The 71914-nt window shown below is 29.3% G+C and overlaps 7 protein-coding genes and 2 non-coding genes across 12 annotated transcripts in view; 6 read left to right on the top strand and 3 right to left on the bottom strand.

Annotated features, from left to right (window-relative positions):
- The first annotated feature begins 1809 nt into the window (after positions 1-1809).
- On the top strand, positions 1810-3902 carry LOC124926565. The gene is made up of 2 exons (XM_047466815.1): positions 1810-2408; positions 3013-3902. The coding sequence occupies exons 1-2, from the start codon at positions 2316-2318 to the stop codon at positions 3847-3849; spliced, it is 930 nt and encodes a 309-aa protein (XP_047322771.1). The 5' UTR covers positions 1810-2315; the 3' UTR covers positions 3850-3902.
- Positions 3903-5409: 1507 nt separating this feature from the next.
- TRNAG-GCC lies at positions 5410-5480 on the top strand. Its single transcript has one exon. It is a non-coding gene; the product is annotated as a tRNA-Gly (tRNA).
- A 1915-nt stretch (positions 5481-7395) lies between these two features.
- TRNAG-GCC lies at positions 7396-7466 on the top strand. Its single transcript has one exon. It is a non-coding gene; the product is annotated as a tRNA-Gly (tRNA).
- A 5769-nt stretch (positions 7467-13235) lies between these two features.
- LOC124925835 ((S)-coclaurine N-methyltransferase-like) lies at positions 13236-17712 on the top strand. Its single transcript, XM_047465947.1, has 8 exons — positions 13236-13485; positions 13698-13806; positions 14894-15118; positions 16148-16247; positions 16335-16445; positions 16540-16623; positions 16952-17010; positions 17385-17712. Exons 1-8 carry the CDS (start codon positions 13299-13301, stop codon positions 17575-17577), a joined length of 1068 nt encoding a protein of 355 aa, XP_047321903.1. The 5' UTR covers positions 13236-13298; the 3' UTR covers positions 17578-17712.
- A 2377-nt stretch (positions 17713-20089) lies between these two features.
- On the bottom strand, positions 20090-23093 carry LOC124926644 (probable protein phosphatase 2C 6). 3 transcript variants are annotated; one of them, XM_047466914.1, is made up of 7 exons: positions 23041-23093; positions 22863-22911; positions 22527-22599; positions 21714-22384; positions 21325-21630; positions 21126-21231; positions 20090-20651 (listed from the first exon to the last, which is right to left on the bottom strand). In XM_047466914.1, the coding sequence occupies exons 4-7, from the start codon at positions 22260-22262 to the stop codon at positions 20317-20319; spliced, it is 1296 nt and encodes a 431-aa protein (XP_047322870.1). In that variant the 5' UTR covers positions 22263-22384; positions 22527-22599; positions 22863-22911; positions 23041-23093; the 3' UTR covers positions 20090-20316. The 3 variants fall into 3 exon arrangements, with proteins under 3 accessions (XP_047322870.1, XP_047322869.1, XP_047322868.1); XM_047466913.1 differs by lacking the exon at positions 23041-23093 and having other exon boundaries at positions 22863-23029; XM_047466912.1 differs by lacking the exon at positions 23041-23093 and having other exon boundaries at positions 21714-22599; positions 22863-23029.
- Positions 23094-44898: 21805 nt separating this feature from the next.
- Positions 44899-48385, top strand: LOC124925428 (eukaryotic initiation factor 4A-2-like). Its single transcript, XM_047465425.1, has 5 exons — positions 44899-45050; positions 45560-45629; positions 45750-45847; positions 46281-46711; positions 47551-48385. Exons 2-5 carry the CDS (start codon positions 45562-45564, stop codon positions 48184-48186), a joined length of 1233 nt encoding a protein of 410 aa, XP_047321381.1. The 5' UTR covers positions 44899-45050; positions 45560-45561; the 3' UTR covers positions 48187-48385.
- Positions 48386-53580: 5195 nt separating this feature from the next.
- LOC124923678 lies at positions 53581-53967 on the top strand. The gene has a single exon (XM_047463644.1). The coding sequence runs from the start codon at positions 53616-53618 to the stop codon at positions 53895-53897; it is 282 nt and encodes a 93-aa protein (XP_047319600.1). The 5' UTR covers positions 53581-53615; the 3' UTR covers positions 53898-53967.
- A 2786-nt stretch (positions 53968-56753) lies between these two features.
- Positions 56754-57955, bottom strand: LOC124923899 (cytokinin riboside 5'-monophosphate phosphoribohydrolase LOG8-like). The gene is made up of 6 exons (XM_047463895.1): positions 57825-57955; positions 57714-57744; positions 57544-57643; positions 57394-57464; positions 57174-57317; positions 56754-57091 (listed from the first exon to the last, which is right to left on the bottom strand). The coding sequence occupies exons 1-6, from the start codon at positions 57872-57874 to the stop codon at positions 57011-57013; spliced, it is 477 nt and encodes a 158-aa protein (XP_047319851.1). The 5' UTR covers positions 57875-57955; the 3' UTR covers positions 56754-57010.
- Positions 57956-69694: 11739 nt separating this feature from the next.
- Positions 69695-71914, bottom strand: part of LOC124923897 (probable protein phosphatase 2C 6) — a 2902-nt gene continuing 682 nt past the window's right edge. For both annotated transcript variants that reach the window (XM_047463893.1, XM_047463892.1), the window contains 4 exons: positions 71241-71914; positions 70853-71158; positions 70654-70759; positions 69695-70296 (listed from right to left, as the gene is read on the bottom strand). The exon at positions 71241-71914 is cut by the window's right edge and continues 93 nt beyond it. In XM_047463893.1, the coding sequence (XP_047319849.1) occupies positions 69962-70296; positions 70654-70759; positions 70853-71158; positions 71241-71807 (1314 nt within the window). In that variant the 5' untranslated portion in view covers positions 71808-71914 and the 3' untranslated portion in view covers positions 69695-69961. The remainder of the gene's footprint in view (positions 70297-70653; positions 70760-70852; positions 71159-71240) is intronic.

Below are 71914 nucleotides of genomic sequence, written 5' to 3'. Positions count from 1 at the left end.
ATATAATATAATATAATATAATATATATATATAATACTTTTAATATGATTTATTAAACTAACAATAAAAATTCACATCAAAGTATAATTTAAAGTTACTTTCTCTCCTATATATTTTCTTAATTAAATTATATTAATATTAATTCAAATTTCTAATTAAATAATTTATATTAAATATTAATTATAAACCTTTAACAAAAACGTATATAAAATATTAATTATAAAATCTACAACAATATGAATCTCATTAATTTAGCATTAATATAATTATAAAACTTCTGCAATTAAACCAGACTTTTATTTTCTTCTCCCACCCAAATAGTTTTTTCAACTTACTAATTAATCATAAATAATCTTAGATCAACAAAATCCAATTGCAACAACCACGTCTACCTTTCTTTCTAAATAAAATAGTTGGTGGCTCATATTACTTGATTGAGATGACCTTATATCTTATAAAAACTTCGAGGATATAAACAGTAAACAATCCACCGAAGATTATGAGAATTATTCGGATAAAAAAATTTCGAAATAAAAAGCTTGATCCGACTAAATAAGATGTCACATCAAACAAGTATAACATCAACTCAAATCTAAGTAATTTTAAAAATATGACACCCAAGTGCTAAAAAAGTCATCGAAGGGCCAAGAAAAAATATTTTTTCAACCTCTCTGCAACTTTATTCTAAAGAGAAAAAAAAGAAGTAACTTGAATGAATTATTTTACAATTGGTAATTATATAAGAACATTTTAATTTCCCGTACAACGTAGGGTATCCTACTAGTTTATTTGATGTTGGGTTATTTAAGATTTCTATTAAGTTTTTTTTTAGAGATTGTTTGTTAATTAATTAAATAAAAGGTTATTTAAGTTTTTAATTGGTTATAATGTTCTTTTGTATTAAACTTTTTATTTTAAAAGTAAAATAAAAATATTTTAATTAATGAATTAAGTTATTAAATGATTGAAAAGAAATAATATATGATAAATACTTTTTTTTTTCTTGATACATAGAATATCCAACTGGAAAAAACCATTTTGAAAAATAATTAACATTATATTATAAGAAAATAGATCATTTTATGATATCATTGGACAAGAACAAAACAAATTACATAAATAAATAAATAAAACAATAAGTTTAAATGCAATAACAAATACAAAGTAACCTAAAAAACAATTATTTTTAAAATTTTCAATTAACCAAAGATATTACTAACAAAAAAAAATATAATAACAAAATTCTCAAGTTTTATAATTACGATCATTAATCTTGATATCCAACTTAAAAATAATTTTAATCAGGAGAAATGGTTGGGAAGAGAATTTGAGATAAACTGACGTGGCGTAATTTGATTGGTCGAAAAAATAACATAATTTTTCTATTTTCTCATTCATTTATCATTTTTTCAACAAGTGATATATTGATACATCATTTCCTCCTTCATTCTCTCCCAATTCGTCTCTCTGTCACTCCTCTAATTTTAATATAATAAAGTCATTTTAGTATATAATAGTTTTGCCAAATCAAGCACAATTTTAGAATCACAACTATACATAGAAAACATTTTACTATCATTTTTAAATGTGATTTTAAGAGAATACTACTTTTTCTAATTTAAAAAAGGTTATTCATATAGGTTAAGGACTTAAATAATGTATTTGAAAGTTCAAGGTCTAATTAATCCCTAATCATAAATTCAAGCAATATTTTATCTTCTTTTCTTTGACAAAGTCCAAGTCAACATCTCACACAACCAAGTCTTGTTAACTATTATTATATAAAATGGAGCAATGACAAAGAAAAGAGCTCAAAGAGAAAGAAACCAAAAGAAATAAGCATGGATCAAGCCCTCCGAGAAGCCGCCATAAGAGGAGACACAACCCTACTCCATCAAATACTACACCAAGATCCGACCATACTCGATCGAATCCAAATAGGCAGCTTAACACATTCTCCTCTTCACGTGGCTGCTTTTCGCGGTCACCTTCCCTTCACAACCGAGATAATAAACCGCTGCCCGGGTCTTGTTTTAGTCCTCGATAACCGTCGATGGTCTCCACTTCACCTTGCGGCGTCACAAGGACATGTAGGCGTTGCTAGGAGTTTGATCAAGTTGGGACCCGAAATGTGTGAAGTGGTGGATGGAAGATGGTTATAATCCCCTCCACTTGGCTGCCATCAAGGGTCGAGCCGAGGTGTGTCCGAGTTGCTTCGGGCAGGGACGCATGCTGCCCGAAGGAAACCGCGGTCGGAGAGGGGATTCTTCATCTTTGTGGTGAAATATGACAGGTTTGAATGTTTGAAAGTGTTGATGGAAAATGTTAGGGATTTGGAGTTTGCTAATGGGAAGGATGGTGATGGGAACAATGTATTGCATCAAGCTGTCAAGTATAAACAAATCGAGGTATAGTTTTATTTTTTTTAATTATTGTTATATTTAGATTAATGGATTTATTTGGATGAAATTTAATAGTTTCTTCTTTTATTAGTTGACTCATCTTTATAATCAATTTATTTAGATTTTTATCTTTCAATCATAGATAAAGTCATTCAAATTATTAATCAAATTTTAAATTTTATTTTATAAAGTTTAAATGTTGATTTTTTATAGTAATTTAACTCAACTAATCTAAAAAATACTATTTTTAATCAAAACAAGATTTGATCACTTAATTTAGATTTTTTTCTTCTTCTAAATAACCTGAGATAAAACAATTTTGACTTGTTTGATCTTGGAGCTTTTAATATAACAAATAGTGAGTTATTTGAATTAATTAATTAATTAATTAGATGGTTAGAGTTGTAGATGGAATATATAAAAAAATAATAATAAAGGATCAAACAAGTTCTAAGAAATGATAGAAAGGGTATTTTAGTCAATTGTTTTGACCTTCCAAAAAAATCTATTGTTTATTTTTTGATTCCATCATTTTTTTTACATTGACGTTGACATTGAGCTGTCTAATTTGAATGGATCCATTAACTTTTTTTCATTTAATTTTATGCAGATAATTAATTATATACTAGTTCAAAATATGGTAGATATAAATGCTACAAATGCAATGGGGCTTACTCCATTAGACATTCTATTAAAACAAAGTTACCACATGAATGTCAAAGATTTAGACATAAAAGAGACCTTAAAGCATGCCGGAGCAATGAAAGCCAAAGAAATCCTCTTCGATATGGCTACAAACGATGCATACGCCTCAGAATTTCACGACACATCCTCTTCAAAATTCAATCGTGTTTCAAACTCAGAATCGGCCAAGAACAACTACAATAACATATTCGGAAGCAAAGATTGGCTTCCAAGAAGACGCGACTCCTTAATGGTAGTCGCGTCTCTCATAGCCACGATGGCATTCACCGCAGGGTTAAACCCTCCGGGAGGTGTATGGCAAGAAAATACTATAAAGTTGAACGATATTCCGCATCGTGCAGGAGAGGCCATCATTGCTTACAACTATTCAGACTCGTATAAGTTCTATTTGAGGTCTAACACTATTGCATATGTTGCGTCACTTAGTATAATCCTACTTCTCATAAGTGGATTGCCTTTTAGGCGTAGGAGGTACATGTGGACCTTACAAGTCGTGATGTGGGTCACGATAACTGCAATGGCATTCACTTATGCGTATGCTTTAGTCGCTTTGACTCCAAAGAAGGATAGGAGGTCGCTAAAACGAACTTTGGTGGCGGCGGTTCTTGTTTGGTGCATAGTGATGGCACTCGTTTTCATTGGGAATGCTTTAAGATTGTTTATGAAATGGCTCACAAAGGGAAAAAAAGGCATGGATTGTTGGAAAGGAAGAAGAAACCAAAATGATATGCCTCAAATTTAATAAGAAAGCTATGGTAATTCATTTGGATGGTTGTGATTTAATTATTATGTAGTATGTTGCTCTTAATATAATTTTTTCTATTAAGAATTAATTTAAGAAAAATATTAATTTTATTACTTGTGGGTCATGTTAGTTTTCTATAAGTGTGGCCCAAATCAAAACTTTGAAGTAATTTTATCTCAAATATTATGTATTGTAGAGAGGTGCTGCTGTTAAGAATAAACGGATTGTATATTTTTCTGTAATTGGAATATATTGTCTTTTTTTTTCTTTTTTTTATATGTTACAACAACAACAAAATTAAAGTTGTGTCATTTATTTATACATTACACCAGAATATGTTTTCCCCACATAAATATCATATGTTTTTTTTTTTAAACAGAGATTATTCTCTAAGAAAAATTAGCATGCCCCACATTTATAATCCCCAATTTTAACTTAAAACGTTAATTAATAATAAGTATGTAATTTTTAAAATATGAGTTTCTTAACTCGTTAAACAAAATTTTTTACACCTAACTTATTTCAATAGGTTAAATGAAAAATATTGAATTCATTGTCGTTGAATTGAAACACTTTTTTTAAATCGTTTTGAGTTGTTAATAAGTGGTTAGTAGAAGTTTTTTTTGGAGTATGACAAGATTTATTAGGTGATACCCAAGTCCTTAATTAATAAATTTGAATTGAAACAGCTATTATGACAGAGCCTACATTAGGATTATTATCCCGATTATTTTCTGATAGATTATCCAGTTTGAGAAAAATCGTTAAACCTTTAATGATTATAGTCGTTTGATTCATTGTATCCATAATGTTATTATTATGACGATTTATGAGTTTCGTTCCAGAAAGTCAGTGAAGTGGTTAGGGAGTTAATTATTTTCTCGAGTACCTACGAGTTTGATAAATTATTGGGCAACATGTTTGTATTCTTTTCTTATTTTCATACTTTGTAATTTTTTTTATTTTTGTGTGTCAAGCTTTATTTGTCCTTAAATAATTTTTATCATTAATACAAATAATGAACTATTTAAAAAAAACAAATATTGAATTCATTGTAAATTAAATATGCAAGTATGGTGATTTTTCAACATAAGGTAGCTTAGTGGTAAAATTCGGCTTCAGAGACAAAAAATATCACGGGTTCAATTTTATCTGAAAGCGCTTTGAGTTCAAGTAAGGGGCATGACTGTGGTGTGTCATGCTAGTTCTCATGTAATTCTCAAAAACAAAACAAAGAGCAAAATACTAATGAAATTATAAAAAAAATCCAAAAAAATCTAAATAAAATAATTTGTTCTAGAAAAAATATAGTATTTTAGCTAAAATAAAAAAATATATATATATAAAAAAAAAAGAAGAGGTATGATTTCATTGATTCTCAATAAATGATATTACAAATGAAATGTTTATATCATCTTTATTATGTGATGAGATTCATGATGTTTATGATTAATGAAAGAAAATAAATATACATTAAATAAGTTTTTTTTTAGAACAAATGTTAGATAATTTATTAGAATTAATACACAAAATTATAAATATAAAATTTTGTAATGAGCACCAGTGGTCTAGTGGTAGAATAGTACCCTGCCACGGTACAGACCCGGGTTCAATTCCCGGCTGGTGCAGATATTTTTTTTTGTTTTTATGGAAAATCACCTTAATATCCTCAAATATAACATATTTGTGGACATTAAGAAGTTCTTCAAAATGAAATTGAATACTTTTTACATAAAAATAACATTAAATGGTAGAAATTGAATTGATCTCCATACATTTATTTGATGATGATAATTTTACTAACATAAGACTTATTTGATCTTGAGAGGTTCATACTTCTCTATTATATAAAACTAATACCACTATGATTTTTATATTCTTCCTTAATAATTGAGACAGTCTATTAAAGAGTTGACAAATGTAAATAAAAAAATTAGTACTACAAAGACCTGTTTCAAAAAAATTATTGCTTACTAAGATCAATCTAAGCAAGCCTAATTTTTCTCAAGTTTTAAGCCTCAAAAATCAAATTTTGAATAAATTCTCGAAGAAGGAGAAGTACTATAAACTGAAATTGTATTATAGAAAGTTATCATTCGAACATTACATATCTCCCTTATATATTATATAAGAGTTTCGATACTAATTACAATTCATAAAACTATCTAACGAATTATTCAAACTAATTAACTATGTTATTATTATTATTTTTATAGAGTAATACAATGGTTTTGAGTTATTATTATTTGAATACCGGATCATACTTTTCTTAATTTATATTAAACAAAATTATTTAAATAATTCAAATTAATTATTTAAATTATCATATGATAATAATTATTATTATTGAACAAAGTACGTCCGTTGACATCATGTTAATGATTAAAAGTGTGTTGTTTTTGTTTGTTTGGAATAATTGTGTTGATTTGAGAGCTACCTATGACCTAACGTCTGTTTTTTTTTCTTACTTTACTTTTGATATTTTAAATAAATAAATTGACTCAAACCATTGAATACATCATTAATTCCATGGCGGTTTTCATAACTCAGATTTTTTACTGTAAAATTATTGTGTTTTTATAGGTATAATTTTTGTTATCCAAATAACCATACATGTCCTAATTGTTTCTTTTTAACTAAATAACCAGTTTTCGTCGTGCCTTCGTTTGGGAATTATTTTGAAATATAAAGGAAAAAGAAAGCTTTCAATATATTGTAAATCAATATTTAATTAGGTCCTAACTTTTAAGATTTCATTATATACTTAATATCCTATTTTGGACCCCTAACCCAATATGTAGATTTGAATATGGTTTTGGAATTTGGTTGTAGTTTATTTACAGAGAAATAATACTTAATTTATTTAAATAATGTTGATTGATGATATAGCCTTGACGGCATTCAATTCACGCAGGGTTAAATCCACGTGTGTGGTGTATGTCAAGAGAATTCTTTATCACCGGGTGCCAAGATTGACTTGAACGAGATTCTCCATCGTGCATGAAAGACCATCATTGCTTACTATCTAGACTCGTATAAGTTCTATCTGAGGTCGTCCAACACTGGGTCACTTAGTATCTAAAATATTATGTATTGTAGAGAGGTGGTCTTAAGAACAAAAAGATTGTATATTTTTCTTTAATTTGGAATCTCTATTATTTTTGTACATATTACAACAACAAATTAATTGAATAAACTTCAAAATAGGAAAAGAAAAAATCAGTAAAAAAATATATAAAAAGAAACTCTAAATAAAATAAGGTAATTTGTTCTAAAGAAAATACAGTATTTTAGCTATATAAGAGAAAATGTATGATTCCATTGATTCTCAATAAATTATATTACCAATGAAATATTAGTTTTTATGTAAGTTGTTGAATAGATAATGTTTTATATCATCTTTATTGTTATGTGATGCGATGAGATTTATGTTTTGTAATTAATGACAGAAAAGAAATACACTGTCAATAATATATTGGTATTGTTTTCTATTTAGTAATTACATTTAATTCATAAAATTATAAATATTAAAATTTTCAATAAGCACCAGTGGTCTAGTGGTAGAATAGTACCCTGCCACGGTACAGACCCGGGTTCAATTCCCGGCTGGTGCATATATTTTTTTTTTTATTTTAGAAAAATCATTAATTAACACACCTAACTTTTCCCATTTTTGTCACTTTGAAGAATTTGTATAACATATTTATCTTTGTTCTATGGGTGTAAAAGGGTAGTTAATGACATATTTGACTCAAAGTTGATGAAGCATGAAGGATAGTAAAAATGGAATTTGGTTGACATCAAAGAAGAAATTGCCTGGATTTGTGGGAAAATTGATTCTTTAGAGTTTGAACTTTGAAGTGAGATTGAATAATTTTTATGTAAAATGAAAATACTAAGGGGTAGAAGTTGAATTGAATTGATTTTCATAAATTTATTTATGACAATAGTTTTACAAACATAAGACTTATTATTTGATCTTGAGAGGTTCATACTTCTCTATCATATAAAACTAATGCCACTAAGATTTGTATATTCTTCCTTAATAAGTGATATGGATCTATTAAAGAGTTGTAAATTTACTTTAGTTATTTAGCCTACATAATTCAGTTTTCATCAAATAATTTTTCCAATAAAAAGACAACTATATCAAACAAGCCCTAATATAATACATCCAAAAAGGAAGATGAGATAAGATAATAGATCCATTTTTCTATGTAAATAATTGTTAAGTTGTTGAACAAATGTATATTAAATTATTAATTATTTGTTTATCATTAAACTATTTTGATGACATTGTAATTGAATTCTATAGTTATTTAATAAGATATAACTTTTATTTTTTATTTTTATTTAAATAAAATTATTATTTTAATAAAAGAAAGTTAAGTTAACAAAATTGAATTAAGAAAAATTAAATCTCAATAATTGAATAGGGGATAAAGTAAAACTTAAACAATTAGATAAAAAGTTGCTCACTTCCTTATTTTAATGTGAAATTAATTGGAACTCATTGTTAACGTTGATTGAGATTTCATACCTCTATTTTTAAACTTGACATTCTAAGTTTTTTTATGCTTAAAGTTATAAAAAATGAAATTTTGTATTAATTTATTATTTAAGTGACATTTATAAATTAATTAATTAATTAATTAATATCACTAATTATTGAATTTCAACGAATTGAGTGTTATGACTACCAATTTTTTGAAATTCGATAGTTAAACCCTTAATTCGCTAAAATTCGATAGTTAAATTAGTGATATGATTTTTATTTATATTTTATTTATAAATATTACGTAGATAAACTTAACGGTATTTGAAACCGTTAAGAAAAAAAAATCGTTTTTGTATAATTTTAACAATAAAAAATCTCAAATTTTGAAGTTTACAAAAAAAAAGTCCGTAATCTCAATTTGATCTACTAAGGGCATCTCTAACCCTACTGCAAACCTGGGTTTGCAGTAGCCCATTCTCCTCCAACCGGCCTCCAAATCCTCCGCCAAAATGAAGTTCCGGCATATCTAGAGGAAGAAGACGCCATATATGGCGGAAGAATGTTCATGCCTGCCTGCAATTATCCAAAATATGTGAAAAGGTCCTTGTACTTTTTTATTTTAATTAAATTTTTCTTTAAGTTTTCTTTTATATTAAACATTTATTTAATTATATATTTATAATCTTTTTGTATTTATTTATAATTTATTTAAGTATTTAATAATTTTATTTATTTATATTATAAATTTATAATTATAAATAATATTGATAAAAAAATTAACAATTTTCAAAAAATATAAAATAATAATAATTCGTTATATGTTATAAAATTTAAAAAACACACTTAAATTACTAAAACAATACTTAAAAATAAAAATTACAATAATTAAAATTACAACATAAATAATACAATAATTAAAATTACAACATAAATAATACAATAATTAAAATTACAACATAAATAATACAATAATTAATAATCTGATAAATTAGCATCACTTCCTCCAAGATTATTCCTCCAAGATTATTGAAATATCCTGAAAATGTACCCGTCGCGAATGGATCTGGTTGATCTTGATTTCCGAGAATTGATATCATTTTTATTATTTGTACTTGTGTAAGTTCTTTTTTAATAATATTTAATTTAATATAATTTTTATTTTATAATTTTTGTTTGTTTAAAATATTATTAAATTATATTTATGTGTATGAATTATTAATTTATAAAAAAAAAATTCATAAACAAATGAGAAAAGATTGAGGTTAAATTTATAAAGTTGATAAATATATAGATAATATTAGTAAAGTTAAAAAGTTGGTGTAAAAAAGAATATTCTTTTGAGTTTGAAAATGGTTTTTGGGTTGGAGATGAATTACTGTTTGATGTGACGTTTACTGCATTTTGGAGATGAAAATGGGGTGAAGGTTGGAGATGGTCCAAGAAGCTATAATTTGATAATTCAATATTTATTTTATAAAATATTTAATTTAAAAATATATAAAAAAATAAAGATCTAATTTAAATAAAATTATTTATAAAATAATTACAAACATTTATAATTTTAGTATTAATTTTTTTTTAACTAAACGTATATACTTATTCAACTAAGTTAGTTACAACTAAGTTAGTTAAATTTAAATAACTAATCAAAATTTGACTCATCTATTATCTGGTAACTAACATGGTTAAAAAAAATTAATTTAATATTTATTTTTTCTCTTTACTTTTTTTTATTTATTAATTTATTTTCTTTTATATATATATATATATATATATATATATATATATATATATATATATATATATTTTGTTTTTATATCTTATTTTAAAATTGTGTTTTTAGAGACTAATATTTTAATATTATAAACCATAAAATAGTTCAATTTATTGTAATATTTATTTTTATTAAAAATTTTAAATTCTAAATCAAAGATAAAATATAAAGTCTATTAAATTCATTTTTATTCATATTAAAGAAAACAAAAAAGAAATCTTTCCACAAAAACATTACAGTAGAACACAATTTATAATTAAATATAAGTTTATGTTACAATTTGTTTGTAAATTTTGTTTTATAATATTTTTGTAAAGATTTTTTTATATTTTATTTAATATAAACAAAAATAAAATTACTAATTTTTTTATTTAATCTTTGATTTAGATTTTAAATTTTGTAGGAAAAGTAATATTAAACTATTTTATACATTATAATATTCAAGTATTTTTTAACAGAAAAATAATTTATATTGATATAGAAATAAGACAAAAAAATTAAAAATTGGATAACGAATTAAGTATATAACCCGCAAACACACTTAACTATTTAATCAGTCGCAGAACTTGTCGCATGACGGGCTCGAACCCAGGAACTTAGGGTTGATATCCACCTCTTATTGCCGCTAGGCTAGAAGAGGGGATAAAATGGGACAAAAGATTAAGTGTGTAACCCGCAAACACACTTAAACATTTAACCAGACGCATAACTTGCTGTCTGACGGGCTCGAACCCAAGAATTTAGGGTTGATATTCACCTCTCTTTTTTTACAACGAATTAAGTATGTAGCCCGCAAACACACTTAACCATTTAACCAGGCGCAGAACTTGCCACCTAACGGGCTCGAACCCGGGAACTTAGGGTTGGTATCCACCTCTTATTGTCGCTAGTCTAGAAGAGGGATAAAAATGGGACAACGGATTAAGTATGTAGCCCGCAAACACACTTAACCATTTAACCAGACGTAGAATTTGCCGCCTGACGAGCTCGAACCTAGGAACTTAGTGTTGGTATCCACCTCTTTTTGCCTCTAGGCTAGAAAAGGGGATTAAAATAGGACAACAGATTAAGTAATTAGTCTGCAAACACATTTAACCATTTAACCAGACGCAGAAATTGCCGCCTGACGGGCTCGAACCCAGGAACTTAGGATTGATATCCACCTCTTATTGCCGCTAGGCTAGAAGAGGGGATAAAATTAGACAAAAGATAAAAATCCAATTATTAATTACGCGTCTTGTGAGATTTGAACTCAGCTGTACTTACCACTACACCACAGCCGGAAAAAATTTTTAAAAAAAAATCAAATATCAAATACTAATATAAAATATAAGAATAGAGAAAAAATAAATATATAAAATGAGATAAATAGTTTAATTAATTGATAAAAAAAATAGAAAAAATAAATAAATATTTAATTAATAAATATTAAATTTAAAAATATTTAATATTATTAATAAATAAAAATTAAATAAACTAATGTTTAATAATATAAATTTTTATTATTGGCAGAGTATCTAGACACGAAGCATCAATGAAAAAATGACATGGTCATTGAAGAAAATTCTAAAAACAAGAAAAGATGTCTTTCAAATGGTGAAAAACCACAATTGAAAATGGAATATGGGTACTATTCTGGCATGATCCTTGCCTGGATAATATTCCCATTATATTCAAAGAAGAAATGCAAGGAAACAGAGTTAGAAGAGAATACATCAAGTACTCATTTAAAGACGTCTATGAAGTTAATGTGATTCATTTTTGAGGCGTATTACAGAATGTGATAGAATCATAAACCTAATGAGGCAGAAGCAACTCGATGAAAGTAATGATGAAATATGCTGGAAAACAGAAAGCAATGAGAAGTTTATTATAGGAAAGACATGGGAAATGGTTAGAACAAGAGGACAGGAGGTAGATTGGCATAATGTTGTATGGTCTCCAAAGATTATTCTTCGTCACCAATTTATTCTCTGGCTGGTATACAGGAAAAGATTACAACAAAAGACAGAATTCGAAAATACATAAACATTCCTAATATCAACTGTGTTCTATATTCAGGAGTTGAGGAAAGCATAAACCATTTATTTGGGGAATGCTCTTTTGTAATACAAATCTGAAGGATGTATACTACAAACATGAACATCATCAATTTTCAAGAATATGGGAAGAAATTCAAGAGTGGATGAAGAATAAAGCAAAAGGAAGATCCTTCTTCTATATAAGTATGTTAAAATGTAGCAATAATCTATAATATCTAGAAAGAAAAAAAAATCAAAACCTCATAGTAGAAGAAGTAGAACCGCTGAAGATATTTGGAGAGATATATATAACTTCAGATGGAAATGCACTCATTCAATGTTAGAAATGAATCGAAAGGAATGAAGAGAATAGAAAGCTTTGCCAGATATGAAATATTTCGTTTGAGAATGTCACAATTAGAATAAAAGTAAAAACACTTTAGGCGCTAATTGATTGTTGTTCTCTGTTATTCAATTATTGTTTCATTGTCAAATTTAGAAATTATCTATACCTGATCTTAAACGTTTGTATTTTTTTTTTCACTCTTTTGCATTTTTTTTTTTTTTTGAATGAGAAGACATTAATCCGTTTTTCCAATAAAAAAAATTATTATTGCATACATATGTATAACTGAGCTTTTATTTCCTTTAATATATATATTAGCAATTAATGTTTTTAAAGAGTCGTTTGGTTCATGCCTCTAATAAAGGGTTAAAACCAACAATTAGCTTGCGTTGATGGAGCTGCTTTACCAAACAGACTATAACCATATAAGGAGAAAAAAACAGCAAAATATTAGGAGGCTATAAATTCGCCAGCACTCCGTACTATTAAAAAAAGACGAAATAATAATTTTGCCTTGTTTGATATGAGTTATTTGAATAAATAAATAAATAAAATAAAATAAAATTAATCAATTTAGCTAAAGTAATTTATATTTTTTTATTAAATATTAATATTATTTTAAGTATTTTTACCAATAATACAAAATTTTAATTACCTTATACAAAATCCAAACAAGGCCTTAACAGAGGTTACAGGAAAAAGGTGACTGATAAATCATCATATTATTATTCATATCTCTATTCTCTGTATACGCGCTCCATAGTTATCTTCTAGCTTTGAATAATCGTCTTCTTGAAGGAGAAAGCGATGAATTCTCTGGTGCAGCTACCATACGATGCTACGGTAAAGATGATGTTAGCTTCATTGGAGCGCAATCTGCTACCGGATGCTGTTATCAGAAGACTTACTCGTTTGCTATTGGCCGGTCGTCTCCGTACCGGTTACCGTCCTTCATCTGAGCTTCAACTTTCCGATCTCATCCAATTCCTTCACTGTATCATTCTATTCTCTCTCAATTTTCATCATTCTACTTCATAACTCATAAGTATGTGTCCTGTATTGTAAGGATGTAATCAGATTTGAGTTTAATTAACAATTGTCGTTGTCGTTGTTGTTCTTAATCGCTAGGATTTCAGATCTAAGTCAGTTTCCATTAATTTAAACCATCGTTTATTGAATTATGTATATTTTGTTGTGTTCTTGTAGCTTTAAAGGAAATGCCGATAGCTGTCAAGACTGATGCGGCAAAATCTCAGCATTATGAACTTCCTACTTCATTTTTCAAGCTTGTTCTTGGAAATAATCTCAAATACAGGCAAGTTGAAACTTCTTTTTTATTCCATGAAGAGTAGCTTAACAGTGAAATCTAATGATTGATAATCTTGTCATAACTTAACATGATTTGAACACCTGCCAAATCATTCACAAAGACTTGATTTGTTATAGAGTATGCCCAGTCAACACTGAATAGTCCTACTTTTAAGGACTGTTTGAGAATATTGTGTATTTCTCTTGATACTAAAAAATATCAAAGCTTAATAGGAAGGAGATCAATATCAAATAATATATTAATTTCCTTCCTATTCTATTGGATTTCCTTCCTATTCCAATATTAAATATCTTAATTTCCTTCCTATTTTCGTGAGTTAACATTTCTAGTTCTGATTGACTTTTATCTTGCTTTTTGTGTTTGTAATTTTGTGTTTTGAAGTTTAACCATTGAGTAATTCATTTCTTAAAATTTAGTTGTGTGAATTTGTTGAGAAATCACACAAACATGCGTTAATCTAAATCAATAGAAAATAGGTAACTAATGACAATGCCTACATCTTCAAGAAGTCACATATTTTATAAATTATCGAGGAACAAATGGGTCAAATAAACTAGGTTATCTGGACTTTTTGAAGACAGGGCTGGCGAGAAAATGTCAATGAATTTATAAATATATGTCTAACTAATTTATGAACAAGAACATAAACTCATCTAAATCAACATCCGGACTAGATACTTCAAAAAAAAACATTGTTTTCAAAGAAATTTGTAAATGTTTTTTCATCCAAACCCAGATCTAGTTCCAAAAAGTGTATTATAAATGTGGTTCACACAAACAAAAACAGGAAAAAAAAAAACGAGGGAGACACATGCCCCACACAAGAGCATTACTCCTTTAACATATAAGTACATCAAGTCACAAAGATTAAAATACCCTTAGCCCAACCCACTGATATTAAATAATTTTTATGTATAAACAAATCATATCTAACAGAACTGTAGACACTGATAAAGGAAGTAAATTGTTATAAATACTCGCTTAATTCTCATATAAATTATTTTTGTCTGTTTGCCTGCTAATTGATGATTTCAGAGTGTTAATATTATTGATATTTTGAACAATTCTGCAGTAGCTGCTACTTTTCTGATGCATCCAGCACTTTAGATGATGCTGAAAAGGCTATGTTGGAGTTATATTGTGATAGAGCACAACTAAAAGATGGACAGACTGTTCTTGATGTTGGATGTGGATGGGGATCTCTCTCCCTATATATTGCAAAAAAGTACAGTAATTGCAAGGTTACTGGAATTTGCAACTCAACAACACAAAAGGCATATATTGACGAGCAATCTGGGTAAGATTGTAATTTTAAGTTTTAATTTCTTCAATAACTGCTTAGATAAGTCATGTTCTGTCTGATGCAAGCCAATTATACATCTTATCAATGTGTAAAGCTTTCTAAACATTAACTTCATGCTCAAAAGAAGTTTATGGTCAAATGCACTTAATTCCTAAACAGACTATTACTTCATTTATCAATGTGTAAAACTATATAACCATTAATCACATGCTCAAATTCTCTAGAGGAGAAAAACCTTGACAGAATGAAAATAATCACATGCAGTTTGAAAATGCTTTCAAGAAATCATTCTTGAAGTTTATCATTCCTCATGTGATGCTTTTCCTGAACATGTTATTTTAGGAGAAATATAATTGACTGTAAAAATGCTTGTAAACCATGGAAAATTAGATTAATATAATTAATCTAATTGGTTGGATCAAAAGACCCAAATTCCCTTAATTTGTTGTTTGATGCTTTAAAACATATTATAAAGAAATGGAAGTATTTTGATTTGATAGGAGAATTGATGGTTTGATGGGAATCATGGGATGTTGGATTATTTGGATAATTTGATTTAATCCAATAAGAAAAACACATCAAACAAACAGTAAATCAACTCGAGAACTCTAGTAGTAAGCTGATTATTCGTTGTTCACTTTCATGATTGTCTTTCTCATAGGTGTTTTGTCCAGATCAGTTTGAAAAATCTGAAAATCTTGAAAAACAAAAGTCTATATAACTTCTAACTCATTATAGAACTTATAATAGATTAAAGGATTTCATCAACAATCAAACGAAAGCTCAACAAGCAAGAAGAAGTAATCTGAAATAATTTTCTTTTATAAAATGAACTCTAGTTAACCAGGGGGTGTTCTACCCTGTATATTAAGTGATATGTACAAATGTTGACACAAACTCTTAAGAGTTTATACTACTATACAAATTTGCCCTTTAAATTATGAAACAGACAATTTATATCTATAAGACTTGTTTAATACTTTGAATGAGTCATGAATCACTATTTTTTTTTACATTCTGTAGAAACCTCAAGTTGCAGAATTTGGAGATCATAGTTGCAGATATAAGCACATTTGAAATGGAAGCAACATATGACCGAATTTTATCCATAGAAATGTTTGAGGTATATATATATATATACATCACAATATTCATTTCACGATTCGAAAACATTGTATATATATCTGATGATGGGTGTTATTGAGCACAGCATATGAAGAACTATGGAGATCTTCTTAAGAAGATATCTAAGTGGATGAAAGAAGATAGTCTTCTCTTTGTGCATTATTTCTGCCATAAGGTGTTTGCTTATCATTTTGAGGTAAAAAACCAATTCATAATGATTCTTGAAATGAAATGTTTCTATTTGTATATTTTATAGCTTTTGTGTTATGTTATATCCTTTATGGTTGTAGGATGTTAATGATGATGACTGGATAACTAGATACTTCTTTACTGGAGGTACAATGCCTTCAGCAAATCTTCTTCTTTATTTCCAGGTTTGTATACTTTCTCTTCTTTAAAAAGAATCAATGCTAGGAAAAACTAGTATTGTTTGTTCATATTTCAATTTTTTCTTTTTGAGAAAGTACATAGAAGAAAGAAAGGAATTTTGTTAGAAAAAGTTATCAGAAAGTTTGTCTTAATTTGAACTAAAAATTTATTAAAAAAAATTACTTGTTTCATTAATTTTTCACCTAAAAATGTTTTATCTAATTCAATTACATCTTTTATATCAAATGAAAACAAAATTATTTTCACTTTTTACTCTTGACAATTTTTAAAAGTGATTATGACAAAATTCTAGTTTTTGGATTTCTATGGCAGGATGATGTTACTGTGGTCAATCACTGGCTTGTGAATGGGAAACATTATGCAAGAACAAGGTAATCATAAACCCTTTAAGAAACATTTCTTAGTTTTGATTTAGAGCTTGTTTGATGTTGGGTTATTTGAAAAAAAATGATAAAAAAAAAAATGAAGGTTATTTGGATTATTAATTAGTTAAACTATTATAGTGTACTTTTGTATTTAAAATTAAAATTTTATATTTGGTAGAGAATTTTCAGTAAAAAAAAAAAACAATAAACCCAACATCAAATCAGCTGCAACATATTTAAAATTTTATTTGTTGTTTCACATTTTAAACAAAATATTGTTAAAAAGAATGGGATCAATGAATTTGATTTCTGTTTTAATAAAATTGTTATTAATGTGAGAAATTAGAAATTAAATTAGAGATTGTATATCTTTCTTGCAGTGAAGAGTGGCTTAAAAGAATGGATAGAAACCAGGCTAAAATAAAACCAATAATGGAATCAACTTATGGTAAGGATTCTGCTGTCAAGTGGACAGTTTATTGGCGAACATTCTTCATCGCGGTTGCTGAACTATTCGGGTACAACAATGGTGAAGAATGGATGGTCGCACATTTCCTATTTAAGAAGAAATGAAATCCCGATTAAATTTTCTAAACAATAGACTCCAAAATAAAACCTTCTTTAAGTTTAACATTATTTCGAGATTATGTATTTAAATTTCATTTGTGCTAATGACCCAATTTCGGGAAAATAAACAAGGTTTTAATAAATTGTTGAAATAAAAGAGGTTTTAGAAATAAGAAAATGAACATTTCAAAAAATAAGTAAATTTTGTTCTCTCCTCTTTATCATCAATACCGGATTCGGTTATTAGAAAGGAAAAAAATATATTTGGTACAATTTTTTTTTTATCACTGCATACAAAATCTCATTTTATTTTTTGGATTAGTATTTTTTATCAAGTCAAATCAATAGTTTTTTTTTATCTAACTTTATAATTAGTGATTGATAAAATAGGAATTATCAAATAAAGAAGAATTATAATTTAATTTTATTTAGTAATAGTTTCATAAAAATAAATAAACGACCTATTTCTTGTGTAAAAAATTCAAGTTTTGAGAGGGAAGATTGAGAGTGATAACATTATTTAGATATTTACTTATGATTTACATGGAAAATGTATAATATATATATATATGATATTAAGTATAATAAACAAAAACATGTTGAGTTGAGTGCTAATTGCACCCATTCAAAAGAAGATGAATAGACAATTATTCACTTAGTTGGGTAATAAATAATGCCTAACTTGTCATATAGTTCCTCAAATTCCTACTTAAGAAGAGCTTTGGTGGGTATATCAACCACCTAAAAGAAAATGTTGATGACATCGAGATGTTTTGAATCGTTTCGTTAGAGTGTCGTTGGTGTTAATGACAGCGAATAATTTTAAATTGTCGAAATATCGCTGAATGCTAATGACAACGAGTGGTTTTGAATTGTCGGAGTGTCAATGTATTTTGATGACAGCGAGTGATTTTGAATCGTCGAAGTGTCGCTAGATGTTGATGACAACGAGTATCCAATTTGATGTCGGTTGAGGAATAACCGTAGCAAAAGAGGGCTTCCAGTCGACAAAAACAACAGAGTGAGAGACAGCATTGACAAGCAGCTACGATGGAGTGGCAGCTGCTGATCGTTCATGTTTTGATTTACTTGCACGACTAAATGTTCAGCCACTTGAAAAGGAATTTTTTTTAGAGCTCAAGAACGCTCTGATATATAAAATATTGATCATCTTGATTAATAATATCAGAACAGGTTTTCTATCTCGAAGAAAATCGATTCACAATTTTTGGTTCTCCTCTAATGATGGAAAATAGTGAATGAGAGGAAAACTCAAATATTCAATTATATCATATTTTTTAAGTATTTTTATCTCTATTTTTCATTATCTTATTTTTCCTAAATACTTTTTATCTCTGTTTAATCCACCAAACTTGGACTATGTCTTCATGGCTGACCAAGGCTATTTATTTTCACGGCCCTTAGGCGGATTATTCACCTATCTCTGTGTTTATGTTTAGATTCAACTACCTCGAATGGACAAACTCGGTCAAAATGAACCTTGTCAAAATGAACCTTCGAAGTAGAAGAAAACTCTTCTTTCATACTTGAACTAACGTCGCTCCCAAATCTGATGATCCCACCTATGAAACATGAGACATCAACAACAGTCTCGTCATGTTTCGACTTCTTTGAAGTTTTGAAACTGCACTTTATTTATAAGCCAGATCTGCACGTCTTCATGCCTCCAACAGATTTTTTCCGACATAATCTGTTAAAAAAATTTCAATTTTTATTTCTATCTAGAGACTATTTATTTTCACGGCCCTTAGGTGGATTATTCACCTATCTCTGTGTTTATGTTTAGAAATGAACCTTGTCAAAATGAACCTTCGAAGTAGAAGAAAACTCTTCTTTCATACTTGAACTAATGTCGCTCCCAAATCTGATGATCCCACCTATGAAACATGAGACATCAACAACAGTCTCGTCATGTTTCGACTTCTTTGAAGTGAAAGAATGTCATCAACATTTCATCTTTTCGATAACATCCTCTGCCTGATAACATTATTTAAATATTAAATTTTTCATGTTATATCCTCCCCTGATAACATTATTTAAATATTAAATTTTTCATGTTATATAAAAGACATCGAGTATAATAAAATAACATTTTTATATTGTTAAGATTTATTATAAGTATTTTATTTATATGAATTTCTTTTATTTTTCCAAAAAAAAAATGACTTTAGCCTCTAAAAATTATTAAAACAATTATAACTAAAAATCAAATATGTGTGTTTTTATATCTTTTTAATAAGATTGTCATTAGTCTGAGAAACTACAAATGTATATATTTCTAGAAGTGAAGAGTGAGCTTAAAAGAATGGACAAGAAACCAGCTTAAATTCAAGCCAATTATACTGTTAAGTGGACACTTCTTCGTCCCGGCTTGCTGAACTATTCGGGCATAATTCCTATTCAAGAAGAAACAAAACACCGATTAAGAAATCAAAAGAATCGAGTTTTCAAGTTTTCTATTATTCAAGATTGTATTTCTAGACATTTTTGGGCACACAAAGGTAAAAAAGCACCAAATGCGAAATCGCAAACCTCGCAGAGCTCTTAACTCGGAGGAGGCAAGATCAACAAATACAATCTATAAAAGTTGTCAAATTTTACTACTTTTAATGCAGCTAATATTCACAGCCACAATAGCTACAACTGTATTTAACCGAAAATTCATAAGATGTTCATTTTTCCAAGGAAAAGAAACCAACCCATTTCGCGAAATCCCTCCTCCTGTTATGTTTTGCTCTTGAATTTTCTTTGGGATTTCAGGTCGACTACAATAACTGTGATATTGTCTTTACTACCCTTTTGAAGGGCGCGGTTACATAGATACTCGGCTGCTGCTTGTGAAGCGGGATCGATTCCTTCTCCTCTTTCAGAAGGGAGCGTAGTTCCATTCTTTTTGTGCCACACGATAATTCTTTTTCTAGCGAGATCAACCACTTCCTCGTTTGTCATCACGTCCCATAGACCATCGCTAGCGAGTATGAGACAGTCGTCGTCTTTCGTTCGAGGAATAAACATCACTTCAGGGTCGGGAATTATCCAAGGTTTCAAGTATCTATCACCTACAAAACCAAAACAGTTTTTTATTTTACATTTTACACAAAAAATACAGTTTTAAGGCCTCTTTCAATCTTTGGTTAACCTATACCCAACAAGATTATTTGAAAACAATTCAACGCCTTGTTCGGTTTAAGATTATTTGTGTTTAATCTCAAATATCAACATTCATCTCTAATCAATTACATTAATTAAATCATCCATAAATGTATACCAAAATAACAAATGTATACCTCTAATATCTATTTACCCAATTTACAATAATCTATATATGGAACAAGGTTATTTGAAAATACCCAAAAACTTTGGGTAAAGTGATATTAGGGCATACATATATGAAGAAAAAATATTTTCTAAAATGGAAATTCAAGACGTTTTTAGTATTTTTGTCGATGATTTAAACAAAAGAATTGATGATATAAAAAATAATCAAGATGGAAAGGCCTAAGAGGGAAACTTTAAATGTAAGAACTCATTACCGATAGATCTTGACATTGCGAGAACTCCGAAAACTCTGTGCCCATTCCATTGTATGACCTTCCCACCCGCGGCTTCAATCCTCGCATATTCATCTTCACGATTCGGCTAGTTAAACAAAAGAACACACCAACAACATTAAAGAGTCTTGAATACATAAAAAGAAACAAAACGACAAACAACCATTAGTTTCGTACATACTTTATGATCGTCGGACAAAGCCATAGGTTCTTTTCCCCGACAAAGAACAGCCCTCGAATCACCACAATTCGCCACTATAATATGGGACGAACAAACAACAGCCACAACTGCCGTAGTGCCAACGGTTTCAGAAGCAAGCGGCTCACCACCGTCGCCACCTCCAACCTCGGAATCAACCTTAACGAAACAATCTCTAAACGCTTTTCTCCATTTCTCTTGACAATTTGCATTTCCTGATCCCGAAACAGCGTTTTCCAACTCCTCCGCCAACACATTATGAAGACGTTCCCGGCAATAGTTTGCAACCTACAAAAATTTCACACATTTTTCAAAATCTGAAAACAAACAAACTGCTTATTGTTTTCAAATAAAAAAGATGAGACGATTACTTGAAAACCGCCGTGGCCATCGTAAACGCCAAATAGATGACCGGTTAAATGACTCAAACAATTGTTCGCGACGATATTACTGTCGCAAGTAAGCATTTCAATCGGAATCTTTAGAAAACACGGCAAAGTAGCAAACGCATCCTCCATCTCAGGCCGCCTTCCACATATCGAAGTAAATCCCCAAAGGGGAATGTAATCAACTTCGAAAACACTTTTACCCGATACAATAACTGTTTCGTTTGATCTCACTGAATCAACATTCTCATCACTTCTTGGCTTCACCACAGTTTTCTCGAATTCTATTGAATTCGTCGCCTCCCCTACGTCGAAAGATAAGAAATCGTCGCCACAAAGGCTGCTAGTATCACTCACAACCGAAAGAGAACACGAACTGTCAAGAATCTGATCACCTTCCACCGAAAGATTGTCTTCTTCTTCATCATCTTCTTCTTTCTCTCGTTTACAATTCTTCTGATTCGTTATCATATCTAAGCTAACAGTTTCTTTCTCCGAATCAAGATCAGAAACAGAACTCACATCATCTGCCATTGTTGACTCTAATTTCCTCTTTCTGAAATCTATGAATCCAAATCCAAATCCAAATCCAAACCCAAACTCGAATAGTCACAGCTAAACAGCATCTAACACACCTCCTCCTTTAAAAGCTCTATCTAAACAGTAAAAAATGGTAGAATTTATACTCCAAACCCTTTATAAGAACACACCCTATCATCTCTCTTTCTTCTCCAATTGATCAAATTCTTCAATCCAACACTCAAATGCAACTAAAACAAAGAAGGAATTTCAACATACTTAGAAAAGAACAGGCAGATCAGATCCACCAACGTCAATTTGACTTCACTTGTTGAACTGGGTTTTTCTTCATCTGTTTCATCAATCAATCAAAACAGAGATCTTCAATATATAAGAAATAGAAACTCTGTTTGTGTAAAAGGCAACGAAAATCTCAAGAATCACAAGAAAACCCTTAAAAAGATTAAAACCCTTTTTCACAGAAAGCTCGAGTTCCCTGGATCTGGGGTAAACAATCTCAACCTCTCGAATTCTCTCTGTCTTTTTCTTTCATTGTCAACAAGAAGCATTACCCAAGAAATGAAATCTGAAATGGGATAAGTAAAAAAGGCATACCTAATCATCTTCATCATCAGCAGCAATGGAAGCAAAGAAGGGTACTACACTGTAACAAAGAAAAATCAAGAAAGTAGAAATAAGGTCAAGATTTCATCTTTTTGGATACAAAAGAAGAAGAAGAAGAAGAAAGGGGAACCCAGAAAATTCGTTTAGAAAATTAAGTAAAAGGTCGTACTGTTATTAAAAATAAAATTAAATACACCATAAGAATTGGTAGAGTTAAGCTGTAGAGAGAGAAAGATGGACATGTGTCAAACCTAGAAGAGGATATCAAAGAAAGCATCTCCACCCAATTTCATCTCACTTTCTCTCTTTTTCTTCCTTTTTTTTTATTTTTAGTGCTGGTTTGATTGAGTTATTTTATTAGAATGATTAATTATGATTAAAACAATTATGAATAAGCTAAACAAATAGGTTTAAAGGTTTTTCTTTTATTATTAAATCGGTTCTTTAGATAAATTTAATTTCGATTATACTAACATGTTAGGTCGATTATACTCTTTATCAAGACTAAGAACGAAAATACGATTGGAACTAAACACGAAAAAATCAGATTGGTGTTATGTATTTTTGGTTCGAGTCGAAATCAGGTCGACAAATTTAATTTGATTAATAAAATGTTAAAATCGGGTCGACCTGAAATTCCTGAAAGTAGAACCGTTAACTCGTTCATAATTTTTTTTTTTGGTAAGGTTTTGTATTTTTCTTTTAAAACTCAATTTTTTTAGATGAATTTATGATTTAATTTTATTGTTATTTTGTGTTGAATTCATTTAATCTGAAATAAATAAATGTGATAATAATTAAAATTAAATTTATTCGAGTTGAGCAATCGGGAGAATCGAGTTCAGATAAATACAAATAAAAAAATTGAAATCAATTACAAAATTATATAAACAAATTTAAATTTAGGTTAGAGATTTTGAACCAAATTATATACATTTAATTATATTAGTTGAATAGTTTAATTATAAGATATTAAACCTTATTCCTCCAATAATTTATATTTAATAAAATTTTAAATTAATTAATTAAAATTTTCAAACAAGTGTAACAAATTAGTTCATTTAATAAACTATAATATATTAATTTTTATTATATCAAAATTATATATCCGGCTAATGGAATAGTTTCTTTATTCGAACAAATCTATATTGGCTTTAAATTATTCACGTTGGTTTAAACGTTTCATATCAATAATATTTTAAACTATGACTTTTATTATTTTATTTTTAAATGGCCAACTTTCTTCATAAAATATATATATAATTAAAGATTATGCCATAATTTTGGAAAGGTTTAGAAATCATTTTGGAATTGATGTGTCAATGTAAAAGATATTGAAACTTACTTTTCCTTATTTGGAATAATGTTGTATTTAGTAATGTATTATGATTAAGATTAGATTCTAGTTTATATTATTATTATATTATACATTTTATAAATCTCTAGAACTTAATTAAATTCTACTTCATTGTTATATATTTACATTATCTAACCCTGTTATTTCTAGAGATGAAGTTGGGTTTCTTAAATGTATTACTAAATATTAATTTATTTTTTTTGAATTGATCAAAGTAACCATTTATTATTCTCTATTTCTGGTTGTAATATTTTCTTTCATGTTTTTGTGTATTGTTTTTGTATGAAAAAAAGTAAAGATATTGTACTTGTGATCTTTTTTTAGTGTTGTTATTGGATCTTAGTCTAGAATGGTTTTCCCTAATTATACCCTTTTTATATGACCATAAATGGATATGCAGTAGAATTTTGATAGAAATTGTATGTCAAGTTCTAGGGGCGGATCTATATAGGTTGAAGCCTATCTCGAAAATATTTTTTTTTACGGTACAAATGAGACATTACCTCATAATTTCTTAAATTTTATAGTTAATGCATTATTTTTTATCTATTCTTTTTATAAAAAAAGTCAACTTATTTAAATCTACTCCCATTTTATCCATAATTTTCTCGTTATCTTTTTAAGCTTATTTCAAATTTTTGTAAGTCTACCTAGATCGGATTTCTGGATCTGTCCATATATATGTTAACTCTTCAAAATGTCTTTTTTTCTCAATTTTTTTCCAAACTCCATTTAGTTGAGAATCGCGACTTTAGAATTCATATAGTACAATATTAGTAAATATGTTAAATTATATTTAATTGTGAAATCATAGTGGGTTCGATCTTAAGTACCGGCTTGTATCGATATATTGTTTTTACTTTTAGATTGTCATTGTTAGCTCTTTCATTTTATTTTTTTTGTTTATTAAAAGTAAAAATAAAATATGAAAAATATAGATGAGTTTGTGGGTTATATGTTTAATTCATAGAGATTAGTTGTACTTTGAAATAGTTACAAAACCCAACTTAAAAAAATATATTTATTTAAATTGGTTTGAAAATTGATTAAATTTATCTTAATATTTTATTCTTTTGAAGTAATTTGTTCAAATCACCTTTCTTTGTGTAAAAAAACAAATAAAATAAACATGTGTTTTTGATAAGAGAATATAAGATAAAGTTAATAGAAGTTGACTTATGTATAATCCTATGTCATTGTGATTAACATTCTAAATTAAATAAAATAAAAACAGTCATACCTCAAAATGAGCCAATCTCATTTTCTTTCTCTTATGTCATTATGATTAAGACATATATAAACCAAAAATAATAATTTAAATTGGAGAGTTTAATATTTGGAAAAACTTAATAAACCATCACATTTATAATTCCCTAACCAGAATGGAATATGAGAAAATTTCGAGTAATCTTGGATACATAAGTGTGATAAAATATAAAATATGATTTGTGAAATAAAAACCTAATTATTAAGTATGCAACTTGGTAACTCTTAATTAAAGCATGATTTGATCTAAAAATTAAAGTACAAAATTAAAAAGGAAATAACTTTAGATTGTAGTGCCATCGTGTTTGGCACATGTCATGCACGTGATGAGCATAGATATGAGAATTAAATTTACAAATTTCTCTTTTCAATTATTTTATTCAGAAATATTTGGTTTTAACTCTTTAGATTTATTTAAGTTTTAGTGGATGAAATTTTCATTTAAGGCAAGTCTTGCTAATCTTTTATACGAGGGTCTAGGATATATGATTTCTTTTTACAAAATGAGATAACATATGAGTTAGTAATGTCGACAATTTGTTAGTCTTTATTTTTTATGTTTTGTGGTTTGTTTTTATTGAAATGATAGAGTTGTGATTTTTTCTAGAAGGGTAAAATTATGTGTTTAAAGAATCCAAATACACTTTAAAAAATAAATTACTTTTGGATTTAAGATATCGAGAGGAGAGAAAGTGTGATTAAAAAAATGTTAACTTATTTAGTGTCACCCATATTAAATTAGCTACAAATTATATTAAATTATTAAACTAATGTCGAAAATTACTAAAAAATGGTTGGTATACTTCTTCTGTCAATCTAATTGATATTAGATTATCTAACATATAATTGATATTAAAATTCTAATTTTAAATTTATGAGAATTCACATTGAATATAATTCAATTCTTATATTTAAGAAAAATATAAAATTGTAATTCAATCTTAATTTCTATGTTTTAAAATAAATAATATAATAAAAATAATTTTAATATATATTATCTATTTTATTAAAATATTGATTAGACATAACTAATTAAGATATCTCAAGTGTTAAAAGAATTTTTTAAGTTTTGATTTTTATTAAAAAAAAATATTGGTTCAATATGTTAACTTCATCTATTTAAAAACAAAATATATTGGTTCAACATTTAACTTTCTAAATTTAAAAACAAAATATCAGTTCAATATGTTAACTTCTTAAATTAAAATATATATAAATAGTTCAAAATGTTAACTTACTAAAAACGGTTCGATATTTTAACATTCTAAATTTAAGAAAAAAAATATAATTATTGATTGAAAACTTTAATCGTGTTTTAAATGATAAAATAATAAGTTATTTTATTTGAAAAAATATATAAAAAAATAAAATTTGAAAGTACAATTTCGACATAAAAAGAATGAAATTGAAAATTATAAAATTACACTATATTGAATTCCATTAGAATTCTAATTTCAATTCTTAATATTAAAGAGTCTACTAAACTTAAGAATTGGAATTAAACTATGAAGTATGTGTTTTCTTAGTAATAAACAAAATTTGCAACTCATAAACATTCCATGTTACCTCTTTGGACTTAAAAATCAAATCACAAAGCTATTGATGCATGCAAAGAAATGAGATATTGTTCTCAACAAAGAGAAAATACAGTAAATAACCGTCCAATTGAATATATATTATCTTCAAGATTGGAACCTACTGAAGAAGAAAGAATACGAAAAGATAGTAAATTGGTTAGTGGAAACAATGAGGGAGCTAATGAAGTTCCCCAAATTAAAGAGCTATACTATCAGGAGCAATTCCATCTAGAAGGTAAATGAAGTCTAGAAAAAGAATGCAGAAAAGAAAGCAAAAGATCATGCATACAAAGGTCAAATTTACTTTGGTGAGTTTAAAACAAAAGTTGAGATTCTCAACTCTCCTTTTGAATTTAAATTATCCACTGAAGTGGAGGAGAAATGTTGAGTTATGGAGCCTACACTTATAATAAACTCTACATTGTTAATTAGAGTTTATTGGGTTTTCTTTTTTTGGTTTTGGGCTTGGGCCTGACCAAAGTTATTTAGGTTTATTACCTGAATGTTTACCCTATAAATATGTGATTATTAAGGGTTTACATTGATTAGACAGAATTCTAGAGAGATAAAGTGTGAGGCAAAAAACTCTGTATTCCTTCTTCTTCTTCATAGTAAATCTGGTGGTGGCTGAAGTGGATGTAGCTCAATTTGAGTGAACCACTATAAATCTGTGTGTTCTTGTGTTCTTCTTTCTTGTGTTTTTACAGATTGTTTTCAAGCTGGTAGGATTTGGGAGATTCAAATTCTAACAACTGGTATCAGAGCATCTAGGCTAGATCTGAGCATTGGAAATAATGGCAAGTGAGAATAGTATAGGACATGGGATTGGAAGATTTGATGGGACAGATTATGCCTTCTGGAGAATGCAGATTGAAGATTATCTCTATGGAAAGAAGCTTCATGTTCCTTTGAGTGAGAAACCAGAGAAGATGGATGAAGCTGAATGGAAACTCCTTGATAGACAGGTTTTGGGAGTTGTCCGATTGACGCTAGCCAAGACAGTTGCTCATAATGTAGCAAAGGAGAAGACCACAATGGGTCTGATGAAAGCTCTTTCTTATATGTATGAGAAACCATCTGCTAACAACAAGGTACACTTAATGAAAAGACTCTTTTACTTAAGAATGGTTGATGGTACTTCTGTCACTACTCATTTGAATGAATTCAATACAATTGTGAATCAATTGCTATCTGTTGAGATTGATTTTGGGGATGAAGTTAGTGTCTTGATTTTGTTAGCATCTTTACCAAATAGCTGGGAACCTATGAGGGCAACAATTAGTAATTCAGTTGGAAATGCTAAACTGAAATTTGTTGAAGTTAGAGATCGTATTCTTGCTGAAGAGGTTCGTAAAATTGATTCTGGTGAAACGTTCAAAGGTTCTGCTCTGAATGTGGAAAACAGGGGCAGAGGTAATGATAGAAATTTCAACCGAAGTAAGAGCAGATCTATGTCAAGGAGCAGGAGGAGTCAGTCCAAGTCTGGGAGGACATTTGAGTGCTGGAATTGTGGTAAACAGGGTCATCTGAAGAGGAACTGTAAAGCACCGAAGAAAAACGGTGATGATAAAAATGATGCAGCCAACGTTGTTACAGAATCTGTCACTGATGCGTTACTTCTGTCTGTTGATAGCCCGATAGATTCATGGGTTTTGGACTCAGGAGCGTCTTTCCACACCACTGCTCACAAAGAATTAATGGAGAATTATGTGGCTGGAAACTGTGGGAAAGTTTATCTCGCAGATGGTGAGCCACTGGATATTGTTGGCATTGGTGACATCAAATTGAAGATGGCAAATGGTTTTGTTTGGAAGATTAATAAGGTGAGACACATTCCAGGTTTAATGCGCAATTTGATCTCTGTTACACAACTTGATGAAGAAGGTCACAATTTCAGTTGTGGAAATGGTGCATGGAAGGTGACTAAAGGAGCAATTGTTGTTGCTCGAGGTCACAAAACTGGAACGTTATACACGACTTCAACTTGCAGAGAAACAGTTGCTGCTGTAATTGATGACTCGAAGAACAGTGAGCTATGGCATTGCAGGTTGGGCCATATGAGCGAAAAAAGGATGAAAATTCTTTTGAAGAATGGACAGATTCCAGAACTGAAGTCTGTTGAACATCAGTTATGTGAAAACTGCATTCTTGGAAAACAAAAACGGGTGAGTTTCTTAAAAACTGGGAAGGAGCTCAAGAAAGAAAGACTAGAGTTGGTACACACTGATGTGTGGGGACCTGCACATGTTTCTTCTATTGGCGGATCATACTACTATGTGACTTTTATAGATGATTCAACAAGAAAAGTATGGGTTTACTTTATGAAACATAAGTCTGAAGTATTTGTTATTTTCAAGAAGTGGAAGGCTTTGGTTGAAAATGATACAAATCAGAAAGTTAAGTGCTTGAGATCCGACAACGGAGGTGAATATATCAATTCAGATTTCAAAGAGTATTGTGCTGAGAATGGGATCAGTATGGTGAAGACTGTTCCCCGAACGCCTCAAGAGAATGGAGTAGCTGAAAGAATGAATCGAACATTGAACGAGCGTGCTAGAAGCATGAGATTGCATGCAGGGCTGCCTAAAACCTTCTGGGCAGAAGCTATTAATACTGGTGCCTATTTGATAAACAGGGGACCCTCTGTTCCTCTTGAATTCAGAATTCCTGAAGAAGCTTGGAGCAATAAAAAGGTAAACCTTTCTCATTTGAAAGTATTTGGTTGTTTATCATATGTTCATATTAATGAATGTGATAGGAGCAAGCTTGATCCAAAGTCTAATAAATGTTTTTTCATTGGTTATGGTGATATCGAGTTTGGTTATCGTTTCTGGGATAATCAAAATTGGAAGATCATTCGTAGCAGAAATGTTATCTTCAATGAACAGGTTCTCTACAAAGATTGTGTTGGGAAGACATCAGATGGTGATTCCAAGTTGGAAGAGACTGGTATAGTCGATTTGAGAGAATTTTCAGCTGAATATATACCAGTTGTCGAAGAAGAACAATGTGTTGTTGAAGATGAAATCGTTGAGAACGTGGCCCCAGAGGTAAATCAGCAAACACCAGTTATACAGTTGAGAAGATCGTCAAGAAATCGAAAACCAGTTGAGAGATGGTCTCTATCTCTGAACTATATCTTGTTGACAGATAGAGGTGAACCTGAATGTTATGAGGAAGCAAAACAGTGTGATAAATCAGTTAAGTGGGAGTCTGCAATGAAGGATTTGGGTGCTGCAAAACAAATCCTTGGGATGAGAATTTTCAGGGATGAAGAAGTTCTCAAGCTTTCACAAGAATAATATGTGAAGAAAGTTCTTAGCAGGTTCAACTTGTATGATGCAAAATCAGTTACTACCCTCTTAGCTAGTCACTTCAGACTATCTAAAGATCAGTCGCCTTCAACAGAGGAGGAGAAAAATTACATGGTCATTGTTCCGTATGCCTCTACCATTGGTTGTATTATGTATGTGATGGTTTGCACAAGACTAGACATAGCACATGCAGTGAGAGTTGTTAGCAGATTCATGAGCAATCCGGGTAGACAACATTAGGAAGCAGTAAAGTGGATACTACGATACTTAAGAGGAAGTACGGGTCTCGCTTTGTGTTTTCGAAAGTCTAATATGGGTTTAGAAGGATATGTTGATGCTGACAATGGTGGTGATGTTGATAGTAGGAAGAGCACAACAGGGTACATTTATACTCTGGGAGGTACTGCAATCAGTTGGGTATCAAAATTGCAGAAGATTGTTGCTCTTTCTAGTTGTGAAGCAGAGTATGTTGATGTGACAGAAGCTGCTAAGGAGATGATGTGGTTACAACCCTTTTTGCGAGAATTGGGTCAAGACTACGAGGAAAGTGTGTTGCGATGCGACAGTCAGAGTGCCATTCATTTGGCAAAGAATCCTGTTTATCATGGCAGGACGAAGCATATACAGGTTCGTTATCATTTCATCCGGTCAGCTTTAGAAGATGAAGTATTAGCTCTTGAGAAGATTCCCGGGAGTGAGAATCCAGCTGATATGTTGACGAAAGCTGTGACAAATGAGAAACTGAAGTTGTGTGCAACTTCAGTTGGTCTTCTTCGTTAAGACACCGAATGGAAAGCCACTACCGATCGAGAGATGATGAAGTTAGTCTCCAAGTGGGAGATTGTTGAGTTATGGAGCCTACACTTATAATAAACTCTACATTGTTAATTAGAGTTTATTGGGTTTTCTTTTTTTGGTTTTGGGCTTGGGCCTGACCAAAGTTATTTAGGTTTATTACCTAAATGTTTACCCTATAAATATGTGATTATTAAGGGTTTACATTGGTTAGACAGAATTCTAGAGAGATAAAGTGTGAGGCAAAAAACTCTGTATTCCTTCTTCTTCTTCATAGTAAATCTGGTGGTGGCTGAAGTGGATGTAGCTCAATTTGAGTGAACCACTATAAATCTGTGTGTTCTTGTGTTCTTCTTTCTTGTGTTTTTACAGATTGTTTTCAAGCTGGTAGGATTTGGGAGATACAAATCCTAACAAGAAATGCGTCAAAGAATGAGAAAATGTAGTTGTTGGAAACTACATAGAAAAGAATCGTGTATCTTTCCCAGACACTAAGGAATCACTAATGAAACAATGAAAGCATAAAGGACTGGAGAAGGTTTCTGCAAATATCCATGATCTCTATTTTCTACAATTCAAAAATGGAACGAACTTGGATGATATTCTAAAAATTGGGCTTATTTATATTGAATCCAACTATATGAAGTTTGAGAGATGGTCTGAAGAATTGAGCATTCTAAGCAAAGCCAAAGGAAACAGCCCAAATATGATTCAAACTTAGGAACATCACAGCACACATGTATAATGTAGAAGCTCTAAGTCACTTTGATAGTCTATTTGAGAAACCATTATATATGGATCCAATTACAGAGGGAGGAGAGCACCTTACTTTTGCTAGAATAAGCATTGAAGTGCATCCTCAAAGTACACTACCAAAGAACATGATAGTTGTTGATAGGAAGGGAAAGCCCACAGTAATGAAAATCTCATATGAATGAAGGTCAAAAAGGTGTGCTTTCTGCAATATTTTCCAACATGTTAGTATTAAATGTGCAAAAGAAATTGAGAAAGAACAAAAAAATCACGAAAGCTCAGGAAGCAAAAAATAGGAAAATGAAACGGAAGAATCAAGAATGGAAGAGCATATTGTGGAAATCAAGGATAGTGATAAAAAAGATAAAAATGAGAAAAATGCAGAGAAGATAAGTAAGAAAGATTCTGGGAAAAAGGAAAGCAGTGAAGGAAAACAAATAAAATGAATCAAGAATAGCATTGAAGGATAAATATATTTATTTATATATTTTATATATTTGTAATGTACTTGTATTATTTTATTATTCTTGTACATTTTCCATTTACATTATATTGTTGTATATTTTATTTGTTTATCATAATAGTCATGATTGAATGAAACTTTTTTTTATCAGAAATTACACAGTTAACTGTCTACATTGAAACCAAACTTAACACTAAGATTAACATGTTAGAATAAATTAAGAAAGGTTAAAAATGCATAAAATGCAAAATATAAAAATATATTTAAAAATGACAAAATTATAATAGCAAAGACCGTATAGTCTAACTTACCAACTGTGTATGGTCGGTGCCTTTTTCACACTTAACAAAGTACCAAACGCATTTATATAGAATTTCTTGATTCTCGGTATCTTTACACCAAAAAATATATTTTCTTATTGTGAAAAAAATTAGTTGCCGACTTTGTCGTGAGATTATTCGCAAATAAATAAACTAAAGAAAGAGACAGGGTAAACCTACGTACCATTTATTCATAATTTCGGTCGGGATTCGACACGAAGGTTAGTTATGAGGTTTAACTCTAAAGCCTAATTTATTTATTTTACTAAGACTTTTCAATTTCGATATTTATTTGTAAAATTAATTATTCTTTTAAACGACTCAATCCGTACAAGTTAAATACTATTTTATCATGTACACATTTATCATCTAAAGATTTTTTTCAATTCAGAGATCGATTTGGTTGTGAACTCGACATTCCATTTCCTAGAGCAATATTGTTTAAAAATGACACTTACCAAATTACTATATTACCACCAAACATCTACATGAGTCAAATAATAAAATATTTAGCTATCGATTTTACTATTTTTTAAAGTAGCATATACATTTTAAATTCGATATAAACTTCACAATGTTTTGATTTTGAATTGTAATCATTTTTCATGTCTTTCAAAACAATTGCAAAAGATGCTCATTGCAACAATTCATAATCTAACAACATTCACAATTTGTCATTTTATTTATATCAGCACTAATTTTATCAAAAACATCTAAAAGATCACTAGAATCTAAAAGATAGAATGAGTTTAAAATATAATAAATAACTAAGATATCACCAGTTAAAGTCTTAGCATTTTGCAATATGAAAATCAAAAATATCTTTTAGTAGTTTTCAGACGAAAATCAATTTATACTCAAATTCTTAAATAAGAAAACGACTCTAAAATTATTTTGTTCGTTAATTTCACATTACCAAAGTACTCATCAACTTCACTTATTTTGTTGAGAAGACCAAAAAAATAGGATTATTCAATGATTTAACATTAAACATGTTTTTGATTATTAAAACACAAGTAGTTATTAGCATTTGTATTAAAAATGCATTGTCCTTTGAGTTAGAACTAGTATTAATTTATTTGGTTATGAAAAGTTATGGATTTAAAAAAAATATGTCATAGTGCAAAGTTTTTTATTTTTTTTCAAATGATACATGTGTGAATACCCGATTTTGTTGGAATTTAACTTAACTCCATTAATTAAATGAAAATAATATTTGGGCTAATGAAATTCACACCAAATTCAAAATTTAAATGTAAATTAAGTGTGAAATTAATCCAAATGAAATTCACATGAAATTCAAATGTGAATTAAAGTGAAATTAATTCAAATGAAATTCACATGAAATTCAAATGTGAATTAAAGTGAAATTAATCCAAATGAAATTCACATGAAATTCAAATGTGAATTAAAGTGAAATTAATCCAAATGAAATTCACATTAAATTCAAATATGAATTAAGGTGAAATTTCATTCAAATGAAATTCACATCAAATTCATTGTGAATTAAATTTGTTAATTGTTACAATTAACATTAATGCCTTGAACGAGGCAATTAACAAATGATGTTAATCGTTATTGTAGCTACAAAATACTTATTGTTGGATGTAACTTGCAAAGATAATGAAAAGGCAAGCAAGGATAATCGTTGGATGAATGAATGATGGATTAATGGTCGTTGGATTAAAGAATTGATTATGAGTTTAATTTTTAACTATAAATATCCCCTCACCTTTATTCCTCTCCACACATTATTTTATCACTTCTCACTCTAGAATTTTAAAGTCTTTCATTGTTTTTGTGAGTGTTCTTCGAGTTTTTTTACTTAATCATTTCTGTACGAAACTCGGTGATTGTGATTCAGGTACTTTTGTCTAGTTCGTTATTGTAGTGGTTTCTGTGCTAAATCATTGTAGGTTCCATTGTACCTTGGGAAGCATCCATCGACGAAACTCTCCAACACAAACGGGAGACGGTGAAACTGTTTTAAGGGAACTGTGATTCCACATGCCTCAGAGCAAACGAGAAGATTTTTCTTCATCTCTTAAATAATATGTTGTATCTTGTATTATTTTCATATATTATTTACGTGTAATTGTTACGAGATAAAATTACCAACAATTTTATGACTGTGAAGACCCGAGTTAATCATCGTCAACCTAAATCAAGAGGATCAACCCAGGGACGGGCCCAAGATTTCGAACTGGAGTGGGCTTGAAAAAAATTTAGGGTGGGCTTAAAATAATAACGAGAAAATTTTGAAAAAAATAAGTATATAAAAGTAAAGTTTTACCATTTTTTTAATAATTAAATAAAAAACAATGAATTATATTATTTTTTTTAAGAAATTAAGGGTAATTTCATATTTTTACCGTAAAAATAAAAATAAAAAATTCGGGGTGGGCTTCGATCCACCCGATCTCCTGCATTCAACCTAAATGAAGGGGAATATATGAAAAATAAACAGTTTGATACCTCTCTCTCTCCATATATTCCAAGAAGATAAAGTCATGATGCAAAAGTGAATTATACCCTTAAATAAATATTGGCCTTACATTACACAACAACACATAGTAAATGTAATAATAAAGATAAAGTTAAAATATGTCCCCATATAAATTCAAATATTACAATTAGAAAATTTATAATCGAAAACATTAGAGTTCTCAAATGTTTTTGTAGTATTACAATTTATGAAATCTAGAGAGAAAATAAATACAAGATACTATTTCAAAATAAAAATTAAAAAAGTATGAGATTTGAAACGACATAGAATGATCGGAATTACACTTTTTCTCTACGGTAAAAAAAAAAAAAAGTTTCATAATATCCCAATTGTTGAATTATTTGTGAAGAATGTGACATTGATGCCAACTAAATCATTAATACTATAATACTTAAAAGCTAGAGACAATAATCTATTTAAAAACTATATTGGGCTTAAGCCCATTAAAAAAATAAAATTATTATATTTTAAACTTTATGTTACTAAATCTTTTAAAACATATAAGATATTTAGTTATTTTTAAAATAATATTATGTATATTTTATCCTGAGTTTAATTCTGCCCATGCATTTTTATTTGGGATTATTTTTATATTAAGTTCAAACACCTAATTATTTATTTAGTTTTAAGTCAATAATAACTCGAATAAGCGAAATAGCATGGTTCATACACATTGTTTTTATTATTTAAAAAATTTAAGTCTATTGTATCATTTACTATTTTTTTCTCATAAAATTTGTTTAAGAAATAATATAATAGTTTTAAAAAAAATAATTATTCAAAATTGTTATAATATATAATAAAATATTTGTAAGATGTTATTAAAGTATTATAATATTTTAATAACATTATTATATTAGGTTTTTTATAAACTTGATGTAATATTTATATATCATACATAATTAAATATCTCATCTAACTTTTATAATTTTAGGTGCTATATTTATAATCTCTAATGAATCCTTTTCTATCATTTATCATTTGAAGGTATTTCTTATATTCTTCCTCACAAGAGGAGGGGCATTATGGTAATAAAAGAAAATGACTTTTTCTTTTATTACCATAATGTCCCTCGTGAGGAGAACATAGAAAACACCCTCAAATTGGTAGCAGAGGATCTTATCTCACAATTCTATAATCTTAATATTTTAATTATTGAGGCAGGACTTTAATAATTTATTATTATACCGTTTTAATAGTATTTTTTCTTTTGGATGTTTTTATTAATGTTTCTAATTTTTCCGACTATCATATTTTTTAAGTTTTTTTTTACCGTTGTTGTTTTACTCTAGCCGTCAATCTCTATATTTTTGTTGGTCTTAATTCAACTATATGATTTTTTTTTTTGGTTATTTAGTTAACACACTATCATCTCATCATTTGATGGATTACAACACTCACGAATAAAATCAGAGTTATTTTTTAGTTGTTTCACTCTAATTATCAATGTCCATTAGATTTTCTTTTTAACGTTTTTTTAGTCTTATTTTGTCGTTAGAATAATTACAATATTAATGAATAACATCATAATTCATTTTCAATTGTTGTTTCACCCTAATAGTCAATGTCCATGCAATTCTACTTTCCTTTCCTGATATATATTCAATATATTAGCCTTATTTGAAAATGAATAGAGTTGTAGTGAAGTTGAATGAACAAATGTTATTATTTTTTTTAAATATATATATAATTAAATAATATTTCAGAACACCATTTCATTTATATCAACACCCCAATACGATATTAGAAAAAATATATATATAATTTTTAAGTAAATTAGAAAAAAGTTAGGCTCAAAGCCAGTTCTAGCTCCGGAGCTGGTCAAAACAAACAAGGCATTTTTCATTATGATATTGAATAAATTTCACCCTCATGATTTTATTAGGCTAAAAAACATAATATCAATATTTCACCATCTCGTCTTTAACTTTAAATTGTCTAAACTTTTTCATTTTGAATTTGTGGAGTGACATTATAATATTATATAAAATATTATAATATTTTAATAATAGTATATTAATTTTCTTTATAAATTAATTGAATGTAAACAACCTAATGTAATTTAATATATTATTCAATATAATATTTCTATATTCTAATAAAGAACAAATATTAAATAATATATAAATTAAATAACATATCTTTCTTTCCCTGTGTTATTATATTTCATTCAAATTAAAATTTAAAATAAATATAAAATAAATCTCCATTGAGGTTACGAGATCAAGACGCACACTTCTAGCAAGATTGACAATTTCAATAGAGAGTGGCCATTCATCAAAATCGATCACCATGACAATTGGGTACCTTTGATGCTACGATTAAATAATAAGTATTGCAAACCCCAAAAATCTTGTAGTAGCGCGTGTGGTCGACATGTGGCATGCGGGTTCAGAGTGGCTCGAGACTCGATGATTTCAATATTGATTTGTGTGCTAGGCATTTTTTTAAATTAAACATTATTTTTAAAAGATTTTGATAATACATGACAACTTTAAAATCAATTATGTAAAAATAATTAATTTATTCAAATTTTAATAATTTGGGGATTTCTGTAATCAAATGACAATTTGATTTTTTTTTATGAAATATGATTTAAATTAATTAAACATAATTAATTTAAGAAAATATTATTTATTTGAAGACAGAGTCGCTAATTGATTTTAGAAAAATCAATAAAAAGGTGTACATGTATAATTGTATTTTGCACTAGAGTTTCGTTTGGTTCGAAGTTTGGTGATCCTCGGGAATGAACTTTCGCGCTATGTCCTCCGTATCTGTTTTAAAAACGGTCTCTACTTATAAAGTTGACTTTTTAAAAATTAGTTATATAACGTTTGAGTTTTAACCAATTATTCTTCTAGTCCTAGTCATGCTTCTAGGTTTTAACGTTATTTTCAATATTGAAACAACAATATTTAAATGTTGATATCTGTTACAGATGATAACTAGGGTGGAAACACATGAAGAATATCAGTCATTTTTAAATGCATCAGGGTTTAGAAATAAACATCAAACGAGCCTTTGTTGAAAATATTTTTGTGGGAATATTCTCAAGGTCAAATGGTTGAGTTAACCAATCATATGAATAGAGCTGATACTGAACATATGGAACAAGCTGATTATTTTGCCAGATCAATTCAAGCCGTGGAAAATGCTGAAGCTGCAGCTGATAAAGAGAAAAAACTTCTTGCCCTTGACGTTGATAATGTTAAAAAGGGGGAAGAAAGCTCAAGAGGAGGTGGAAGCAGTAACATAAGAGGATGTGCTTCGATAGACACCAGGTCTAAAAGAAAAGTTGTTGATGAAGGAGGATGCAGACCAACCAAAAGAGGTGGAGGTCGCGGTGGTGACCGAGGTGGAGGAAGTGGTGGTTGTGCTCTCCCTCAATTTCGCAACCTACTGACTAGTGAAGAGTTTGCTCATCCAAACGTGAAAAGGGAAGAACAATGATCTCTTTTCTTTTAAACTATTTTCGTTGGATTCTGAACTTGGTTTTTACCGGTCTAGGTGTAAAAACCTATTGATCCTAGACTAGCCTAGGGCTAGATTTCTTTGTTGAGGTGTATAAACCTCTCGGTTTGGGGCTAGTTTTGAGCTAAGTTCCTCGGTCAGGGGCTTGGGAGCTCTCGGTCCCATGTTTGGATGCTTGGTCCCAAGGTTCGACCTCTCGATCCTAGGTCTTGGGAGTCTCGGTCCTGGACTCAATCCTCTCAATCCTAAGGTTAGACCTCTCGGTCCTGAGTCTTGGGAGTCTTAGTCCCGGACTTAGACCTCTCGGTCCTAATGTTAGACCTCTCAGTCGGATCCCTCGATCCTAGCTCAAGAACATCGATCTTAGCTTCTTATTTCACATACTTGATTTGTACCAAAATAAGAACACTATTTGTTCGTTTTGACCAATTCAAGAACTCAAAAATTCCTTTTATTTTGAAAATTTTGATTTTAATCAAACATGATCGGGATGGATCAAACATGATCCAAACAGTTGACCAACATGTTTACAATTATGTTGGGAAACTTTCTGGGTTGTGATTCAACTGAATTAACCCAAGAACAACAAACCTAATATTTTGATTTTTGAAATTCAAATATGGGTTTTTATTATTTAGACTGATTGATCGGTTCTATCATATTCAATAGTTTATAAATCATTTAGAGATGAATTTTCAACCATAAAACACCATAAACAACAAGCATACAAACTTATACAATTTGAAATATAAAAATTTCAAATTCAAACTGTAAATATGAATTAGAGGTTGATTGGAACTTTACCAAAGATTAGAGAACACTCCTTGATCCTTAGGGAAGCTTTTCTAGATGCTCAGATCCAAGCTTTAAAGCTTCAAATAGAAATTTCGAAAATTCGAAAGCTTCAAACTTTAATTGCGGATTTTTGATTTTCTTCAATTTAAAGTGTATGAGTTGGTTATTTGTCTTCGGAATGATCCATGAGGGTGTATTTGTACTATCCAAAGTCGGTTGAAGGAGTCGAGTGGGATGAATCAGCCAAAAACCATTAATGACATTTTGGTTGTTATTTAGTCAATTGGTCGGAGTAGATATTGACGAAGCCTACTTTTGTAAGGAGAATAATCACTATCATAGGGTCATCATTCTGGGTTTTGAATTAGTCACAATGGTGGACTAACAGAAGAGTTCCACTTTGACTTGAAGATCAAAGGCGGTTGTTCTTATCCACTCTGACGTCACATTGGAGAAGATGGTCGCGGGAGGAAACGACGTTGTTTCGAGGCTAGGGCTCATTCCGTCTTGACGTCTTTGCATTTGAGCGGTCTGTTAGCGTTCTAGATAACAATCGTTTGATGATCCCGTGTGTCCTGGGCGCGCATTACTCTAGCTACAACCGGCTACGCGACTTCCTCTTAGGCACTAGATGAAAATTCAGCGCTGATCCGATGGTCCTAGCATGCGCTGCAACCATTTTTCTTCATTTCGGCCACATAGGATCACAAATATTTTTTTATTAAATCTTTAAGGGTTTATTTGAAATAAATTTTTCTTTCACCCTTTTGACTTTAATTTTGATTTTTTCAAATACACAAAATATTAAAATAAATATGGCAAATATTTTACCAATTTTTAATTATTTTTTTTAATATATTTTTAGTATTTAAATAAATAGTTCTTTTTAGATGAAATGGATACAACAATTCATCCAAATTATTTATTTTTGTCCTTTAATTTTTCTAAAATTATTTTGAGATGATATGGGTACAACATTTATCTCAAATAATTTTATTTATTATTATTTTTTATTTTGGCCCTAACTTTTAATTAATTTGATTAATTAGTACAATAATTAATCCTAATTAATTGTTTTAAATAGGTTTTGGATATGAAGTTAATTATTTTGATCTTATTTATTTAAAAATAAATCAAATAATTATTTTAATATTATAAATTGAGATGTAAATTTTTAGTGCTTACAAGTATCGACTAAAATCAGTCATTAGATTAATTGCTAACTTGACATGTTGAGCATCAACTATTAAAAGATACATTGATAATGTGTAGTTATTGACCAAAATCAACTACTGTGATAGTCGGGTATGAGTTACACGTATAATGTGTATTGCCGACCAAAATGAACTATTGTGACAATCGGTATCCTAACACGTGAAAGTGAGCAACGATTGTCAACATAAATCAATCATCATAGCATCATGTGTTATTCTATCTAAGAAAAATAAATAATAAAAATCAAAGGGATGTGTTGTTAGACATTTGGAGAGATGATTGATCCCTAAGACATCATGGGAGAAGGAATAAATGAATAGTTGATTGTCGAAATTTACGTTTCACTAATTAGTGCCTATTTGTCAAACTTGAACATGTATTTTATCAAACCAAATATTTTATCCAAACTTTGTCCAAAAGGACATTTGATATCACTAATTTTTGACACCCTCAGAAAGTAAATAAATATGATAAATAATAAATAAATAAATAAATAAATAAATAAGGCAAAATGACCCAGATATAATAAAATAAATAATGTGTTACTAAATACATAAATGATAATAATAATACAGGAATGTAAATAAAATAATAATAAAATATATATATATATATATATGTGATTGAGATTTAATGTTGTATTTTATTTCTTGCAGAAAATTAAAAATTTGGAGTTAAAAGGATCAAAAGATGCAAGAAAACAAATAAGGATTTAAGTTTAATGGTTGATGATGCAGTGTGGTGAGATTCAAGGAAAAATGATGTAGCATACTTGAGGAGCGTCATATCAGATGAAATCAGTGCTCTATATCAATATTGATCCAATGGTAGCAGAAACTAGAGGAAATCGCTTCAGTAGATCTATCCTACGGTCGCCAACCTTCCCAAGATGATCTAGCAGACGAGGATGGGTCATGCTTCCTTTAACGAAGATGAACTAGATTGAAATTCGTTTAGAAACTCTTGAGTTTATAACTACTTTAATTCTTCGTTATAACATTATCTATGGATGATTTAAGAACTATCTAATAAACTAGAACTAAACGAATCATCATAAACTAAATCCGCCTAAATTTGAACTTCGGCTGAAATCTTCAATTGTCTCCTTCAAGTTTAAGCTTGAAGGAGATGATCAAGAACAATCGTATAATGGATTTATAAACATTTTTGTGGAACAAAATTTGAATTGTGTTGAAATTTTGAGAACGGTTGAAATATTATGGATATTTGGGTCAGATTGTGGTTGATCCGCTTATAAATTTAAAACGGTTAAAAATAAAGTTATAGGTATGTTTCGAACTTTACAACATAACAAAACAAGTAAACCTTTAACTAACTAGGCTAATAAGATTTTATATTTTAAATTCAACACCAAATTTGATGAACGCGGGGCGTTTTAACAATACGAGTTCAACTTTTTAACTAACTAATATATATATATATAATGATGCTTAATTTTCAAAGTGTCTGGATTGTCGGGTCGAGAGCTAGGGTTAATTTGGATATATATGTGAGAGTAAATTAAAAATGTTATCATATTTTAACCGTAATTTTTTTCTCGATTTTTATATTATTACTCGTGCAAATGCACAGACTACATGCTAGTTATTATTAAGCTCATAATTTAAATATTATTTTATAATCTCTACATTTTAATATATTCATGTATATATATTCATAAACTTATTTCTTCTATAAAGAACTTGCACCATTGGAAGCTCTAAGGAATGTGGACATAGTGTTAAAGACGTTCTTCATGGGAGAAACGCTAAGATTAATCGGTAATTATCAAGAGACAAACAATGACTAGAGGTAAGTGCTCAATCTTATCACGTTTCCGCTATTTGATTTAATATTCATAATATTTGTTTTAAGAATCATTAGATTGACCTTTTGTTTTAAATTTCTAACACTTGCATCTTTTAAATCTTTTAAATCTATATCAACTATATCTACCTCTATTGAACCTCAAGTTAAAACCTCATATCCTTTACAAGCACTAATTTGTTCCACACATCCTATGATAACTCATGCTTATCACATTCTCCATCTCTCACATTCTCAGACACATTCATTCTTGTAGTCAAATTGACAATGTTTCGTACCATTTCTCTTTAGATGTCATTAATGACGGGTCAATTCATCAATTGAATGTTAGTAATACATTTCTATAGTGTTCACTTCATGAAGAAGTGTACATGACACAACCTCTTATATTTTCTCATCCATAATTTCCTAATCATGTTTGTCGCATACCCAAAGCCATTTATTGTCTCAAATAAGCTCATCGCACTTGGGACACTACGTTAAAAACTATATTATTCTCTCACAGATTCACAAAAATGAATTTAGATACATCGAATTTAGATACATCATTATTCTTATTTCACTCTAATGACCATTACTTCTTATATACCCGTCTACATAGACAATATTGTATTCATAGGTAATTCTCAAGCTAATATCTCAACTATAATTAAACGACTAAATGATGTCTTTTCGATCAAAGATCTTGGTCAAATCAATCACTTCCTTAGAATGAAAGAATGCACAAAACATTTTTACGCATACTTGTATGAATAATGCAAAGCCATTACATACACCAATTGTTTTGGGTTCGTCTATCTCCCTCTCTCGACATGATGGTGATCTACTTTATGATCCTACAATTTATCGTAGCATTGTTGGAGAACTTCAATACATCACACTCACATGTTATGATCTAGTATTCATAGTAAATCGAGCTTATCGGTTTATGCAAATTCCCACAACAACTATTGGATAACTTCAAATGAATTTTGCGATGTCCACGTCATACTCTTAATCATGTTCTCTTCATACATTGCACCTCCAAATTTACCTTAAGAACATACTTTGATGTAGATTGGGCATGTTGTCCGGATGATCGAAGATTAACAACTAGTTATTGTATTTTCTTGGGTGATAATCTTGTTTCTTGTAACTCCAAAAAATAGAAAGGGGTTGCTTGTTCAAGTACTGAATCTGAATATCGTGTACTCGTTCATGCCACTACAAAAGTATGTTGGCTTCAATCACTATTTTGTGAATTGAGAGTCTCTTTGTTATCAATAATCTGATTGTTTCATGATCGCACAAAACACATAAAAATTGATTTTCACTTAGTTTGAGAAAGAGTTACAAAAAACTACTTTACCTTAAATACATTTCTACCGAAAATCAAATTGTAGACACTCTCACTAAATGTCTTTCATCCCACATAACTACACTACTACTAAACAAACTCATGATGTGTGCTCTCCGTTTGGTTTGTAAGAAAATATTAAAAAAAGTTAAAATAGTTACATAATTAACATATTTATAACCTCAATTAGTTATAACTAGTTTAGTTAATATGTTACTATTACGAATTAGTTTTATTATTCTCTGTTTGAAGAAAAATATATAAGATATAGGTATAAATTGTAAATTTAAATAATATAAAATAATAAAAACTGTATTATGTTATTATTGTTTGATTTAAATTATAAAATGTTATATAAATTATAATAATTTTATGTTCTATATATATATTAGATAGATAAGATGAATTCTATAATTTTAATTAATTAAAAAAAACATGGGTTTGAAATTATTTTTATATTATTAATTATTATTATTCTTTTACTATATTTATCCTTATAAATTAAATTATGATATTAATATTTATTATTTTAATTATTATATATAATAATTAATAAAATTTTAATTAAAATATAAAAACTAATTTTAACATAAATTTCTATATAATTTCTATTTATTTAATTAAATTTTATTAATTAATAGTACATAAATAAAATAAAACAAAATTAATAATATATATAAATAATTAAATTAAATTATATAAAATACTAATAATAATTAATAAAATTATCATTATTATAAAAATAAATCAAAATTATTAATAAAATATATAAATGAAGTCAATTTTGTATGGTTTGAAATTATGACTAGTAAAATAAATATTTTATATAAAATATATAAAGTTTTAAAAGTTTCAAAATAAAACTGATATTTTAATATTTAAATATGAATAAAAAACAAACAAAAGATTACATATTCTATTATTCATCACGTTTTATTAGGGTTTCCGTTTAGCTAACGACGTCGTAATAGGATCGGATGAAGGGTAAAAAGGGAAATTGTAAATTTGTTGCTTAGCCTACTTCTCCGCTTCCTCTCTCTCTCTCTCTAGAACTCTTTACTCATACAAAGCCTCTCACTCTCCATCGCCTCCTCTCAACTCCGCGGCTTCGATCCGAGGAGTTTTGGGAAATCTAAGCGTCTTTCTTTGAAGATCTTCATCGTCTTTTCATCGCTAATCAGGTATATATGATTTACTATCTTAGATTTGAAACACGCAGATGCGTATTTGTATGATTGTATCTTGTATATATCTTTGTTTAGGTTATGTTTTTTATGATTCCGAATCAAGGAGTAAGTATTCCTTTGATTCGATCTCAGATCCGTGATGATAACTAATCTTTTGATGTTTTCTAGATCGGTTTTTGTATTTATAGTCTCTTTTAAACTAGTCTCCTCTTTTTTGTGTTTTTGATTCTGCTTGTATATGTTTGAAGCTGCGGAAAAGAAAATATAATATATGTTTGATTCCTTTTGTTTCTACCTTGATGATATCGTTGAATATATTTTAAAAAGATTTTAAATTGATGAAAGGGATGTCTTTCTTTTTATTATACAGATTTTCAATCCTTTAGTTGTTTCATATCATGTTGAGATGTTAGATTTGGTTAATGTTTTGCTTTAACTTTTGATAAAAACATATGTTCCATATGCAATACATGTCTGTTAATGCATTCTATGTCTTTTTGCAGTCATGGCTGGCTCGGCTCCTGAAGGTTCCCAATTCGATGGGCAACAATTTGATTCTAAAATGAGTGATTTGTAAGTTTTGTTATCTCTTGATTTTCCTATTTTTTCTATGTTTCTAGCAGCAGAAAACTTATTTTTCTTTTATATTAGTAGTATGTTCACTCATTGAGTTTTGGTAATTGATGGTTGCAGGATGGGGGAAGAATTCTTCACCTCATATGATGAAGTTCATGACAGCTTTGATGCAATGGGCTTACAAGAAAATCTTTTGAGGGGAATTTATGCATATGGTTCAACCTAACCTTTAATTTGTTAATAACTATTTAGTTACTCTTTTTTTTTTTAAATTATGTTTGTTTTTTTTGAGGATTTACTTACTTCCCCCTATGTAGACTTTTCCTATTTAAGTTATTCAAGAATTCTATTAACTAACCCCACCCAGTGTAGCTCAATTTGTAAGAGTCCTGAACTAAGAAGTTTTGGACCTATGGTCTTAGGTTTGATTCTCACTAAGAACACCTTGATTGAACTAAGAGGCTTGATTGCTTTTTCTGTTTCATCCTTTTCTTCTTTTGGCCTCACTTTTTTTTGTATCTACTCATATAGTATTATGGTCAGTTTTATTTGCAAATTTTTTAAAAGAATAGTGGATTTGTCAGTTTTCTTTGCTCTGATTACTATTGGGTACCAATCATTGGCTAATGAATTTACATTTCCTTGAAGGTTTTGAGAAACCATCTGCAATTCAACAAAGGGGTATAGTTCCGTTCTGCAAGGGACTTGATGTGATTCAGCAGGCACAATCAGGAACTGGAAAGACTGCAACTTTCTGCTCTGGAATTCTCCAGCAGCTTGATTACAATCTGGTTGAGTGCCAAGCTTTAGTCCTTGCTCCTACTCGTGAACTTGCACAACAGATAGAAAAGGTTATGCGTGCTCTTGGTGATTATCTTGGTGTAAAGGTTCATGCCTGTGTGGGAGGGACTAGTGTTCGTGAGGATCAACGCATTCTCCAAAGTGGAGTTCATGTTGTTGTTGGGACTCCTGGTCGAGTTTTTGACATGCTTAGGAGGCAGTCTCTTCGAGCTGATAATATCAGGATGTTTGTGCTGGATGAGGCTGATGAAATGCTTTCAAGAGGATTCAAGGATCAGGTCATTTCTTTTTTAAAATTTTATTTAGATTGATGAGCATGGCCTTGTTTGATATGGTTATTCAAATTAAATCTAAATAATTCAATATTCCATCAACAATCATGAACTTCAAAAAAAATAGTAACCTTCATTCTTTTATTCTCTTAGAAATATAAAACTACAATTCAAATACACTAAAGATTAAAACTTTAAATAGTGAAGGTATTTGGGTCATTAAACCAAACCAACCCAGATTATTTAAAAAAGGATCAAACACAGCTGTGTTTCCCACTTAAATGATTGTGTTAATCAATGGCTTGTTTGTTTATTTTATCCTAATAACCGAAAATCATATGATCAATCATTTATTCTTTCATATTGTTCAGATCACCAGTTAAAATATTGTTATATTGTTCTTTATTACATGTTAAAACATTTAGAAGCTTGGGTTATTTGAATAATCCTCAAATGATACACCATCTTTTAATCTATTGTCCCATCAATTGTATCACTCAAATATTTAACCAAAATACCCTTTCAAGTCTTTTTTACAGAAATAACCTACCTTTTCATGACCCAAATATGAATGGATTATTTAAATAATCCAAATCCGATCTAGGCCTAGGATATTTTACCTAAACAAACTTTTCTTAATTAAACAATAAATTGTTCCCCCAAAAAATATATTGGTTCGAAATAACATATAGATTCATGGTTAGTATGGGGTTGATATTGATTCATCTTGTTTGAAAACACTTGTAATTTATGTTTTGAATCATGATTCATATGAGAAAAATTCAATAAAATCCTTTTCTAATTTAATTTATCTGAATCTTGTTTTTTTTCTTCCATTCCTTCAGATCTATGATATCTTTCAGCTACTGCCACCCAAGATCCAAGTGGGAGTCTTTTCCGCCACAATGCCCCCTGAAGCTCTTGAAATAACAAGAAAATTCTTGAGCAAGCCTGTAAGAATCCTCGTGAAACGTGATGAACTCACCCTCGAAGGTATCAAGCAGTTCTATGTGAATGTCGACAAAGAAGAATGGAAACTCGAGACCCTTTGCGATCTCTACGAAACCCTAGCCATTACTCAGAGTGTCATCTTCGTCAACACTCGACGAAAGGTCGATTGGCTAACCGACAAAATGCGTGGCCGAGACCACACAGTCTCTGCCACACACGGAGACATGGATCAAAACACTAGAGACATCATTATGAGGGAATTCAGATCGGGTTCTTCCAGGGTTTTAATCACCACTGATCTTCTTGCCCGTGGTATTGATGTTCAACAGGTTTCTCTTGTGATTAACTTTGACCTTCCAACTCAGCCGGAGAATTATCTTCATAGAATTGGTCGAAGTGGAAGGTTTGGAAGGAAGGGTGTTGCGATTAACTTTCTGACTAAAGATGATGAGAGAATGCTTTCGGATATTCAGAGGTTTTATAACGTGATTATTGAAGAGCTTCCCAACAATGTTGCTGATCTTCTTTGATGACGGAGTTTCGGTATTTTTTGGGAGGTAATATCGTCTTTGGAACTATTTTTATTTTATATATTTTTTTGCTTAAACTGAATTATCGACTGTATTTAGGATGCAAATTTTGTTGGGTTTTATTTTGTGGTGCGTCTACAGATACTTGACTGAAATTTGGAGATTTTTTATTTCAATTTTGTTGGTATTTATTTATCTAGCTATTTTTATTGTGGGCAATGTTTTTATCTTCATATAATATTCTTTTCTTTCATATGTAGTGATTATAGTTTGGTTTGCTTTAAGTTTTCTAGTCTGGTTTTGAGGGCTTTGGTCGTTGGGTTAAATTGGTTGAGTGTGTTGAGATTAACTTACGGTTTAGTTGCAATCCGAAGGAGTATCTGTTCAAATGTGCTGAGCTTAACTTGCGGGGTTTAGTTGCAATATGTTGAAATATAGTTGGTTGAATTGGATAAACCATTGTTTGGTTAGTTGGTCTCTAGTTGTCTAATTTGTGAGATTTTAAAAAAAAATTGTTAAATTTTCTTGGACATTTGGAAGAATAAAAATTTATTCCTTAGGCTGGAATGCATGTGTTCTTTTCCAAATTCTTGTTTTTTGGTTGTTTAATAATGCATAGAATGATTTATTATTATTACTACAATATTTTAGATTTTCAATTTGATTAATGTACTACTCAATAATAATTTGATTTATTATTATTACTAGTTTGAATCAAAATGATTTTTTCATAAATGATAATGAAGCTAATTTTTTCCGTCAAGAAATAATATTGAAAAGCATCAATTAAATTAAGGTAGTAAAAAATTGAGAATTACTTCATAAATTTGTAAAATTTAAAGTTTGCATGAAATAAGTAGAAGATTATTTTTAAAAGTATTATTTATATAATTATTAAACATAAATTAATTAAAATTAATAACAAACAAATCACACTAAAAGTATTTATAAGAGTTTATTTAACTATAATAGTTAAACTTTTTTAAACTATAAAATTTAAAATTATGAGATTTTAATAGTTATATATAAATTTCATTATTTGTGTCAACCGATTTAATTAAAATAATTCTCGTATTAACTTCTTAAATTGAAAAACAAATTATCGATATAAAATGTTTAAGTTATTTTATAAATCTTATAATTTTAAAATTTGATTATATAGTTTTAGTTAACCTATCCATGAAAACTCAAGGTTCAATTAATTACACTGAGTAAAAGACACAATTTGAAAATGCATAAAAAATATTAATTTATTTAAAAATATTATTTTATATCTTATTAAAGTATTGATTTAAATATAATAATGTTCTAAAATATATTTTAGTTATATATATATATATATATATTAACAAATTTAATCAAAATATTTATCGAATTAAACAAAATTTTAATCTCACTTTATATGTTTCCAAACATGCACGCTTTTTCAATAAAACAAATGTTTATTATTATTATTATTATTTATTAGAAAAGAAGAAAGAGGTTACAGCTACACTAACTAAACAAACAGTAAAAGTACATGAAAACACAAGAAAGAAAACAACATACACAAATAAATTCAACCAAATTGGTAAGAATATGAAGTATGGAGGTTTGATTATCCTAGCATTGTGACAATATATAATATTTTATAGATAAAAAATTATTTAGCTAGTTATATTTTTCATTCATATATATATATATATTTTTAATTAAATTGATGAATAAATATCTACTTTATTAACTATAAAATAGACTAATTTATTAAGATAAATGAAGTAATAATAGTGATTCCTAAAAGATTAAAAGTAACACTTTAAATTTAAGTAGACTTTAAATTTAAGTAGGTGGGAAGTTGTTAAATTATTCTAATCTTCTTGATTCAAACAAAATTAAATATATAAATTATTCTATCCTATAATCAAATATTGATAAAAGGGTCTAGGAGTGCAAATTTAAATATTATAAAAATTATTAGCATTTGTTTTATTTTTAGCATTAGTTCAGGACATATTTGATGTGAATTCTGTAGATTAGATTTAAACTGTTTTTTTTTTTTTTTATATTTAATATAAAATAGTAAAGGTAATTTGATAATTTGATTCAAATAATCACTCTCTTACCACTTTTTTTAAATGATTAGATTTAATTAAAATAATCCTATATCAAACCAGTCATTATTCCAAATCAATGTGCTTTTGGACTTAATGGTATCACTACTTTAGCAATGACCTAAAAAACAAAAGGGTCTTTAATTGAAATCTATTAATATATTGTAACAAAACAAATCCGGCCATTTATTTGATCATTATAACAATTGACTACTAAAAACAAGTTGGGAGAGTAATAATTCAACATATATACTTACAATGATTAATGTATTATAAGAAAGAAATAAAAAAAAAAAAAAATTGAAGAAATTATCAAACACAAAAGTGTCCAAGAAGAGCGATAAGTTCATCAACTAACTTTACAAATATTTTAGAACATTAATGTCTTGAATAATACGCATCAATCAAATACGATCACTAAAAATACGTCGATTCCTTTAAAATAAAATAGTTCGTTAAAAAAAATAGAGACATTGATTTAGCAATCAAACCATATATATTTGTCATCTAATCAATCCTCTCAACTACAAAAGACTAAAGGAAAAATTAACATCTATAAATTAACTTTTGAAATTTTGTATATATTAGACAAAATGAAATATGATAATGTTAAAAGTGAATGAATTTGATACACAACTAATGTTATCTCCAAACCATTTTTTGCAACAATTATTTTATTTACTAAGTTGACTTAGCTCGTTTATATGATCAATCCAACAACTAATAAAATGGTGTATATTTTATACTAATAAAAAAAATGTATTTTCCACATTTTAAGTCTAATCTTATAAGATTTTTTTTTTTAAATCTCAAAATAAATTAGTGTTTTGGTTGTGAGAGGTACCCAAAGATAACTTTATTAAAAAAAACTTGCATGTAAATAATCTCGATATATTTTTATTAGTATATATGGTATTTTGTGTGGTTATGAAATTTTCAAGAACACAAATGATTAAAAAAAGTAATTATATTAACAAATGACCAAACTTCTCCATCACTTTACTTATAAATAGTTTTGCATGTGCCATGTTTTTTTTTTGTAAAGACCCCTCTTTTCCTTGTTTTTCTTTATATAAAGTCACTTTCAATTTGTTTATTTTGTATTATATATTTTTCATTAAAAATGAGTTGTTATGGATAAAGAGTTTTTCTTTCCACCCACTTATTACATTATGGATAATTCGTGTTGAGAATGTTAATGGTTTTTTTCCGATTTAGATCGAGATTATTTATTTGAATAATTTTTATTTGCGGTGTTTCGGTTTTTTCTTTTGCATCTGAAAATGAGAATGTTATTGGTTCTTTTTGATTTATTCAAGATCATGTATTTTACTTTGACTGCTTTTTTATTTGTAGACTTGTAATTTTTTCTTTGAATTTGAAATCATTTTGGATTAAAAGATAGAGTTCATAACAATGCATATTCTTTCTTTTTTGGAAAATATATAAAAAAATATTCAAAATTTTGAAGTAGTTCTATATAACTTTTCTTCATAGATTATCGTTTTCTCTCGGTAACTCTAAATTCATTAAATATTTATTGTGAATATGAATTTCTATAAATGAAATATTTTAAATAAATATAATATATAAATATAAATATAAAAATATTGTAGTCATTATATAATAAGTTGTCATTACAATATTATTAATAAATGGTACAATTAGAAAATAAAATTTTAAATATAAAAAACATTGTATAAATTGGGAAGACTTGTTACAATTTTATATAATATATATTTATACTTTATTTAATTAAAAATATATATGATAATTTTTTTAATATGATTTGATATATTTTTTTTAATAAATTGATCAAATTTGAAAAATTAAAAAATTTATTATAAAAAGTATATTTAATAATGATCATTTTTTTAATTATTTAATTAGATATTTATAACCAATTTAAAATATTTAACTGCTCAAACTAAACTCACTCCAATTTTATGTGATGTTTCAACTTGCCTAATATAATACAAAATATTATTATAATATTTATCTCATCTTATATTAAATAGAATATATATGTATATAGTATTATTTAAAAAATAAAAAAATTATGTTCAACTTTTGTTAATTATTATTTTTGAAAATGGAAATATAACTATGAATGAATTTAGTATTATTTCTAGATTGTAATTTAAAATAAATAAATAAATTTTTAGATTGCACAATTTAAAAAATTGATTGATTAATATAGACAATTATATATAAGTTAAAAAAATGAAAAAAAAAAGAATTTTTGGAAATTAGAGATTTGGACTAGTCAACACAGCAACCTACCTTGCTTTGAAACTAGAGAAAATCACGCAAAAGGAGGCATTTCCAATTCTTCATTTTCATTTAAGGCTTGTTTGTTTTGATCTCTCTTTCTCTATAGAAAATTATTAAATATAATATCTTTTATCTTCAAGTTATTATGTTATTATGATTTTATTACATTAGTTATTTCAATATTCTAACGGTAATATTTTAGTGGATTTATTGAAATCATAATAACTGTTAAAGTAATTTAAAATAAAAAGATATTTATAGAAAATTTTAAATCATTTTCAAACAGGATAAATTTAGAGTGAATCCTAGTACTTTGGAAAATCTAAAATACATAAATTTAATATTTTAATTAATAAATTAAATTATTTAATTTTTAAAAATAAATTTACAATAAGAAGACTATTTATATTAAATCCTAATAATTCCATATCAAACAAGTTCTAACAACAGTGTTAGGTATTTATTGGTATAAGGAAGTATTTGTTGTACACTTTGAAAAGAGAATAATATCATTTCAGATATTGAACATTGTAGTATAATAACTTAATTAATCAATTTATAAAAAATATATTTATTTATTCCTTAAACTTGTAAAAATAACTCAAAACAAAGGAATTATGGGATTTAAAGTTTATAATAGACTACTAATTGAGTGTTCTTTAGATAAACATAAACAATATAACATTTTGTTGGGTTTTAACTGCAATTTTTTAAAAACTTTTTTCTTACCCTAGATTCAATTTTTTCTTATATAATATTCAAGCACCTCTAACTCTAATTTTTATAAATAATTTTTAATTAGTATTGTTAAATATTTAAGATTTGAATAAACCCATTTGAAACCAAACAAGAAATTTTAAATTCAAATAAAACCAAGTAACAAATAATATAAATTTACCCATTTACAAATTTAATAAAAGAAAACATTTTTAATTGAGTTTCACTATTTCCATTCTTTTTATACAAAATCACTAATAATATACCATCATCAATCCTTCTTCTTCTTGTTCCCTCAATTCTTTAACCAGAAACAAGAGAGAGAAACAGAGAGAGAGAGAGAGATCCATGGGAGAATACAAATCAGAGGGTACTATTCAAGTGGGGAGCTGCTATGGATTCAGAGTGAATTCAAATCGACATGATCAGTTTGTGAAGAAATTAGGGAAAAACAGAAATGGGTCTTCTTCATCAAAATCATGGGGATTGTTGGGGGATCCTGAATTGCAGAGGAAGAAAAGGGTTGCTAGCTATAAGGCTTATTCAGTTGAAGGGAAAGTTAAAGGCTCCATTAGAAACACTTTTAGGTGGCTTAAGCTCAAGTATACTCAGGTTATCTATGGCTGCTAGTGCTAGATTGCTTCTTCTTCTTCTTTTGTGTTCTGAATCATAATAAATCAATGGCCAAATCTTTATTATTACTCGATTTTCTTATCAAAAGGGTACCTGCAATTAAATTAGTGTTTGTTTGATTGATTTTTTTTTTTATTTCTTTCTATTTTGTTTTTTTTTTAAAATAACCAATTATATTAAAATTTGATAGATAACCATTTAAGGCAAAGACATGATACAAGAAAAGAAGAAAAAATAATATTATCAAACCTCCTAAATATTAAAGAATAGCGACTAAATTTCAACGTAATTTTTTGAAACAAATATAAAAGAAAATGTCGTAATAATAACATTATGAATGATAATTATTGCGATTACTATCGTTAAAAAATTGACGAAATTTTTAACTAGATAGTTTACGATAAATCAATAATATGACAATTACCCAAATATATATATTTCATATTAATTGCCTCAATTCAAGAATCTCAGACTTCATATAAATATGCAAAAATAGATGAGTTAATTGGGCAAGAGCCTGGAGTTTAGGGTGGTGGAAAAAAATTGTTATTATTTATTATTTAACTTGTTTCTTTTTTTATATTAAAAAGATTAATAATTTTATATTAAATTTAATATAAATAATTTAGTTTAATTAAATTGTATGAACTACAGCCTAGCTTGTCCTAAGAAAACCAATTATAATAATCTCCCATATGACTATTTTTTTTAATATTTAAAGTCAATTACTAGTTAAATGTGCTAATTGCTCCCATCTAGGATCTAATAGTTTGAAAAACATTTATCATTTTTTAACCGCAAATGATGTTCAATATTTACAATGGAGATTATTTTTTTTAAATTCACTTTTATTAGATCATCTCCAATCAAAAAACTCATTTTCAAACTCATTTTGGTGTAAATGTCACGTTAAACAGTAATTCTTCTCCAACCGAAAAACTCATTCTCAAACCCAAAAGAATATTCTTATAATATTCTTTCTTACATCAATTTTTATAACTTTTTAATATCACCCATATATTTTACACACTTATAAATTACACCACAATATTATAATACCATCTAAATATTTTAAACTTAAATATAAATTAATTATAAAAATTTATTAAAAATTCAAAAATTACAATACACGAACACAAAAAAAATACATATAAAATTGAAATAAAAAATTATTTCGTACAAATAAAAAGGAGATAATTAATAATTATATAAATAAGATTAATATAAAATATAGGATAAAAATAAAATATAAACTAATAAAACATATAAATAAATAAAACATATAAACAAATTAAAATATAAATAAATTAAAATATAAATAAAATATATAAATTAATTATATAAATAAGTTTAATATATAAAATTGATGAAATAAAAGTTCAAGGGTTAAAAAGTAAAAAAAAAAATATATATATGCGATCTGCTACAGGAGCAACGCATATTTGGAGTATTTGGAGAGGAAGTATGAGATATCTTATTTTTGGTTTCCGTTTTGCGTACTATTGGAGCTGAAAAAAAAAAATATATATATGCGATCTGCTACAGGAGCAACGCATATTTGGAGTATTTGGAGAGGAAGTATGGGATATCTTATTTTTGGTTTCCGTTTTGCGTACTATTGGAGCTGCTGATCCCATTTAGAGTTTCATTTTGCAGCTCCATTGGAGATATTTTGCAGCTCCATTGGAGATGCTCTTAAAATAGAAGAGTTGTTGGAGCATTAATCAACTTTATACAAACAATGGGATCTTCTCTTCAATTCCAAAACCCTTTAATTTCAACTATTTGTGGAAAAGTCATTAAAATAAAATTTAAAAATGTATGAATTTATTTTAATTTAAAATTAAGCAAATTAGTCAAAAAAAAATAAAATAAAAATAAAAAATAATAATTGTTTTTTTGTTTTTATTGCAATGGATTTACCTTATTAACATAAGGACGACGGTTAAACTAAAAAAATAGTAAGAAAAATTAGAGATGCAAATTCATCCACAAAACCTAGGATGGAAAGTTTGTCGCCAAAAATAACTTGAAAAAAAATCACCACAAAACTAACCAATGAAAAATACATTTAAAAAGTTCAACTTAGAGAGTTCTTTGACCATCAAATGCTTATTTCGCTCTTCTTTTCTATGAAAGTTTGACATTTAAAATTAAAATACTTGTAACGTTCTTAATGATAATCAAACATATGACCATTTACTTTAATTTAGAGTATTCTTATAAGAATTAAATCTAAAACTTTTTATCTCTTAAAAATACTCTTTCGAATAAACAGTTAGAAGTAAACTAGAACCACTTTTTTCACTATGAATAAACAGTTTGATGTATACCAGAACCGATATTATGAAACACCAAATGGAAACAAAAAAAAAAGACTAAAATTGTAGACAAGTCTCAACAACATCAAATTTTCATTAAAGAAATAAAAGAAAACTTAAATCAATTTAGACATCATTATGCAAAGAGTTGTAGAACAACAAAGCACAAAAAATCTGCAAAAACAACAATATTATCCCCTGAGAAACCTGCCTAACAACAAATGGACTATTATCTCAATAGTTATTTCAAGCTTCTATTCAATACATTGCAAACAAAAAACAAGAATTCAATAAGACTTACATCATTCCTTCGAAATTTCATAATAGATAATGCAGAAAGGTTATCACATATTCGATTTAAGAGTATTGGGTTGATCTTAAGAAGAAAGATGAAATAATTGTTGAAAAGATTGAGTTATTGGAAGACAATTAAGAGTACACCCACTCAAGTAAACACATAGTGAGGTTTCTGTAGATATGATTTAATGGCATCAAACTGACCCATATTCGGATTGGATTCAGAAACAAAACAAAACAAAACAAAAGTGTTCTCCAATAAGGTTAATGTCTATGAATTTCTTAAAATTGATTCCAATCTATTAATAATAGAGAGTGCAGAAGATACCCTGAAACATTATGAGTGCCCATTATAATGACAACTAAGGTAGATTCTTTTGAGCATTAAATCACAAAGAATGACAAAAAAAATAAGTACATTTTAGATTCAATGAACAACTCACAACTATGAGGATCATGGCAGGATCATTCATTTGAAACCAATCAAGATTCTTATTCAGTTGGGTAACTAGCCAGTTGTTCTGTCTGCCAACTTTCTCGAGGGGCTACATGATCATTAAAAGGAGTGTACAACTGCAATATTAAAGACATAATTAGATGATAATGTTGAATAATCGATATAAGTTAGAGAGGTTGAAACGAAGTAAATTCAAACCTCCATCTTCACTAAGAGTTCTTTAGCTGTTGAAGCCGATAGGATTATGTGTTTAGCACTTGTTTTTATAAAACCCTCTTCAACACCATTATCAAATAAGGCGAGCAAATTGTTATAGTATCCCTCGACATTTAACAGTCCAACCTAAGAACAAAATCACCAGTTTTATTTTATAATTCAAATTGTTATAGGATATTTAGAATTTAAATGAATGAGCCACCGGTTTGTTATGAATTCCTAGTTGAGACCAAGTTATCATCTCCAAGAGTTCTTCCATTGTTCCATAGCCACCTAAGACAAGTATCATCAACATAAGAACTAATTAACTAACTAAGAAAGTGGCTTTTATCAGTTTTATGTTATTCTTTACCAGGAAGAGCTATAAAAGCATCAGCTTCTTTCTCCATAAGAGCTTTACGTTCATGCATATCCGAAACAATTCTTACTTCTCCAATACTTTCACCAGATATCTGCAGATTTTCGAATTGTCTATCTAAATCTCTCCCCAAAACTCACAGTTTATAGAGAAAAAATGGATACCTCAAGAGGAACAAGAGCTTTGGGGATGACTCTGCAGATAAAAATAGTGAATAAGTTCTTTAGTTTTTGACAAATAGGATAAGATAATAGACATATGGTTAGATTAGCTACCCAATAACATGACAACCGCCGTCAAATACTTTCTGAGAAATCAAACCCATCAAACCAATACTTCCCCCACCATAGACCAAGTCTATCTTTCTCTCAACCTGAAGTAGGCATTTTATCAAACAGATGGTGATCATTCAAAATAAAGGTGTGAAAAAGGTTTAATTTTAGAGTCATAAACAAAACCAATCAAGAACAGATAGATAAATTCAATTCAGAATTAGAAAACCAACCAACCAGTTCATTCCCAAGTTCATCAGCAGCATCACTGAAAACTTTTCTGTACCCAGGATTGCTTCCGCAGAAAACACATATTCTCTTGAATTTGTTTATCGAATGATCTTCCATTTCAGTCGAGTTCTTCTTCTTCTTTTCAAACGTAATTCATCCGATAATAATCTAAGAATAAATAAGAAGGATATAATTAAACGATTAAGCATATAGACACATTCATTGATAAATAATTCAGAAGAAGATAAATTAATTAAGCAATAGAAAATAAACTGAATCAAACTAACACAAAATAATTCAGAAAAGAAAGAAGTATAAAAAGACAAATTTAAAATAAATAATTATAATAAGTCATATCACAAATGATTTATATGTAATTATTAATATTTTATTTATCATAATTATAGGTGGGAATGGGATGCTTGTGATTTGTGAAAATTTAGACTAAAAATATCAAATTAAATATTATTTTAAATAATAAATTTATCTTTTAAAAATATATTAATCATAACCAAATGTTTTATTCAATTATTTTTTTTAATATAAATTATAGTTCAATTATAATAATGAATGCACAATATCATAAGTTTCAATTCAACCTCAAATTGATCAATCCGTTTTTCCTCACGAGAAGTATCCAAGTGAATGAGAGATCTCAACCCGCCTATCTTTAATATATATACATGGTCGACTCTGAGATAGTCCAACAAACCAGGGACAGGACAACCGACTTCCAAGGCAGCCCATTTAATTAAATTTATTAGATTTTTAACATATTAGTATATTGTTTAGTGGTTTAAGATAAGAAAAAAAAAATTTATTTGGTTATGGGATCGTAAATATGAAATTTTGACATACCCTAATTTATAAATAATATTATTAAATTATAATAATAATAAAATAATATTTTGATTTTTTAAATTTAAAATAACTCAAAAAGAAATTACAGATCAAATTAGGGTTAATTATTGTGATAATTAAACCCTAATTAGTAAAATTAAATAAAAATTTAAAAATAATTTACCGTAAAAAATATTTTATTTATTTTACCCAAATTAAACCTAAAAGGGTTGAAATTACTTAATTATGATTTTAAACATAACAATTAAATAAATATCTCAAAATACCCAAAAATAAAAATAATGAACATAACTTTTATTATGTTTTCAAAAAAAAAATTGTGTAATTTTTGGTGAAGAAAAACGCAAGAAAGTGTTGAAAATTTGATTTCAAATGACATTTTTATTAAAAATGTAAACTGATAATTTTGTATAGCCGATATTATGTTTAATTGTTGCAGCAGAATTCTAGGTCCACACGGGATCAACTAATGAGACGTCAACTAACGGGACGTCAACCCCGTTAGTCAAAAACGCCTAGACGCAAACGGAACTCCGAAATGCCACGTTTCGGTTAAACAAAATGATGTCGTTTTAACCCGTCTTCTTCGTCGATGCAAGGGATTACCGGAAATGCGATCGATGCTGGCGATTCTTCTAGAAGGTCAATATTCGCCTACAGTCGATCTTATCCTTCCATCTTCACCCTCGTGCATGTCTTTTCTCCACCATCATTTCCCCTAGGCTGCGAAGTCAAGACCTATCCCCTAGCTATGTTGCCGAAATTGAAAAAAAATCAAAGAAGAACAACTCCGATAGCCAAATCGAAGTTGAATTCGACTTTGATTGACCGACCTAGCTGAGTATAAATACTCCATATGTGTTAAGCTTTCAATCCATCAAACAATAATCACATCTTATAGTCCAAATCGAAGAATCAAGAATTCCGGTAAGACTGGATTTTTTTTAAAATCCTCTTCGACGATCAAGACTTCGATCCAGGCATTGAGAAAGCTTCTAACACTTCATTGGAGTGTTCTCCAACTATTAGTAAGCTTACAGATCTACTGTATTTCAATTTGTGATTAAGAATTGAATTTCTTTAAGTTTGATCGGGTTTATCTGTTCTAGGGCTCAATTTTGTGTTTTCTTTGTTTAGAATCACTCCTTAGATTATTTATGAACTTTATATTGAAAGAGATTTGATCAAATCAACCTAAAACAAAAAACGAAAATTTGGTTTGAAAATCTGAATATTTTGAATTTAATGTTCTTGAGCTTTTTGGCTTGAATTTTGATTCAAATAATTGCCTAACATGTTTATAAACATGTTAGGATGATTTTCAAATCATTATATTAGCATTCGGATCATGTTTGATCCAACTGAAACTTAAAGAAAATATATTTGAATTTTGATTTAAAAAATTATTACAGAGTTTTTATGATGTTCTTGTTTTGGTTGTGTTCGACTATGTTCATCATTTCAAAGCTGTTGGAATAAGAATTAGGTCATGAGATGACCTAATTAAAAATATCCCAATTTTTTACCTAAAAACAGTTTTGAGAAATTGATCTTTGTAGAGATCGATTGATCGTGATTAGGGTTATGACTTTTAATCCCCATAATCATACGAGTTGGTTGCACCTTACAGATCATAAATTCACGGTCTGCATCAAAAGATATAAGACCTGCAATTTTTGACCAATTCAAGAACACTCGGTCCTCTTGTACCAAGGCAAAGGATCGAGGTTATTAACATGGGACCGAGAACGAGGATCGATGATCTTAGTTGGGACAGAGACCAAGGACCGATGTTTTTGAGTCAGGACCGAGACTAATGACCGATGTTCTTAGCCTAGGACCAAGACCAATGATCGATGTTCTTAGCCTAGGACTGAGAAATTCGACCGAGTTTTCTAGCCTAAGATCGAGGACTCCTTTAGCCTATGACCAATTTTCTAACCTAGGACCGAGCTCCCTTTTAGCCTAAGACCGAGGACCCCTAAACCTAGGACCGAAGAACTAAACCGATAAACTTAGTTTGGGACCGAGCCTCCTAGACTCAGGTGAGTAGCTTGAGTTAGAGATCGAACCTCCCGAACCCAGGATCGAGCCCTCCAGATCCATGGACCCACGCTCCTGAGCCCCGATCCAGTCCACCCTAGTCTAGACCGAGCCCGTCCGAGCCGAGCCCTATTTGGTTCCACATTTTAGAATCCAAAAATATTTTTGTAATTTTAGAACCCCAATCCATTTTTAAATAATCTCAAAAGGTCAGAAAATGAATTTTAAATATTTTCGAGATATTTCATAAACAAATATTTTGGTTAAGGCCCCGTTTGAAATTTATTTTTAAATTCTAACACTTTTCTGATATTTTTCAAGGTTTGCACACAATTTTATAACAACGCAATCGCAGGTACGCCCTTTTAAATATTTTTGTACAAATATTTACGTTATCTAAACCTGTCCTTGTTTAGGACCCCAAACTACTAATTAAATGAAATAAATGTTATAAATAAATCTTGTAATAGTCAGACTTTTAGTTAAAAAATAAAACTATCTTTTGACGGGCGCGGAGGACATAGCGCGAAAGCCCTTTCCCGAGTGTAATAAAAAACTGAACCCCTTATATTAACTATAGTATAAAGTACGTTTATACATGTATCTTTTACTGATTTTTCTAAAATCATTTGACGACTCTATTTTCAAATAAATAATCTTTTAAATTAATTGTGTTTGATTAATTTTAACCGGGTTTTAATCAAATTTTTATTTGATCCCCAGATAATTAAAATTTGAATAAAATTAATTATTTTGTATGATTAATTTTTAAAGCACCTATGTATTTTCAAAATCTTTTAAAAAATGTTTCTTTTAAAAGGATGCTTGACACGCACACCAAGGTTAAAACGCATTGAACCTCGAGCCACATCGGGTCTCTCCCGTATTACCACGTGTCATCCAAACACGTGCTAAGCTACGAGGAAAAAATAATCCCGAGAGTTACAGCATTCTTGATTATTCTACTGGGGATTAAACCCAGAATCTATGATTTTGCATACCAAATTTTAGTTATAAAATAAACAAAACTCTGGATATATAAATTTTTATTAATAACATTTAAGAAATTTCACAATAGTCCAAATCTCACCAAATAACATTTTCTAACAAAATTCCACATTTTTTTACATGGGGACGGGCAACCCAATTCTCGGGGCCGACACTATATATATATATATAATATAAATATATATGATAATTAATTTACTTCTCTTTATTTTTTTACATTTGACACTCGACCCGTAAAACAAAATAATTCAAAGTTTGAACTCCATTTAATAAAAATGACTCATGTTCATGTCTTAATAATTGGGCCATTTTTTTATATAAAAGAGCTCTACATCAAAGAACTCTTAATGTTGGATTTATTCCAAATAACTTTTGGAGCTTGTCCCGGAAAATACTCGAAGTTCGAAAAATTTCAACATCGGTTTGTGTGTCATAAATATTTTTATATAAAATATTATTTAAAAGATTTATAAAAATATGTCCCGGCCTTTTGAAATTAATTATAACAATAATTAATTTTTGATCAAATTTTAAATCATCTTTTAGATTAGAATAATTAAATTAAATTTGATTCATAAAATTCTATATTTTAAATTAATTAAAAATAATTAATTTACAAGATTATTTATTTGATAAAAGTCTTCTATTGATTTTTATTTTAAAATCAATAAAAAAATATAAGTATATAAATGCATTTTAACTAGAATTTTTTTTAGTTCGTAGTTTGGTGATATTCGAGAAAATGGTTTTCTCGCTATATCCTTTGTACCCATTAGTAAATTGTTTCAACTTTATAAAATATTGACTTTTAGAAAATTGGTTGTATAACGTTTTATTTTAACCAATTATTCTTTCGGTCCTAGACATGCACATATTTTATTTTGGTATTTAAAAATTATATCAACGGTATTTAAATGTTGATGCTTGTAGCTGATAATGCCGACTAAGGAGGAATGTCCTGAAGAACATCAGTTTCAAAATATTATGGTTTAAAAATAAATCATAAACAAGCCTTATCAAAATATTTTTATGAAAATAATCTAAAAAATATTTTGTAATCATTTTTTTTATTTTTTTTTAGAAAATGGTTAAGGATCCAAAATTTCAAAAATAATGGAACCAAACAGGCCCTAGGGCCGGTGCTCTTAGTCCTAGGTTAGAATCTCTCAGTTGAGGTGCGGGGATTGTCGGTCGGGGAGCTAAAGTACCTCGGTCGGGGTGTTGAATTCCTAAGTTGAGGTGTGGAGGTCCCTCAGTCGGGTTACTGAATTCCTCGGTCGGGTGTGGGAATCCTTAGTACTATGTTAGACTCATGCTAAATTTTTCAGTCCTAAGTGCAAAGAACACTCAGTCTTGGGTTAGCCTTGGGATAACTTTTTTCGGTCCTGAGTGCTAAGGATGCTCAGTCCTAGTTTAACCTTGGGCTAACTTTTATTGGTCCTAAGTGCGAAGAACACTCCATCCTAGCTAAATTTGGGCTAGGTTTCTCGGTCCTCAATAACACCAAACTGCAGGTTTGGTGATTTCTTTTGAGGTATGGATCCTTTGATCCAAGGGCATTGGAAGCTTCACAAAGTTCCAAGGATTATTTTGAACATTATTCCGATGTGTCATTCAATCGGGGTGAGGTCCCATGTAATCAAAACAACTTTGTCACCAAAAATGGGTTTCTGGTTTTTAGGCTTTGATGAAGCGTAAGAAGCTTGCCAATAGCTTCCTTATGTTTCATATGCTTGAATAAGACCAAATCATGAACTAACTGTTCGTTTTGACCAATTCAAGAACTGGAAATTTTTACTTCTTATAAAAATTTTGGTTTTTAATCAAACATGATCGGAATGGATTGAAATTGGTTTAAATAGGTTCCCAATATCATTAGAAACATGTTGTAAAGCTTTTTGGGTTACTATTTTGAGCAAAACTCAAGAATAGAAAACCCGATTATGAAAATTTTCAAATTCAAATTTAGGGGTTTTTGATTTAGATTGATTGATTGGGTTTTGCTTCAGCAGGAAGTTTATAAATGATCTTAGGATCGTTTCCAATCAAGAAATCCAATAACCAGACAATATATGAAACTGTCAAAACTGAAATATAAAAATTTCAATTCTAAACTGCTAGATAGAATTAGAGAATGATTGAAAACTTACTTGGAGTTGGAGAACACTCTTTAACTTTTAGGAACTTCTTGAACGCTTGAATCAGAGCCTTAAGGTCTTGCTCAAAAATGTTTGAAAATCCAAAAAGCTTGAAGCTTTAATAACGGATTTTATTTAGAGCTTGATTGAGGGCTTGAGGTGATTCTCTTGCATTCGGTTTACTCAAGGGAGGCTATTTATAACCTTCCAAGGTCGGTTCATCAATCAAGTAGATCAGATTAAGTTAAATAGCCATTGATGGCATTTTGGCTGTTCTCCGGCCAGTTGCCAATATAGGTTATGGTGACGCCTCCAGGTATAGAGGAAATGATCGCCATAGTAGGGCGATCATTTCACCTTTTAAACAAAGTCAAAAGGTGGTGAAACGACAATGTTCCATATTTAAAAATTCAAAGATGGAGTTGTTTTATCCAGTTTGTCGTCGCGAAGAAGAAGACGAGCCAAACAAGAAATGATGTCGTTTCATGCGTAAATTCGAATGTGGAACGCTTTGTTGGCATTATGTTTGAGATTCATCCTTGTTCGAGCGTTCCGTCGTGTTTCGACTAACGGCATTGACTGATCCGTTGCTTCGCGAACGCGTGTCTCCTCCGTTGAATGATGATCAAGCGCTCATCTGAGGGTTGTGGCTTCTGCTGCCGCGATTCTTCAAAATTTCGGCCACACAATATCATAGGCAATTTTCAGCCTTAGAGCTTGTTTGAAAATGATTTTTTTTTCAATCCCTTTCTCCTCCATTTTTAATCCATAAAATATTTTTAATAAATATGACATTTGTTTTGCCAATTTATTTTATTTTTATTTGTATTTTGTATATTTTTGGAGTTTAAATATTTTTGGGACAAGGGAATATAACACTTATTCTAAATTATTTATTTTAATCCCCTTGGTTTTTCTTAAAATTAATTTGAAATGAAATGAGTACCGCATTTATCCCAAATTATTTTATTTATTTACTTGTCCATTTATCAATTAATTAGAATTTAATTATTACAATAATTAATCCAATTAATCACTTAATCTTGTTTTAGCATTGATTTTAATTATTTTTATTTTATTTATTCAAAATAATTAATTTAAAATTTATAAATTGGGTATGTAAAATTTTAGTGCTTACACACTTACTTTTGTATTGTCGAGGGATGACTAGTATTTAGAGTTTTTTTTGTTAAGTATTACTAAAATTAATTGGGTGATGCTCGAGTCTTTGGATAATTGTTGAGAAGTTTGGATTTATACGATTGAGATGACATATCTACATATTTGGGTTAACATCTCAATTAATTTTTGGTGGACTATCTAGTTATAGAGAAATCATCGAACTTTCAATGATAATAGTCGTCCGATGCGTATCATTCATAATATTATTATTATGATGTTTTTTAGATTCGTTCCGAAAAGTTAGTAAAGTTAGTCGGGAAATTAATTATTATTCTCGAGTACTTATAAACATCATAATTGATTGAATACCATTTTTCTTATTTTTTATTATTTTTTCTGTTCATGTTTTATTTTTATGATTAAACGATTTTTTTTTCATTTTTAATATATATGAACATTTTTTAAAAAGTTAAAATATTATTATTTTTTTATATTTTAAATTTAAAAAAATTATAATTAAAATATTTTGATATTTTAATTAAAAATTTCAGCTTAGAGCACAAATGAATTTTCTAAACTTTTAATGAGAAAATGATTAGTATTTTTTTTATCAAGTCAAATCAATAGTATTTTTTTTTATCTAACTTTATAATTATAATTAGTGATGATCAAATATGAATGATCAAATAAAGAATAATTATAATTTATTTTTATTTAGTTATAATTTTGTAAAATAAATAAATATTGGAGAATAACCGAACCTAGCTCATAGATATTAAACCATACCTAACCTAGTTAATCTTATTTGTTTGTATTTATTTTAACTATTTTATATGAATTTCATTTATTTTCCCCAAAAAAAAAAGACATTAGCCGGGGAATTTGATTAAATAACCTCAAAGATGAGGTTATTTGATCTGGTGGTGATTTACTAATTAAATTGCGTTCGTGGTATTTTTATTTTTTTTTTACGAAATTACCCTTGTAGCGAAACGCTAAGGGACTTAGCGTTTCGCTAAGTGAATTAGGTTTAGTATAAATACTCTAATTTTTTCATTTTTTCCATTTTCTTTCTCTCTCTTCTCTTGTTCTCTCTTTCACGGCGGCGACGACGACGGAGGCGACGACGACGGAGGCAGAGGCGGCGGGGCGGCGGTCTAACCTAAATCGATTTGCACGATCTTCATTTCTTTCAAACCCTAAACCTAAATCGATTTACACTATCTTCATTTCTTTCAAACTCTAAACCTAAACCTATTTTGCATGCAGGTCAGGTGAAGGATGATTCTAAGGCGTCTATTCTAAGGATGTTTCCATGATATTCTCAAACTCTTCTATTCTTATTTGGTTTATATTGTTTCATATTTATTATTTGGTTCGTTCATATCATATTGGTTCATATTTCTGGTTCATATTTCTATTTCAGGGAAGTTTCGCTAAGTGCTTAGCGTTTCGCTAAGTGCTTAGAGTTTTGCTAAGTGCTTAGCGTTTCGCTAAGTGCTTAGCGTTTCGTCAAGAAAGTAGAGAGGCTAAAAGATACTTTCTATGAATCTGAAACTCTATGACAGTGAAAGTAATCGCCATTAGAGAAGTGAATCAATCCAATTTACTCCACTTGGATTCATGTTCTTTTGAATCATGTATCTTTAATCCTGTAACTGGAACGAATTCTTCATTTGTCAAAAATGACGACTCAAAAATTCTTCCCAACTGTAAAGAATCTCTTTCCCACAAACCCTACTTACAACCCAGAAGAGATTGCGAATCTCATCTCCAAGATCCTTGTAAATTCCATTCCTTCAACACCTCTCCAGATTAGACAATCTCTTGTTTCAAGTCTCAATCCCCAAGTAACCCACCTTGTTCTTTCAAACCCTAATGTCCCAACTCGTCCCTACTTAACCTTCTTCAATTATCTTCAAAGCAAACCGTCTCTGATTGTGCAAAGGTGTTGATATGAGTTTGGTGAGTTATACTGCGATGATTTCGGGTTTGTCGAAGGTGGGAAGACCGGATGAGGCATTTGAATTGTTTGATGAGATGAAAGAAGCTGGTTTTGTCCTGATGATACTGTGTATTCTTCACTTGTGAGAAGTCTTCATGGGGTGATTAGATTTTTATTTGAATGGTTGAATCTTCATGCTAATGATGTTGTTCATTATTAGTTTGTTAGTTGAATATAATAGAGATGTTCTTCTTATTTGTGTTGTTTAATCTTTCAACTATTGTAGATAACCAAATTTTAAACTTTCAATCAATTTTTATAACAAAATATTGGTAACACATCTTATGAATTATGATGAATGGACCTTGGTTGGGTAAGAATACAAACCGATCCGAGCTATCTAACTATCCAATCTGAATTGAACTTTTGATCATTTGGTTCAAGTCCGTGATGGCTTGGATTCGATTCCATATTTAAGACATTCATGATGGAGTATAATCGAAATCTGAAAAAAATCACACATTTTTTGAATAGTTTTTATAAGAACATTACTTCAAATATGGGGTTCACTTACATAAATTTGAATCTTGAAATGCCTATTTAGATCTTGTTTTTATCTTAACAGTATAAAGAACTAGAACTTCACTCCTATCAATGAATAAAAGAGCTCTGCATAAATGAAATTGTACCAAGAACAAATAGTATTATCAAACATATTATTCTTTTTTACCACATTAACTAAAAAATTACAATTACAATTGTGAACTACATATTATATGTTTTCATATATACAAAATCTATTACCAATTAAAAAACAAACTTTTGAAGAGATTACTATATTTTTTCCCAGTAATTGAAATGAGAATAAGTAAAAAATAGCATCTCTAATTAGTCTAAAATCTTTTCCTATATGACCAAGTTAGCATAGGCATCAGGTCCTTGGCTGCTCCCATTTTGTTTTAGCTTTTTGAAAGGAATAATATTTTACTGGAAGGCGGATCGTTCTAGAGTGCTGGAAAATCGCTTTCCTAATGGATTGCCTTATCCACCAGTATGCATAAGTAGCAAACCTGCAACCAACTTGAGGCTTGAATTTCTCAACACTTTTCAGAATACCCATGCTCCCTTACTGTAACAAAAGACTCAATTTAAATTGACAAAATAATAGTTTTCAAATAGACTAAATAATTTATTCAAGTTTTGCTTGTACCTGTAACAAATCATGAAGTTTGAGACCATTATTTTGATACTATTTAGCGATGTGAACCACCATCCGTAGATTGACAGATATTAGCCTCTCCCTACTTCTGTTACAGAAATTAAGCCGCGACTTCAATTCCCTAGATGTGGCCTCCGCCCATTCAACAAATGTTGGTTCGCGGCCGAACTGTGTGTGGAGTCTAGTTTTCACTTTTTCTAGTTTCAACAAACAATACCGCATTAATACATATTTTTATTAGAAATAAATGCGGTTATGAATGAAACATGCATGGCTTGAGAAATTATCTGATTATTGGGAACAATATGCAGTTAGGATTGAAACTTGAATACCTGTATTTGATCAAAGAAGTCGTTTTCCTCTTTTCGAGTCAAAAGTTGCTTAGTTTTGAGTCAAAAGTTGTTGTATTTGATGCACGAGTTTTCCTTGAATTCTCATTCAATGGGTTGGAAATTTCCCCAACTGTAACATTATATTTTGACACATTCTCATAAATAAGCACTTAGCGTTTCGCTAAGCACTTAGCGAAACTTCCCTAAAACAGAAATATGAACCAGAAATATGAACCAATATGATATGAACGAACCAAATAATAAATATGAAACAATATAAACCAAATAAGAACAGAAGGGTTTGAGAATATCATGGAAACATCCTTAGAATCGACGCCTTAGAATCATCCTTCACCTGACCTGCATGCAAAATACGTTTAGGGTTAGGGTTTGAAAGAAATGAAGATAGTGTAAATCGATTTAGGTTTAGGGTTAGGGTTTGAAAGAAATGAAGATCGTGCAAATCGATTTAGGTTAGACCGCCGCCCCGCCGCCTCTGCCTCCGTCGTCGCCTTCGTCGTCGCCGCCGCCGTGAAAGAGAGAACAAGAGAAGAGAGAGAAAGAAAATGGAAAAAATGAAAAAATTAGAGTATTTATACTAAACCTAATTCACTTAGCGAAACGCTAAGTCCCTCAGCGTTTCGCTACAAGGGTAATTTCGTCAAAAAAAAAAAAAAATAGCACGAACGCAATTTAATTAATAAATCACTGTCGATCAAATAACCTCATCTTTGAGGTTATTTAATCAAATTTCCCCTTTAGCCAGCCCCTCTACAAAAAAAAACATTAAAACAATTATAAGTGTTTTCAAATATGTGTGTTTTGAATCTTTAGACATCTTTTTAATACTAAGAAACTACAAATGTGATATATTTATAGTGAAGAGTGAGTGGCTTAAAAGAATGGACAAGAAACCAGCCTAAAATAAACTTTTCAAGCACAAATTCAATAAGAAACAAAACCCGATGAAAAAATCTAAAGAATTGAGTTTTCGTTTATTCAAGATTGTATTTCTAGACATTTTTGGGAAAAAAAAGGCAGCAAATGCGAAATCGCAAAACTCTCGCAACTCGGAGGAGATAAGATGAACAAATACAATCTATATAAGTTGTCAAATTTTACTAATTTTAATAGAGCTAATATTCACAGCCACAATGGCTACAACTACAACTGTATATAACCGAAAATTCACAAGTTTTTTTTTTCTTTTTCTAAAGAATAGCGAAATCCCTCATCTCTAGTTATGTTTTGCTCTTGAATTTTCTTTGGGATTTTAAGTCGACAACTATGACTGTGATATTGTCTTTACTACCCTTTTGAAGGGCACGATTACATAGATACTCGGCTGCTGCTTGTGAAGCGGGATCTATTCCTTCTCCTCTTTCAGAAGGGATCGTCGTTCCATTCTTTTTGTGCCATACTAGTATTCTTTTTCTAGCGAGATCAACCACTTCCTCGTTTGTAATCACGTCCCATAGACCGTCGCTGGCGAGTATGAGACACTCGTCGTCTTTCGTTCGAGGAATAAACATCACTTCAGGGTCAGGAATTATCCAAGGTTTCAAGTATCTATCACCTACAAAACCAAAACAGTTTATTTATTTTACTTTTACGCATAAAAGGCAATTTTAAGGCCGTCAATCATTGGTTAACCTACACCGAACAAGATTATTTTAAAACAATCCATCTCCTTGTCCGGTTTAGGGTTATTTGTGTTTAGACTCAAATCTCAACATTCAAATCTCATCAACTAGATCATTAAATCATCCATAAATGTATACCAACACAACAAATTTATACCTCTAATATATTTTTACCCAATTTACAATAATCTAATATTGAACAAGGTTATTTGATACTACCCAAATTCAAAAAGAAAACTTTGGGTTTTGAGATATTAGGGCACAAATATATTAAAGAAAGAGCTCATTACCGATAGATCTTGACATAGCTAGAACTCCGAAAACTCTGTGCCCATTCCATTGTATGACCTTCCCACCGGCGGCTTCAATCCTCGCATATTCATCTTCACGATTCGGCTAATCAAACAAAAGAACACGCCAACAACAATAAAGAGTCTTGAATACATAAAAACAAACAAAACAACAAACGGCGGTTTGATTCATACATACTTTATGATCGTCTGACAAAGCCACTGGTTCTTTTCCCCGACAAAGAACAGCCCTCGAATCGCCGCAATTCGCCACTATAATATGGGACGAACAAACAACAGCCACAACCGCCGTAGAACCGACAGTTTCAGAAGCAAGGGGCTCACCACCATCGCTACCTCCAACCTCGGAATCAACCTTAACAAAACAATCCCTAAACGCTTTTCTCCATTTCTCTTGACAATTCGCATTTCCCGATCCTGAAATCGCGTTTTCCAACTCCTCCGCCAACACATTATGAAGACGTTCCCGGCAATAGTTCGCAACCTACAAAAATTCCACACATTTTCAAAAAACGAAAACAAACAAAACGACTATTGTTTTCAAATAGAAAAGATGAGACGGTTACTTGAAAACCACCATGGCCATCATAAACGCCGAATAGATGACCGGTTAAATGACTCAAACAATTGTTCGCGATGATATTACTGTCGCAAGTAAGCATTTCAATCGGAATCTTTAAAAATCGAGGCAAGGTCGCAAATGCGTCCTCCATTTCAGGCCGCCTTCCACATATCGAAGTAAATCCCCAAAGGGGAACGTAATCAACTTCGAAAACACTTTTACCCGACACAATAACTGTTTCTTTTATTCTCACTGAATCAACATTCTCATCACTTCTTGGCTTCACCACAGTTTTCTCGAATTCTATTGAATTCGTCGCCTCCCCTACGTCGAAAGACAAGAAATCGTCCCCACAAAGGCTGCTAGTATCGCTCACAACCGAATGAGAACACGAACTGTCAAGAATCTGATCACCTTCCACCGAAAGATTGTCTTCTTCTTGTTCATCTTCTTCTTTCTCGCGTTTCCAATTCTCCTGATTCGTTAACATATCTAAAGTAACAGTTTCTTTTTCCGAATCAAGATCAGAAACAGAACTCACATCATCTGCCATTGTTGGCTCTATTTTCATCTTACTGAAATCTATGAATCCAAACCCAAACTCGAATAGTCACAACTAAACAGCATCCGACACATCTCCTCCTTTAAAAGCTCTATCTAAACAATAAAAAATGGTAG

This window comes from Impatiens glandulifera, chromosome 2 (assembly GCF_907164915.1).
Source record: "Impatiens glandulifera chromosome 2, dImpGla2.1, whole genome shotgun sequence".
NCBI classification, from domain to species: domain Eukaryota; kingdom Viridiplantae; phylum Streptophyta; class Magnoliopsida; order Ericales; family Balsaminaceae; genus Impatiens; species Impatiens glandulifera.
Note: the sequence above shows the minus strand (reverse complement) of the source record. Positions and strands in the feature narration are given on the sequence as shown.

What these genes read in the sequence shown, in the direction of transcription:
- LOC124926565 (XM_047466815.1), top strand. Translation starts at nt 2,316, where the DNA reads ATGGAAAATGTTAGGGATTTGGAGTTTGCTAATGGGAAGGATGGTGAT. An exon ending in TCAAGTATAAACAAATCGAG is followed by an intron (nt 2,409 to 3,012) that starts GTATAGTTTTAT and finishes AATTTTATGCAG; the next exon opens with ATAATTAATTATATACTAGT.
- LOC124925835 (XM_047465947.1), top strand. Translation starts at nt 13,299, where the DNA reads ATGAATTCTCTGGTGCAGCTACCATACGATGCTACGGTAAAGATGATG. An exon ending in TGTTTGCTTATCATTTTGAG is followed by an intron (nt 16,446 to 16,539) that starts GTAAAAAACCAA and finishes TTATGGTTGTAG; the next exon opens with GATGTTAATGATGATGACTG. An exon ending in AAACATTATGCAAGAACAAG is followed by an intron (nt 17,011 to 17,384) that starts GTAATCATAAAC and finishes TCTTTCTTGCAG; the next exon opens with TGAAGAGTGGCTTAAAAGAA.
- LOC124926644 (XM_047466914.1), bottom strand. Translation starts at nt 22,262, where the DNA reads ATGGCAGATGATGTGAGTTCTGTTTCTGATCTTGATTCGGAGAAAGAA. An exon ending in CTTTGTCCGACGATCATAAA is followed by an intron (nt 21,232 to 21,324) that starts GTATGTACGAAA and finishes TTGTTTAACTAG; the next exon opens with CCGAATCGTGAAGATGAATA. An exon ending in CGCAATGTCAAGATCTATCG is followed by an intron (nt 20,652 to 21,125) that starts GTAATGAGTTCT and finishes TTGGTTTTGTAG; the next exon opens with GTGATAGATACTTGAAACCT.
- LOC124925428 (XM_047465425.1), top strand. Translation starts at nt 45,562, where the DNA reads ATGGCTGGCTCGGCTCCTGAAGGTTCCCAATTCGATGGGCAACAATTT. An exon ending in GATTCTAAAATGAGTGATTT is followed by an intron (nt 45,630 to 45,749) that starts GTAAGTTTTGTT and finishes TGATGGTTGCAG; the next exon opens with GATGGGGGAAGAATTCTTCA. An exon ending in GAGGGGAATTTATGCATATG is followed by an intron (nt 45,848 to 46,280) that starts GTTCAACCTAAC and finishes ATTTCCTTGAAG; the next exon opens with GTTTTGAGAAACCATCTGCA.
- LOC124923678 (XM_047463644.1), top strand. Translation starts at nt 53,616, where the DNA reads ATGGGAGAATACAAATCAGAGGGTACTATTCAAGTGGGGAGCTGCTAT.
- LOC124923899 (XM_047463895.1), bottom strand. Translation starts at nt 57,874, where the DNA reads ATGGGTTTGATTTCTCAGAAAGTATTTGACGGCGGTTGTCATGTTATT. An exon ending in TGCTTTTATAGCTCTTCCTG is followed by an intron (nt 57,465 to 57,543) that starts GTAAAGAATAAC and finishes TACTTGTCTTAG; the next exon opens with GTGGCTATGGAACAATGGAA. An exon ending in AACTCTTAGTGAAGATGGAG is followed by an intron (nt 57,092 to 57,173) that starts GTTTGAATTTAC and finishes TTAATATTGCAG; the next exon opens with TTGTACACTCCTTTTAATGA.